The sequence below is a fragment of the Hoplias malabaricus genome, chromosome 13, assembly GCF_029633855.1.
Source record: "Hoplias malabaricus isolate fHopMal1 chromosome 13, fHopMal1.hap1, whole genome shotgun sequence".
Classification (NCBI taxonomy): Eukaryota; Metazoa; Chordata; class Actinopteri; order Characiformes; family Erythrinidae; genus Hoplias; species Hoplias malabaricus.
Window position 1 is genome coordinate 4,125,540 of NC_089812.1, and position 70,675 is coordinate 4,196,214.

The 70,675-nt window shown below is 42.2% G+C and overlaps 6 protein-coding genes across 9 annotated transcripts in view; 3 read left to right on the forward strand and 3 right to left on the reverse strand.

The window, feature by feature from the left end:
• Window positions 1–839: 839 nt before the first annotated feature.
• On the reverse strand, window positions 840–18,811 carry LOC136665459 (myosin phosphatase Rho-interacting protein-like). 3 transcript variants are annotated; one of them, XM_066643101.1, is made up of 22 exons: window positions 18,669–18,811; window positions 16,835–16,912; window positions 16,689–16,754; window positions 16,064–16,215; window positions 15,736–15,793; window positions 15,484–15,601; window positions 14,071–14,410; window positions 12,616–12,718; window positions 9,698–9,778; window positions 9,504–9,560; window positions 9,134–9,199; window positions 8,942–9,031; window positions 8,472–8,581; window positions 7,814–8,276; window positions 7,355–7,441; window positions 5,111–6,937; window positions 4,098–4,245; window positions 3,897–4,011; window positions 3,426–3,585; window positions 3,220–3,321; window positions 2,185–2,271; window positions 840–1,784 (listed from the first exon to the last, which is right to left on the reverse strand). In XM_066643101.1, the coding sequence occupies exons 1-22, from the start codon at window positions 18,777–18,779 to the stop codon at window positions 1,722–1,724; spliced, it is 4,482 nt and encodes a 1,493-aa protein (XP_066499198.1). In that variant the 5' UTR covers window positions 18,780–18,811; the 3' UTR covers window positions 840–1,721. The 3 variants fall into 3 exon arrangements, with proteins under 3 accessions (XP_066499198.1, XP_066499196.1, XP_066499199.1); XM_066643099.1 differs by having other exon boundaries at window positions 5,111–6,940; XM_066643102.1 differs by having other exon boundaries at window positions 5,111–6,940; window positions 16,064–16,210; window positions 18,669–18,805.
• A 1,137-nt stretch (window positions 18,812–19,948) lies between these two features.
• Window positions 19,949–32,200, reverse strand: LOC136664985 (splicing factor U2AF 65 kDa subunit-like). The gene is made up of 12 exons (XM_066642523.1): window positions 32,084–32,200; window positions 30,943–31,102; window positions 30,566–30,669; window positions 28,205–28,356; window positions 26,832–26,948; window positions 25,765–25,903; window positions 25,469–25,562; window positions 25,308–25,320; window positions 23,520–23,642; window positions 22,914–23,000; window positions 21,758–22,000; window positions 19,949–21,120 (listed from the first exon to the last, which is right to left on the reverse strand). Exons 1-12 carry the CDS (start codon window positions 32,130–32,132, stop codon window positions 20,989–20,991), a joined length of 1,413 nt encoding a protein of 470 aa, XP_066498620.1. The 5' UTR covers window positions 32,133–32,200; the 3' UTR covers window positions 19,949–20,988.
• A 3,837-nt stretch (window positions 32,201–36,037) lies between these two features.
• Window positions 36,038–38,949, forward strand: dhrs7ca (dehydrogenase/reductase (SDR family) member 7Ca). The gene is made up of 8 exons (XM_066642767.1): window positions 36,038–36,052; window positions 36,133–36,289; window positions 36,364–36,476; window positions 36,784–36,786; window positions 37,481–37,691; window positions 37,761–37,853; window positions 38,498–38,650; window positions 38,741–38,949. The coding sequence occupies exons 1-8, from the start codon at window positions 36,038–36,040 to the stop codon at window positions 38,947–38,949; spliced, it is 954 nt and encodes a 317-aa protein (XP_066498864.1).
• Window positions 38,950–39,323: 374 nt separating this feature from the next.
• LOC136664980 (zinc finger protein 3-like) lies at window positions 39,324–45,110 on the reverse strand. Its single transcript, XM_066642514.1, has 2 exons — window positions 45,037–45,110; window positions 39,324–42,775 (listed from the first exon to the last, which is right to left on the reverse strand). Exon 2 carries the CDS (start codon window positions 42,764–42,766, stop codon window positions 41,888–41,890), a length of 879 nt encoding a protein of 292 aa, XP_066498611.1. The 5' UTR covers window positions 42,767–42,775; window positions 45,037–45,110; the 3' UTR covers window positions 39,324–41,887.
• Window positions 45,111–45,941: 831 nt separating this feature from the next.
• Window positions 45,942–50,254, forward strand: LOC136665212 (protein NATD1-like). 2 transcript variants are annotated; one of them, XR_010795206.1, is made up of 4 exons: window positions 45,942–46,171; window positions 46,299–46,420; window positions 47,767–48,454; window positions 48,495–50,254. XR_010795206.1 is itself a non-coding variant. In XM_066642802.1 (3 exons), exons 1-3 carry the CDS (start codon window positions 45,979–45,981, stop codon window positions 47,884–47,886), a joined length of 435 nt encoding a protein of 144 aa, XP_066498899.1. In that variant the 5' UTR covers window positions 45,942–45,978; the 3' UTR covers window positions 47,887–50,254. The 2 variants fall into 2 exon arrangements, 1 of the variants encoding a protein (XP_066498899.1); XM_066642802.1 differs by having other exon boundaries at window positions 47,767–50,254.
• Window positions 50,255–70,150: 19,896 nt separating this feature from the next.
• The window catches only part of tspan10 (tetraspanin 10), a 3,216-nt gene continuing 2,691 nt past the window's right edge, over window positions 70,151–70,675 (forward strand). Inside the window, exon 1 of the mRNA XM_066641515.1 lies at window positions 70,151–70,243. Within this exon, the coding sequence (XP_066497612.1) occupies window positions 70,151–70,243 (93 nt within the window). The remainder of the gene's footprint in view (window positions 70,244–70,675) is intronic.

A 70,675-nucleotide genomic window follows, 5' to 3' on the forward strand; every position in this document is an offset into this window, starting at 1 on the left:
ACCAACGTGTGTTTTTGGAGTATGGGAGGAAACCGGAGCACCCGGAGGAAACCCACACAGACACAGAGAGAACACACCACACTCCTCACAGACAGTCACCCGGAGGAAACCCACGCAGTCACAGAGAGAACACACCACACTCCTCACAGTCACCCGGAGGAACCCCACACAGACACAGGGAGAACACGCCACACTCCTCACAGACAGTCACCCGGAGGAACCCCACACAGACACAGGGAGAACACGCCACACTCCTCACAGACAGTCACCCGGAGGAAACCCACACAGACACAGAGAGAACACACCACACTCCTCACAGACAGTCACCCGGAGGAAACCCAGGCAGACACAGGGAGAACACGCCACACTCCTCACAGACAGTCATCGGAGGAATCCCACACAGACACAGGGAGAACACGCCACACTCCTCACAGACAGTCACCCGGAGGAACCCCACACAGACACAGGGAGAACATGCCACACTCCTCACAGTCACCCGGAGGAACCCCACACAGACACAGGGAGAACACGCCACACTCCTCAGTCACCCGGAGGAAACCCACACAGACACAGGGAGAACACACCACACTCCTCACAGTCACCCAGAGCAGGACTGGATCTTCCCCTTATCATTTAGCCTATCTTTGTCCGGTTAACTAGTTTTTAACGTTGTCTCTGTTGTACCTCTTGTGTGATGTCCATGTACCCAAATTGAATGGCCTGTTGAGAAGTGAAGCAAACTTGAATTCTGCTGGACAGAAATTTTATTTATTTATTTTGCCAGTTCCCTACCAGAAATTTTGGTATATACCTGATGAACTTAACTCCAAAGCAGATCATTGTGAATTATGTTTTTTATTAAGCATAATAACCATACAACACTTTAGCTCTTTCAGTGCATACTGAAGACATGTTTCAGCTCAGGCTGCTGAATGAGACACAATGATAATACAAGACACTCACTATGAACAAAGGTTATTTAAATATATAAGGCACAACAACAACAAACGTGTGATTCCAAGTGATATTAAAAGATATAGGAAAATTGTCATGTAAAAGAATAATGACAGGTGCATATAAATAAGACGGTGCATCACACACACACTCAGGAAACAAAAAGATTAATATAATAGATCAGGACTAGTTTTCTTGGAATTTGTAGTAAAAGAAAAGAAGGACATCTGAAAATATTTCCCCTGAACCTCCAGCCTGAGGTCAACATGAACTAGTTAAAAAGGTAAAAAATGTTTTATTGTAAAACTTCCTGTTCATTATAGATCACACGGTGTTAAGATATCTTCAGTTTGTGTACAAACAACATAAATAAATACAGACAAGTCAATCTAGATATCTATATCTTCAGTGACATTTCATTTTTCCCTCTATTTGAATGCTGAATGATCTCCTTATCCACAGTTGTGGGCAAATCTAAGTTATTGTAGGTGACCTGTGTTAAAAAAATAAATAAATAAAAGGGCCAGTTTAAGCCTTAAGTCAGATCCAGATAAAGAGCTACAGCTGTCAAATACAAGGAAAGGGATCAGAAAACAGGTCCTTAATATATAGAAAAGTGCTATAAATTTAAATGTCAGCTTTGTAATAAGACTTGACGAGTCGATTTAAAATCAATGGCAGATGTCCCCCTCTCCACAGACTCTTCCAAGGCGTCGTAAGCAAGCCTTAGATGCTCCCTGAGCTGCACGACCTGATTTTCTGCCTTCTCATTCGCCACACTCAGATCGGTCTGAATGTCTTTGTATCTTTTCTATAGCAAGCCTTTGATCCTGCAAGAAAGAGAACACACATAACAATGCACGTAGTAAATGCAGTAGAAAGTTATACTTTTATCTCAACTCATTAAAGAAACACTAGGTAAGGTTTTGGATTTTTGCACCTTGGCTCCCTCTACAGTAACTGAGGGTAATTCACATTTACAGCAGTATCCTGAAATCAAGGTGGGAGGAGGTGGGGGTGGTTTCCTTCCCACTTCCAAAATTACATAGTGGAGTTTCTGCAGTGCTAAGCCCAGAGTAATAACAACAGTGGCTCTGCTTGATCTATTACAGGTCAGTGGAGCAGCACGATGATTTTCGTACCTTTTTAGAAGTAAACATACTACCTTTTGTTCCTTTAATAGCATTAATCAGAAATACAGTTGCTTGGTTACCAGCTTGCCATGCTCACCATTTGGACGGTCTCAATTTCGTTTTTTAACGTGCTGTTTTCCTGTTGTAGATGAAAGACTTCAGCTTCTTTTACCCGAAGCATAATCTGAAATCATAAAAAAATACATAAGACGTATTGAACACAGATTTGTAGTTTGTTGTATTAGTCCTAGTTAACAGTACAATAAAGCACATTCATTCAGGAACTAATTCTCCCTAAACTCTCCATCCTTTTCCAGAATCATTGGACGCAAAGCAGGAACACACTCTGGAGAGGGAGCCAGTCCAATACAGGGTATCACACACTCAGCCAGTCAAAGTTCACACACAGCTTGTATAATTTCTGAAGGAATGCATGGCATGAAATTAAATACCAAGCTAATGCCAAAGTACAGGGCTATAAGGTATGGAGTTAGAACAGATGAAACCTCTGATGTAATGGCTGTGGAGCAGTAACTCTAGAAACTGCATTCTCTGGAGTGATGGAGCCCTGTTTTAATTCTTTGGGATGAACAATCAACTGTGAAACATCATGACCTGACCTCATTAAATGCTACTGTGGCTGACTGAATCTCTACAGCATACGTTAGTGTGGACCCTTCCCAGAGGAGTAGAGTCAGTGCAGCAAATGGGGGTAAACTCCCTGTAAAACCCTTGATTTATGGAAAAATGTGGCATGAGCAGGTGTTTTTTTTCCATCACACTGTGTAACAATTGAACATATGAATCCAAATGGATTGGTGTCTTTATTTCTTCTAGTGTGTTCTCCCTGTGTCTGCGTGGGTTTCCTCCAGGTGCTTCGGTTTCCACCCACAGTACAAAAACACATGTTAGTAGGTGGATTGGCGACTCAAAAGTGTCCGTAGGTGTGAGTGTGTGAGTGAATGTGTGTATGTGTTGCCCTGTGAAGGACTGGCGCCCCCTGCAGGGTGTATTCCCGCCTTGCGCCCAATGATTCCAGGTAGGCTCTGGACCCACTGTGACCCTGAACTGGATAAGGGCTACAGATAATGAATGAATGAATGAATGAATATTATTCAAAGACTGCACTAACCTCAAGTTCAAACTGTTGTCTGTTACCACTCAGGTGAAAGGCACCATCATTTGTCATCGTTGACACTCTGACCACTTCCTCAGCAAATCGGTTGTTTAACTTCTGTAAAATGTGCACATATGAAGTTGTAACAAATTTCGAAAGAGTGTAGCCAAAGGCACAGCTAAGTTCAATAAAACAGCATATTTTATAGACAGGGCAGTTACCTGGAGGCGTGTGCTGAGGTCTACGTTCTTCTGCTGACAGTGCTGCAGAGCTTTTCTCTCTGCCTCCAGAGCTTGGGCCATGTGAGTACACTCTAGACATTTTTTTGAGAACTGCTCAGACAGTGCATCCAGCTCCCTCTGAACTAAAGCCAACTCATCACTAATGTGTGGACACACACACACACACACAACACAATCTTAATTAGGCACAAGTGTCTATGCTGCTCTCTAAAAGTCAGAAATCACCCTTCATTTAATTTCCAGTCAAAATATGACAGGAAAAAAGTAGGAAGCATTTAAACAAAATGGTCTTTAAATAAATCACCAGAAATATATATTTTTCCACACTCCTTCTCCAACATTCAGCCTTAGAAGTCGGTTGCTTTTTCAGCTTCCCACAATCCAGGTAAAAAAGATGGACAAACACTTACACGTAAAGGATTTTCAGATCTGAATTAGGAGGTTCTGTACCTGTGATTTTTCAATAAGCCTGCCATGCCTGAGTCACCACTGCTGTTCTCATGATTTGCCTTCTGTAACCTCCTTTCCAGTTCTGAGCAATGGGTTCTCTTCAAGGCTTCAATCACTGAAAAGATTCACATTAGCAGTTGCACTAAACAATATTTAGAATTAAGCAAACTTTCACCAACAGACACACACACAAACACACACCAGTGAATGTAGCAGCTGCCTCTTCAGCTAAAAGTCTTTCTTTCTCTTTTTGTACGAGCTCCAGTTCTTGCTGGTGTTTGAGGAGAAGGTCTTCTGTGAGCCTCTGATGAGATTCCTTCAACAATGCAAAGCCCTGTTCGTACGCAGCCTAATGAAAAAGGAGCAGATCAGCAAAATGACAAACTTTACCAGTAATAAACCCCTAGGTCTCCTACCATTTCTTCATTGTTCTGTAAAATTAAGATATTTATTTATGCTATTAATATAAGTCTTGACCTCAGAATGAAAAATTATATAAAAACATATGGACAATTACACCCCACTGAATTGTATATTTGTGATAGATGTGTCAATATGGAAAGTTAAAGGGTAATTCCACCAATTTTTCAAAACTTCTACATTGTTAGAATCACAGAGATGTAAAAGTAATTCAGAGTGGCTCACTGTAAAGAAATATACCAACTTAGATTTCTGTACAGTGAAAATAAACAAATATAGCTCAGGCACCAGGTGCCTTTTACAGTCACTGCGAACAATTATGGCCCTGTAAATTTCATTAGAACAGAGAATTCATTAATTTATTCACTGTCTGTAAGCGCTTATCCAGTTCACGGTGGGTCCGGAACCTACCCGGAATCACTGGACGCAAGGCGGGAACACACCCTGGAGGGGGCGCCAGTCCCCAATCCACCTACCAATGTTTTTATACATTCACTGTCTCTACTAGAGCACCCAGAGGAAACCCACGACAATACAGGGAGAACACACAAACAGTTACCCGGAGCGGGACTTCAACCCACAACCTCCGGTCCATGGAGCTGTGTGACTGCGACATCACCTGCTGCCGCCCTAATTTTGCTCACAATTTAATTATGCTGATATTTAAAAAAATTACTGAAATTCCCTTTAAACAGAACAAACGTGGAAATATGGAACATGCTTTGAAAATAGGCTAGAAAGACTATTATGTTATTTTGCAAAAAAAAAAAAAAATTAAGAATTATTAGCCCAACCACTATCTCCATCTTGAACCTGTCCTTGTCTTCCTCATGTTGCTGTTGTAGAGAAGCAATCCTCTTTGCATCTTTAGAAAACACATGTTCCAGCTCCTTTATGTAACATCTCAGTGAATTACTAGTGTCAGTCTCATTTGCCTTAGTTTCCTCATGGCTGTTTTGTTCCAGTATCTTTTCATGGTTTTCAGACGCCATTTTGCTACAGGAAGCCTCAAATATAGGCAATGTCCTATCTTCCTGAAGAAGATTCCCGATCAAATAGGCAATAAAGACGTCCATGACTACACTGACTAAAGGATCCAGATAGAATCCATTTGTCTGCTCGAAGATATTGCAGTGTATTTCATTTGTGGATGACTCCACTTTAGATGCTACATGGTTTAGCAGCGTTAGTCTGTTCTCTATATGATGTTCCAGAACTCTCCGTATTAGTGCAAGCTGCTCATTGAAAAGGTTTGTCCTTTCCCTTTGCTCTTCCTTCATTGTACCACTGTGAATTCCATTAATGTCAAGGTTGCCCAAAGGTATATTTGCTGAATGATTTGGGTTTGAATCTCTGCTTGAAGCAAGCAGATTACTGGTATCTCCAGGCATGTTAATGGCTGAGAGGAACATTTCAGTCTCTTCCTGTTTCATCTTCGCACATAAAAGCAGACCAGCTCCTTCAGTCATCAAACCCTGAGATGGAGTGTGGTTCAAGCTGTTCACAAAGCCTTCCCAAAGGTTCTTCTCCAACAGTAGTCCATTTAACACACTATGATGCATTTGTGCATTCTCAAGGTCTGGGGCGGATTCCTGCTTCTCACTCCACGTTAGATGTTTGATGACCTCTAATAACACGCTGAGGACACTGGATGTCATCCGGACCCTCTCCTTAACCACATGTTGTACTGTTTCCTTTGATGATCTTCCATCTGGAACCAGATTGTTTTGTAGATGCATCAACCTTTCCCATTGACAAGATATGTCCTGTTCCAGCCCTTTTTGCAATGTCCCAACTTTCTCCTCAGTCTCTTTTATCATCTCACTGTGTAAAACCTCAGATTCCTGGAGAAGTGCATTTTGGTTCTGGAGCTCCCTGCAGTTCTGCTCAGAGAGACGTAACTGGCTCTTGCTTTCTAGGGATTGGCTATTCTGACAAAGTCTGTTAGTTTCCTCTAGGAATGATATTTCACTTATCTTTTCACAGTCCTTGGTTAAAAATCCTAAGTCTCTTAATGTGGCCTCCCTTAACTGAAGAGCTGTATGGGTCTCCTTCAGATTCTCCTCCATTTCTACCAGCTGATTCCTTGCCTCTTGAATCTGTCCACAGGTCCTGGTTATTTCCATCTCAAGACGCTCCACCACGGACTCCAGTTCTGACTGGCAGCCATTTGGTTGGTGTAGGAGTTCAGCCTTAAGCCTGTCAATCTCTCGGTTTGCCTCTGCAAGCTGGTTCAGTAGCTCTTGATTATGTTGGTTCAGGGCTTCGTTTTGCCTGGCAAGGAACTCGGCTTCCTGACAGCATAGGTTCACCACAGCTGGATCAGGACCTATATCTTCCTTCACCACGCTGCTATACTCATCCTCCCAGTATCTGGTTGCCTCCCACAAAGCATGTGATATCATGTCACAATGCACTTCTTGTTCACTCATTACTTTAAGGTCATTTATGAACTGGGTTGAAGGACAGAAGCCCAGCTGGTTCTTTTTGTGTTGTTTTCTCAGATTCTCAAGTTGAGGAAGCTGTTTTGTCTCTTGGTATTTGCCGGTCAGAGTCACCGCAGGATCCTGTTTATTTGGGACGATTTTCTGAATCTTGCATTGAAGATCAAATGTTGGCTCCTGCTTTTAAAAGGGATACAGTTTTGGTCAGATCTCATCAGTTTCAGGAATAACTATTTCATTTATTTAAACTGGAATTATTTCAACTATTCGTTTTAACTTTCACAGACAGGGGAAAAATGTCTGTATGAATATTGCATTAAGAATAAAGCATTGCCGTTATTAAGCATGACTATGGGAACATCTGAAAGCTCTTTGATTGGTGTTGATTTTTTTTTTTGGCTTACGCCTTAAAATATCAGTTCAGTCAAGTTTAAAAACATATGATTACAAAACAATCTGCCATTAACTATTTTCTTGAAACGTTATATATTTCCCTGAGGCCCAGAACAACATATCTGACATTAAACAAGAGTAAAAATTCCATTTCTAAGCTCAGCTCTATAATACAAAGACTTGATATGAGTTTAAACGTACCAGCCATCTGCAAGCAGGACTGAATTCATTTTCCAGTGATTGGCCACTGTCAGTAAACTGTGTTATCTGGACAGTCAGCTGCTCCACCTGGCATCATTCAGAATGTGAACATATTACATACACAGTCAAACCAAAAGAAATTTTACATTTTATTTCCAAACTCCTGCTACCCAATACAATATTTATGCTCCTAACAAGAAGGGTGCACCAGTTCTTAGGTAATTTAAATATGAAGCCTATTAAGATACGTTATATTGATGTAACCGGTGCTTCCTCAGCTGCAGACACAGCGCGACTTGTGTTTCTGTATCAGCTGAGTTTTTGCCCTCAGAATGTTTAGAGGAATATTTTAGACGAATATCAGCCCATGTAGCCAGTCAGAGATAACATACGCACACTTTACATTATTTATTAATTTTACAAAGCCCTGCAGGTTACTGAGGTGTCTTTTCCTCTTACCCTTCTCTGGTAATGTTCCAGACGTTTCTCCAACTCTTGAGTGCTCTTACACTCTGGGTGCAACGGCACCTCCTTCCCTTTACGGATAGCTGTCCTCTCCACCTGTTGCCAACGTTCCTCAATCTCTCTCAGCCTCTGCTCTGGAGATCCAGCGCTGCTCCTGACTTCTTCAGCACATGTTGAAGAACCCATAACAATCGCATACCTCTGCTTACGTTCCTCTCTTCCTCTCCTCCTGCTCCTGGTGCTTTGCTTCTCCAGCTCTTTCTCAGAGTGAAGATCAAACCTCTCCTGTTTAACGGTCGCTTCCTGGCAAAAATGTCCAGTCTCATCCCAGTCAGTGGTCTCAGAATCACACCCAAATGTTTTGTTGTGGGCAGACCTGTGTTCCACTCTGTTCTGGGAGTCCCGAGTCACATCTGGCCTACACAGTGCTCCCTGAAGAAGTTGAATATCTGCAAGGCTGGGAAAGTTTGCGTTTGAATTAAATTAAGCGGGTGCAAATATAATTTAAAAACACCAATTAAACCGACTTTTTACACTTTGTAGTGTTTAGAGTCTTGCCTGAATATGTTGTGTTTGTTGCCTAAACAGGGAATCAAACCCTAGGCTGCTCTGAGAAGGGCAGCTGTGTTACCCACTACGCTTTTTCACTTACCTGGCAACATCTGGTGCATTACGCTGCTGGATATTCTTCTGGAGAGCCTGGATCCAATTTTGCCGTATCCCAGCAGTCAAAGCAGCCAGTGTGTAAATAAGTTTATGAGTCTAGACAGATCAATCATGACTTAATAAGACACAACATACCTAAACAACCTTTCTCAATGAGTTTGAAAAGGCCAAGAATGACCTCAAAACTCCAAAAACAAAAATTCCTAAAAAATTTCCTTTTTAGAAAAACTTAACTGTTTACTGAATGTTTCTCACTAACAAATGTAGAGGGCAGTGGAGAGTAATGTATTCTTATTTAAATTCATCATCTGGGACACTGGCTAAGATTGCAAGCAACTTGAACGTGTTTGTACATTAATAGTTGTATACAAGGAACAATCATAATTATATACATTATTTAAATTGCAAGTAACCATCAGCTACATCATGAATATGATAATAAATGGTTTGACTTACAAGAAGTTGAAAACCATAGCTCCTCTCAACTAGGTACTCGGTCACTTTGTAACAGGTTGTCAGGTCAATTTCCCCGACAAGTTCGGAGGCCTTTACAAAAACAGAATATCATTAGGATAATTCTGGAAGTGTTAAGGAAAAGCAGTGTGAATATGAATATGATGTAATGCAAAGTGAAGTCAGTGGACCTGCCTCCTCTGCTGCAGATTCATAATAATGCAAGCTGTGAGCAGACAGCACAAACCAGAACTTCCTCCACTGGCAAAAGATAAAAGAAACATTCAGCACTAAAACATGCTTTTGCACGTAGAATAATCACAGAATAATTTCATGTTGCTTTTTTATTAGTGACATCAGTATATCAGCTGAAGTACTACACGTCATCTATCAAAAGGGATGCATGCGTAATTAAATCAAGATGTAATTTAAGATGTAAACATACTTGTTCAGATTGATTTGCTGTAAGATGCCCTGATTGAACGAAACTTTCCACATGCAGTACAGACCTGGGATGCAGCCAGACCTGCACTACACACAAGATACTAGTTAAGCACGTACTCACCTGTTCATGGTCATTCAGTTGGAGAAGCCATCCTTTTTTGAAGTTCAAAAGGTCTGGCTGTAAAGATAATAAAAAGTCCATTTAACATGGGCTCTTCTGTTTCGTTGTTATAGAAACAGAACTTTGATCTTTCAACAAGTCACTTCAACACTGAGCACCTCTGTGTTTGTGGATGTATGGACCCGCTCACTCACTGTCTTTGTACACTCTGATGTCCTGATGTCCAGTGACCTCGCTCTTCTCTGAGGATGCTCTATAAAACCTGATGACCTCTCCTGAAACACACACACACACACACACACAACAAAAAGGAAACAACACAGTCACTAAATGTTGGGGAGGGGGGCCAGTTTTTTTTTTCTAAAGCAAAGAAGAGTCAGTTAACTGTCGGTTTTTAGTGTTGGAAGCAAGAAAAATGTCAAGTGTAATGATCTGAGTGATCAAAGGCCACATAGTTATGGCTTGATCACTAACTTGGAGCCTCTCTAAAACAGATTTGTAGTGTGTTCCTAGTACACATTAGTTAGTATCAAAAGTGGAAGAACAATCTGTGAACCGGTAACAGGTTCATGAGTGCCCACAGCTCAGCATCTGATCTGAGCACAGTTCCCATCTATGACAGAAGCTTTAAGAACCTTTATTTAAAAACAATTAAAATAAAACGGATTTGCGATTATTCTAGATAATAAGGTTTGAATGATGTTAACTTCCTCTTAAAACCAGCAATTACATCACTGACTACAGCTTTTTGCTGTTTTCCAGGGAATATGTTTATTTCCTCATAGTGTAGCATTTCCTTATATTAAGATCTAGTTTGACAGCAATGTAAAACTTCTCAAGAAAGCTAAACAAATTTTATCCACTTTCAAGTTCCATTGATGTTTCCATAGATGTCCCCCTGCCCTGTCAAGGAAAAGTTGGATGGGAAACAGGAAGTTGAACTACCCAGGGGGTTTGGGTCTAAGACCTTTAACTCCTCTCCCCAGAACAAAAACAAACAAGACACACATGCTTAAACAGTCTATAGACTTGTCTACAGAGGGCAACTCCAACAACATGCTGTATAACATACTGCTAATGTTCAGAATAAACCAAAGTGTCTCTGTCACAGCTTCAGGGATCTGGAGTTTGTGGGTTTGAGTTCCGCTCCGGGTGACTGTCTGTGAGGAATGTGGTGTGTTCTCCCTGTGTCTTCGTGGGTTTCCTCCGGGTGACTGTCTGTAAGGAATGTGGTGTGTGCTCCCTGTGTCTGCGTGGGTTTCCTCCGGGTGACTGTCTGTGAGGAGTGTGGTGTGTGCTCCCTGTTTCGCATGGGTTTCCTCCGGGTGACTGTCTGTGAGGAATGTGGTGCGTGCTCCCTGTGTCTGCGTGGGTTTCCTCCGGGTGACTGTCTGTAAGGAATGTGGCGTGTGCTCCCTGTTTCGCGTGGGTTTCCTCCGGGTGACTGTCTGTAAGGAATGTGGTGTGTGCTCCCTGTTTCGCGTGGGTTTCCTCCAGGTGAGTGTCTGTGAGGAATGTGGTTTGTTCTCCCTGTGTCTGCGTGGGTTTCCTCCGGGTGACTGTCTGTGAGGAGTGTGGTGTGTTCTCCCTGTGTCTGTGTGGGTTTCCTCCGGGTGACTGTCTGTGAAGAGTGTGGTGTGTTCTCCCTGTGTCCACATGGGTTTCCTCCGGGTGACTGTCTGTGAAAAGTGTGGTGCATTCTCCCTGTGTCCGCGTGGGTGTACTCCGGGTGACTGTCTGTGAGGAGTGTGGTGTGTTCTACCTGTGTCTGTGTGGGTTTCCTCCGGGTGACTGTCTGTGAGGAGTGTGGTGTGTTGGTAGGTGGATTGAGGACTCAAAAGTGTCCGTAGGTGTGAGTGTGTGTCGCCCTGTGAACGACTGGAGATAAAGTAGCTTTCTTGATTTTTGATACTGTTTTTTTTTTTAACAGTAAACTGACTGTTTGTGAGCAACAGAGCCAGTAAGGGATTGCCACAATTATAATAACCTACAAGAAACAAGAAACAACCTGAGTGCTCATGTGCAGACCAATCTCAGTACAGATCACAACTGTTGAGTGAAATACAATCCTACTTTAAGACAACACACACACAAACACACAATCATCCAAGTATAAGAACACCCCAGGGCAAGTGACTCATTCATTCATACCATCCAGTGCTATTACATACATGCTAGTCTAATTGTGGGTCTGTTCATACGTCTGACGCTACGAATCAGCAGGGTTACATGTGTGCTCACAGGTCAGACACCAGCTCCCTGCTATCAGCTCACATCACTAATGTACACTGAAGAGGTGACATTTCCTTCCTGTTAACACCTGGTCTTCTGAGTCACGGCCAAACAAACCCCTGGGCAAAACTACCCCAACCAGCTGTGCACTGCTCTCAGCAATGGAAACAAAAATAATAGCTCAACCGAAAGGGTGATGATCTGACAAAATAACAGCCAGGTAAATAGACTGATCAAGCATAACATTATGACCACTTCCTTGTTTCTACACTCAACATCCAGTCTCTCAGCTCCACTGACCGTACAGGAACACCTTGTAGTTCTACAGCTACAGACTGTAGTCCACCAGTATCTATGCATACTTTATTTGCCCCTTTCTTCATTTTAGCCAACGGTCATGAGCCTCAGGACCACCCCAGAACAGTTATGTGGGGGGGGGGGGGGGGGATCATTCTGTGTTGCAATGACACTGACTCCAATGTGCCTGATCCACTCACACCAACACAGCACACACTATTACCACACAACTTAAGTAATACCAGCTTTCTGTGTGTTGTTCTCTGCTCTTTGTTTTCATAGTCGAGCCGGCTGCACGTGCATGTTAGCCCTCCCAGGGTTCATACAGATTTTCCAAAGTCAAGTCCAGCACTTTTCATGCACTTTCAACTGCATACTCATTCAAATACATACATACTCAAAATGATAAATTCACTTTTTATATATTTTTATAAATGGAATAATAAACACCCAGAACTGTATTTGATAATTGCAGATAATTAGCAATAATTTGAATGAATGTATATACACACTGCATCCCTAACTGCAAAGCTACACAACTCGAGCCAGGTGTAAACATGACAGATGGACTATGGGACAGTACCTTGTTCTGAACAGTGTGAGTTTGGCTTCTGCTTCTGCCCTCCCTCAGACATTGCTGACACATTTTGCCTTTTCTTTTGTCAGTCAAATAGTCATCTTGAATTCTGCAGAGGGAGAGAGAGAAGATAGACGAGTCAACATAAACCTCTCATTTAGTTATTCAGATATTAACCCTTTCATAAAGCATCTCTGGTGGCAGATGTGACCAAATCACACACCTGTGACCTGAATGTCCCTACATCCAGCGTTCTTTATCTGAGCCCCTGGTGAAAGCACAGGGATGTATCAAACAATGACCTTCCACATTCCACCAATGTATGTGCAGGAAAAAAAAAAATGTCTGTCACGAGGGATTTACAGGTTAAGGCCCCTCCATAGGCACACATGAAGCAGGATGTGTTGAAAATGGATGTCACCGACATGTGACCCATTTTACTCAGAATGCCTTCAGAGGGATTGAAGACATTTTTTAAACGTGCTGTAGGTGTTAAAACATGTCACTGTGCATTCTTTTCAATTCACCTGCATCTGTATGAAAAACATGTCAAGTATGTAGAGTGTAATTACAAGCCATTCTTTTCAAATTCTCAAGATGAGAGCAGGGAAAATTGCAAACAACACCAAAGCAGATAAAAATCAACTCTGCTGTTTAGACACTTCATTACACTCCAACCAAAGAGGACAGGCTTCTTCAATGAATATCGTATGTCAGAATGCCCGTAAACATATGAAATCATATTGTGCCATCAGCTTTATTAACTGTAGTATTATTTGTTCTATTCTGCTTTCATTTAATCTAAGTGTTCTCTACAAAGACTGGCTGTAAAAACATTCATTACTGCTTCACCTTGGCTCTTTCAATTACAATGCATTGTTTGTCCAAAAAGGTCTCACACACTGACTTTGTTGATGGTCACTTTAGTTTTATCTGAAATATAATGATTGAAAGATCAAACCTAAACCATACCATGACATTTTATTCTCTCTAATATGTGTGTGCGGTAATTGCTGGTACTCCTACTTTGGGCTTAGAAGTCTTATCTTAATTGGCTATTAAATCTGATTCAGACTCTGGTCTTGGTTTTTCAATGAAAGGCAAAAAACCTGATCATGCGTGAGGCTTTTGAGTGACGCAGGTCTCACACTTTATAGGCTGTAGGGGACTGGACTGGGAGGGATTCTTTAAGCTAAATTTAAAGGCAGCTAGCCTGCTAATGGTGGGGTAAGGGCTTTGATCTAGAGCTGTGCATAGGCTGTGGTGTGAGTAAAATTTTTAACTACATCAAAGCCATCTGCTGTCCCTCACTGCAAATTGTTTGCACATTGGGACCAGCGTTGACCAAACATACACACACACACACACGCAGAAAAAAAGGACAGATAGTTGCTCTCAAACACCAGAAAAGAATGATTTAAGTTTCCTAGCTGGAATTTCTTTCATGACTCATTTTGTTACCTGCTCTCGGTGAAGCAAGGATCCTCACTCTCACATTCTTCATGGTGCAAGTCAGTGGATTGGTCAATGGCCTGCGTTAATGACAAGGGTTCATCATGGCTACTAGAGCTGCTCTCTGTGTCCTGGTCCAGTTCCCAGTCCACTGAGCTGGTGGAGCTGGTGGAGCTGCTGAGGGGGGAGTATGACGGAGGCAGGCTACAGTCAGAAGGAAATGGGTCGCTCTCCGTGCCCCATGGCTCAGGGCTGGTGCATGCTGCATGAATACTTGGGGCCAAAAAAGAGCCCTCCACAGTGTCAACACTGCAGGTCTCATTCAAAATATCCAGGGGCTTCACTTTTCCTAGGGAGAGACAGAAATATTATCAGCAGGATGTTTTTCTGCATGTGAAACAGACCGAAACAGACACCATGTTACAAAACTCTAACCGCTAATGTAGTCAAATCAATATTTTTTTTTTTTTACATTTTCCTCGTGTTTGCTCTTTTTGTTTCAAATTTGACTGTGTTTTGTGTCCTTTATTACACCTTCCTTTGTTTTCAGGAGACGTGCATGAGTTTTCAGAACCTCCACACTCTAAAGTTCATTCTCAGGTTTTGGTTAAAGCTTCCACCTTCCAGGATTAAGACTGCGATTCATCACTTTTGAAAAAATTAAAGCAGCAGCATCAGGAATCACTAACACTAGTTGAGAGTGGTGTTCCTGCCCAGGCTAGGAATCAAACTACACCCTGCTGTACTGAGGGCAGCAGTGTTATCCAAGATGCTGTACCCACCACTCACTATTTGATTAAACCCAACAGGGTCTCTGGCTATGGGAAAAAACACTGTGGTCCTGTGTATATACATTAAAATGATCCAAAACTCTTCCTACTAATCTAAATCACATTCTATCATTACTTTTCAATGAGACTGGTTCAGTGCTGATAGTCACATTTTGTAAAACATAACCTTGAGATCTGTTATTAATAGGGAGGCTTGAGAAAGACAAACTAATACAAAGTAACAGAGCAATTCAATGTAATGTGTGTGACTTCTCTTATATATATATATAGACAGAGAGAGAGAGAGAGAGAGAGAGAGAGACAAGAATGTAATCTTGTGTAAATAGTGACAGTCGTGTTGGTAATAAGTCAGTTATCTGGTTTAATTTAAATCTGTAAAAAGGCTTTAAGATCGCTGTTTAATCTGTGCCTATATTTAAGTATGTTTGTAAATAACAGCACATCGGTGTCAGAAACCACATTAACATGCGAGTTCTTAACAAAACAAATCATCACTTGTGTCACAAGATTTTCAGAAATTCCAGTGCCAAACTAAAGAAGCAAACTTCATCTACCGGACTACATTTAGGCAGAGAACTGTACTATAACCTTGTACTATAAACAGAAACTGCATCCTCTTTCCTACACTTACCTGAACCAAGGTAGACAGCATCGGGCTCCTCACAGACTGTGGTGGTGTCTGAGTTATTTTTCCTCTCTCCGTCTTCCTGCTCTGGGCTGCACACAACTTTCTTTGTAGTTGCTGGTTCCTAAGAAGCAGATGGATTTGTTTTATGATTTCTAAACTAATTTATGATTTTCACATTGTTAACAAAATTAAACTGTACATTTTTTAATGTAGTGAATTATATAATGATTCATTGTAAGAAATAAACAGTGTCACCTTCTTCCTTTGGCTTTGTTTATTGGTCTGAAGGAAAAGTGTAAGCTGCTCACTCCACCTGTACAAAGGAAAATACATACACACACATCACTAAAACCTTCGCTAGTTACCAAACATTGCAGTGAGGATTTAATTCAGCTACGTGTTTGACTGTTGGTTCTGGATCAGATGTCCCGCTCCAGCTTTTGCCACAAGTTCTGAATAAAACTCTCCAGAAAATGCACTTCCACTGCTCTATATCCCTCTAGTCATTGCTTTTTCATGGAGATTACAAAACACAATTGATAAGATTGAGATTTGTAATTAACTGAAAGGAAATTTCACCAACCCATTAATGATTTCTTTACTGTCCCCTCGGATGTAGATCTCCTGCTCTGGGGTGATGACGCACAGAGCGTTCTTTTGTCCCGTCCTGGCTTCAGCATCCGTCACGTCAGTGCACAGATTCAGGTCCACGGTTCCTTGTGGAATAGTACTGGGCTTAAAAATAGATTTAATTTAATTTAAATAAACAAATAAATACAGATGTTTTCAATCCAAGGAAGTCTTGACAGCTACACGACGCACAAGCTACAGACACTTTAATTGTGAAGGTTGTTTACTTGATACGATATGGATGAAATCATTCCGGAAACCATTCCACAGCCAAGAAAGTGTCCCAGCCCCCAGTATAAGTTCCTTCATCTGTGCTGTATGACTACTTACACAAATCTATGTGAGACTTGTTGTGGAGACTAAAAGGCAAGGAAACATTTGATCCCATGAGGTGAGTTCAGTTTCACACAGTTGGAGAGGCCCGCCGCTGTGTCTAACCAGCAGCAGCACATCTGGCTCCAACATGCACAAGACTCTCATAAATCCAAGAAGCAGCAGAGCCACCCAGACCTATTCCTGCTCTTCTGGTTTGTTTGTTTGTGTGTGAGTGTGAGAGACAGATATGACCTCCTCCTTACCAATTCATCCAGAGAAAACTGGAGGCTGCCATGCTCATAGAGAACAAAGAAACGCCGCTGCCATTTCTGAAAACAACAAACAGACAGGTAATTTTCCACAGATTATTTCAAAGCAACACACTCTGCTCCTCTGATTCTGTTCGTACCCTAGACCGCTGCATTGGGTTGTCAAAGTCAGTCCCTTCTGGTGCGAGGCACAGCCAGCTTGCATAGATTGGCTTCACCTGTGAAGAAAAAAAAATCCATAAATTAATGGACATTTCATAAATTCTCATGTTTTCCCCAAATATAGTGACGTTATCCAGGTTATTCACAAGCAAAGTAATATTTTTAAGGAAACACTGTTGGTTACATTCAAAACCAACACTTCAAGCTCCTCGAGCAGATCAACAGATCAATTTCCACAGTTTTTATAATTGAACTGTTCATGTAAAATGCAGAATTTCAGAGAAATTTACTAAGAAAATAAAAACATGTTTATCAAAGTAATGATAAGAAGCAGACATCTAATGGACTCAAACATTCTTAAAGCTCTGTGAAAGCATGTGATTATATGAACTGATTATTAATGTTATCTGATGTCTGAGAATATTTTGACCTGAAACTTTAGGAACAAAACACTTTTCCAGAATAAAACTGACCATTCGAGTTCTAAGAGAAACTGTTACCAGCAAAATGTGCAACAGTCAATATGTGCCACAGTTTGAGGGTTCAGCAGCGCAGTGCCCAGAACATGGGAGATGTATGTGTGCCTTTGGTGTGGATGTGTATATTGGGATTTCAGAGAGACATATGCAGCCATCAAGTTGACATCTTTCCCTAGGGACACCATGATTATTTCAGAAAGACAATGCTCGGTCCTCATTCTACATGTGATCCCACTGCATGACTTCGGAGGACACGAGTATGACTGACATGCTCTCAGTCCCGTTCTGCGTTCTTTCGGACACTGTGAAAAGGATCATCAGAGAACGGGCCACTGCTGAAGTTGTGTATCAAACAAGAATGGGCAAAAAATCCACTTTCAAACCTGCAATAATAATAATAATAATAATAATAGGATTGAAGCTTGTAAAATAGAGGAAAGATGATGGAAAACATCTTTGTCATTTTAATAAGAACAATTTAAGAGAATGGACAAATTAGAGATTCTAAAATTTATTAGATATAACCAAATAATAATAATAATAATAATTTAAGAATTAAAAAAATAATAAATAATACTAACTCATCCAGGAGCTGACTTTGTGACAGCAAGGTATTTATAACGAAAAAACATCTTCCAAATAAAACATTTTTAAAGTTTTTTAAAGTGAAAAGACACAATAAATGTTTTGATAAAAAATTTAATAGCTATATCTGTGTTTCTTCCATTTTGACTTTGTTTACCTCTCAGTGACTGAGTGTTAAGAAATTTTGAAAAACCGTTGGAATGCCCCGAAATGGGGAACAGAAACGGTTTTCTAGAAAGTTCTGGCTTCACTGAATTTCACAGTTTTATTTTACTTTACTCCAAAATAACAAATTTACGGAAATAAAGCAATTTATTTAGTGTTAAATATGACTGGGTGAGCAAAAGACAGTCTGAAGCCCCTCTGGCGAAAATAAACTCGTACATAGTAACAGCCAAAGGCAAATGTAAGAGTCATCTTCTTTATTTAGCTACTTGTGTTTCAGAAAATAAAATGTCTCCCTTGACAGTTCAGGACTTAAACAAACAGCTTCAAATATTCAACAAGTTCCTAGTCGAGTGCTTTACAGAGTTCAACATAACGATAGAACCACGACAGCTGTACATCATATGAAATACAAACAGTATTAATCTACTGCAAATATTCCAATACATAACTGTAGGTCGTTAATGGCTGAGAGCAGTTATTTACAGATCATTTTCTCGACACACACCGACTCTTAGCTTAGACATTAATTAAATTATAGCAACGTTTGTGGTTCCAAATAGCATTTTATCTACTTCCTTACCTGCTCTAATTCTTCGTTGCTCATCAGATGGAGCTCACGGGATTTGAAGCAGTTCTGGCATCTGCTTTTATTAAAGATATTCGCCTGGAATTTGTGGCACGGGAACTCCATTTTAGCCGCGGACGTCGCCCTCTCTCTCAGCTCCAGCTGAATTAACGTTTGACTCCGAACGCCTCAGCGGTGTTTTGTTTTGCCCTCCCGCGTTCGCTGAAGCTCCGCCCTCCTCTTTCTGATTGGCCAGCGCTAAATGAAGATTGAAAAATTGACGTTAAATATCATCACTTACATTTTGTACGTTTCTATTAAGTTTAACTCACATTTGAAGTATTTATTGAAGTGAAAGTGTTTAAGCTCCATTTAGTTCCACACAAGGGGGTGACCACGATTAATATTTAACTTGAAGAACAATCACTTAAAATCATTACTACTTTTTAAATGAATCCTTTAAGCATTTGACTTCATGCTTAAATAAGAATAAAAAATGTAAGGCTATTTTAAATAATTAATTCATTCATTATCGGTTATGCCGTTCAGGGTCACGGTGGGTCCAGAACCTACCTGGAATAACTGGGCGGAAGGTGGGAACACTCCCTGGAGGGGTGCCGGTCTTTCACAGGGTGACACACACTTACACATTCACTAGCATCTATGGACACTTTTGAGTCACCAGTCCACCTACAAATGTGTTTTTGGACTGTGGGAGGAAACCCCCTCGGACACAGAGAGAACACACCACGCTCCTCACAGACAGTCATCTGGAGCAGGCCTTGAACCCACACCGTCCAGGTCCCTGGAGCTGTGTGACTGCCCTATTTTAAAATATATATTTATATGTGTTACTTATGCGACAACTCACAATTTTTAATCAGAATCACAACATTTTCTCTGTACTAAGAATCAGAATAATAAATTGAAGTAGACATGGTTGGTTTTCCCAACAAGTCCTGTCCCCTGTAGAAAATGTACATCATAAATCATATACAATAAATGATGTAGATCTGCTGAGGCTGAAAAAAAACCCTCAAATAGAACCATAATACGTATTAAATTCAATTAAATAGAATAACAATCAAACAGATACGGTTTATCCATCAAAAAGCATAAGTTTGTGATTAAAACTTGGTATCAACACTCCACTAACAGTTCTGAATCAAAGTACAGCTTGAAGACAGCACGTGACGAACTGGATGAAAACAACAATCGTAAGTATTGCATCTTTTATTGCAGGCAAAGCAACGGCAGATATCATTTACAAAAAACAATGTAAAATCTCACCACATTCTTCATAAAATGACAGTCATAAATAGATGGTAACATTTGTTGCTGCAGTCTGTTGTGTTTAAAATCTGACCTCAAGGAGGAAAATGTGATTAATCTATGAGCATCATTAGCTGTATTGAAAATGTGGTATGTTTTTAATGTCAGTTCTTTGACCTACTCAGATTCTGCTGCTGTAAATAATATAGATTTCCCTCAAACAACCTTAGCCCAAATTAGTTTATAATCTAACCTTTATATAACCTTTATATTTACAATGTAAGCTGCTATAGTCTCGTTATAAACAGAAGTTATTCATTATTCTAATATATCCTTGATATACTAAAGACAAGCTGATCTGTGTCTCTATCACTCACCCATTCTCTCTTTTTCATTCACACATAGATTCTATACTTATGAATCTTGTTATAGTACAGTATTTACATTGAAAGGCTGGTTTTAAATCGACACACTTCCTTTTTTATATTACAATAAGATCACTATACAGTTGTTTATAACACCAGTTACATTTTGCTGGTACGAAGCACTAGAAATTTCCCCTAACCAAACTACAATAGAACCTAATATAACGTTTCATTTAGGACAAAACTGAAGGCATTTTCTTGAAGAACAGGTAAAACACACCAAGTTTGACTGCACAGTTATACTGCTATTTCATTGCTTTTTTTATTACTCTGCTGTTGAAGTAAAATACTACATTTATTTGAAAATAAAGGCAAGTGCTGACTATGCTGCTTGGTTTTAGGTTAGTGTCACGATTGGTTATTTACGCTAACACTTACACTAAAGCTAAGTGCTGAAGGTTTTTAATCACAATTTATAAATATACATCACTGCACAGATGAAAGATAGCCTTTTATGCCCTAATACTGACCAGAAAGCTATAGCCCACGGTCCTCACATCTTCTTGTTTAACCCTCCATAAATAACAAAAACGATACAGTGAAAGAAAAGAGGATTCTTCTTCCCACACACAAGCTTTGTCACAAAGGGCAAATTCAACATCTCTCCTTCCACTTGGTGAGTCATTTAAACATGACCTTCAGAATTCATGCCTGTGGTACATGTCTGGATCATAGTATTTGGTAACAACCACACGGTTGGCGAACTTGCGTCCAGTCAGTGCCTGCATGGCCTTCTGACAGTCAGCCGCTGACCCGTACTCCACAAAAATCTGGGAAAAAAAGACAGACTTGGTCAACAAAAACAAACCTTTCATTAGAAGTCATTTATTATTGTACGGATTTCACTATCTTCATTATCATTGTCAAAATAAAACAAAATTGTACCTGCATCAGCATTTATCCTCAAATCATTGATTACTAGCTCATGCAGTTTCAGTGCTGGGGTTTGCTTTGAAGTAAGAATTTAAGTAATCGGAGGAATTACTTCCTGGAGGAAACCCACGCGGACACAGGGAGAACCCACCACACTCATCACAGACAGTCACCCGGAGGAAACCCATGCAGACACAGGGAGAACACACCAAACTCCTCACAGACAGTCACCTGGAGGAAACCCACGCAGACACAGGGAGAACACACCACACTCCTCACAGACAGTCACCCGGAGCGGGAATCGAACCCACAACCTCCAGGTCCCTGGAGCTGTGTGACTGCGACACCTACCTGCTGCACCACCGTGTATTTAAGAGTTAACAAGTAAGCAATTATTGAAAATAAAACTTATGGGCTGTGCCTGATCTCTCTCTCTCTCTGTTTGTACCACACTGTTATAACATTTAAATGTGAAATGTATGCATTTTATGGTAAATAGGTAGTTTTGACTTCCTCCACTGCAGTCATGCTGACCTTGCCGCAGCCAGGAACCTCCACACCATCGATGGGCCGTGGGATTTCTATGGAGCGCACGTTGCCATACTTGCAGCATTCCTCGCGGATATCCTCCAGGATCTCTTCATAGTCCTCATCATCTAACAGCTCCTCAGGCATGATCATGTTGAGGAGACATAGCACCTCAGTGGGAAGGGCAGAATTCTGCAGCCTCTGCAGACCAGGAACCTGCAAGGTCACTGGCGTCTCTATGATTGTAGTCTATAAAGAGAATACACCAATTAGAATTATTTTAACAGGTTGTTTGTGTATCCATTCAGGTTTTTCAGCTTTTGGTTTAAGACAGTGAGCTAATGTATTAGACAAAATGCTTTGTAAATTCTTCTGAATAGCTGAGCTAATCTTAACATAAGGTTAGCATAGGGCTAGCATCCACCCGAGCTGTTGTGGAGCTCAAACATAGGCTCATCTACAAAAGAATAGGTTTGGGAAGCACTGGTTTAAGTAACTTAAGTATTAAGTATTTTCTCACAATCTTTTTGATCAAGGATACACAGGGCATTGGTCTGAGTCTTCATCAATTAAACACACAAATTACACACATTCTCATGGTGCCGGTGTTGTCCAGATCATTTTCTCTAAGTCACAAAATGACTAAATGCCTAATACCATTAAAGTTAATCTATATAGGATATATATGAACCGTTCATTCTCTCCTGTTCAGGCGCACGGTGGCTCCGGAACATACCCAGGATCTTTGGAGGCAAGGCAGGAACACACCCTGGACAGAACACCTGTCCATCACAGGGCACACTCACACAATCATGGACATTTTTGAGTAGCCAATCCACCTACCGGCCCAACATGTGTTTATAGGACTGTAGGAAGACCGGGTGCACGTAGAGGAAACCCTCACAGACACTGAGAAAACACATCAAACTCCTCACAGTGACACCATGCAAGGTTTGAATCCACGAACCCAGGACCCTGGAGATGTGCGACAGTGGCACAAGACCCCATTACAATGAATTTCCTACCAATGAATTTAACATAACTTAAAATGTGTTTTACCATGTTTTATTTGGAGCATTAAACTGTGAGTTAATATCGAAATACCAGCGTGGTGGTGATGGGAAATACAATAATATTTTCCGATGTGGGCACTTTCACTTACTGGATTGGCGTTCTTTGCTCCCACACTGGCCCTTTGGACGATGAGCTTCTTATCGCCAAGCTGCATGCCATTCAGCCCTGCCACCGCCTTAGCACAACAAACACCTTCATTTAGTCTTGGATTGTGTAGATGGTGTATGAGTCATTCCCTCATCATGAATGTCATCTTATGCATCTTATTGTGGCCGAAAATGACATTTAATAATCTGAGAATGCAGCAAATGTAGCCCATATTTAAGACACACATTTAATCATTTTATTCATTTATAGAGGTCTTAGTCACTGGAAACGGGAGACTTTGATTTGGCTGGTTGCGAGACTAGTAGAAATCCAAATCAGGAAAATGCCCCTGGCAACTTGGGTGAATAGGTTTATATGATGCAAGCATGCAAAGGCAGTTAGAACAGCCATATTCTTCCTCAAAGGATATGGCTTCCTCAAAAAGCCGTTTCATAAACTGTAAAGGCAACAAAATATCAGCCGAAGGGTGAGTGTGCTAAGCGTGGAGTCCAACAGGAGCAGCGGCAGCTTTATTTAAGTCGTTTCAAAAGATTATCAACTTTTACACAATGTCATACCCCCTATATCTTCACATGACTTTGTTTACCTGATCAGTGGCAGCAATATCCACATATTCACAGAAAGCGTAACCTTTTGACAGTGATGTTGCACTGTCTTTAACAAGATTGAAAGCCTTGAGCGGTCCAAATGATGTCAAGAGCTCCTTAACCTGCACAAAAATGAAGGTAGAACATTGAGCGCAGCAAAGGTTATTATCAGAGTAGAAAAGACTGACATGTTTCTGTTTATTTTAAGATTTGTAGGAAAATAAATTAAGAGTGGGATGACAGAAGTGCAGTAGATGACAGTGAGGGGGGATAAAGCCCAAAAAATACACATTCTTTTACCGTCAGGTCGACGTATTCTGCAGTAATGTATGCTTAACAATATAAATAACATCCTGTTAAAAAGACTTAATAGCTCTAATTTAAGAACCTGTCCTAATCATTATATATAATATCTTCTTTTAATACCTCTTTTAAAACAAAGTATATTTCATAACAAAGTATAAAACCATGGCAATTAAATATTAATATTAGTAATTTGTTCATTGAAGTAGAAATGAGTGCAGTACAGTATTATGTAATGACGAGAAAAATATTCATGTTCTAAAAAAATGATGATAAATTATGTATATGCATCTACTACAACCACCATTACACTGGGCCTAACACTGTACACATACTGTGCCTTTAAAGACACTAACCCAACACAAGTAGCCATCTCCAACCCTCCCCTTTGTGCGTTAGCGCGCTCCAAAACAGTGATGGTATAAAGAGAGCAGCCGAGGGGGGGGGGGACCCCTGCTGGCAGGAAGTGTATCCGTGCGAGGAACGGAAATGTCTTACTTGCCTTGTATTATATGTTGGCATGGCAGCAGTAGATCAGTAATACTGAACAAATTATGAGCGCAGACTTAACGATCTTACAGGCCCCTAGCTGGGGACAAAGTGGGGGGAACAAAAATGAAAGAGCTGTGAGTTTCAAAGCAGTGACAGTGACTGCAAGAGAAAAATGAATAGCAGGGTACATTCACCTCCACCTGAGTCTAACTGTTTAATCTAATACTCTGGCAAATCACTGAGGAGCAAAGATCCTCCCCTTTCTCATTACAGACAACTGATAATGCAATCAATCTTACCTTCCCTTAAATCCAATATCATAATATCCATCCAAAATTAAAAAGCAGTAAGTCATATATCAGTAGGAGGTATTTGATATTGGGTATTGATATGCAGTTAGTAGAAAATTATTCATGTTTTTCTTTTCTTTTCTTAGAGATAGTAAATAGTAAATATTGTAAATTAAATGAGTAAATAGTACATTTCGTAGGAAAAAAAAGGACGAATGAATAAAGTTTACTGAACACATCTCTTTACTCGGGACATGTTCATGGTTGTGACAATTTGATTGTGAATGGAAGATGTCTATAGGTAAAACACTGATCGCTGCAAATAGTAAGAAGCACTAATGGTGTTTTGCAGCAGTGAATATATTTAAAAGAACAACAAAATGGGCTCAAGGTAAACACAGTAAAACACTCTTTAAAATTGAAATGATTCAGAAATATTGATCCTTTTCCACTATGTAATAAAAGAATGTGTTACCGTTAAATGACAAATGGAAAAGTGCTGTTTTTTTAATGTGGGGAAAAAATCAAAACACCAGCTACAAGTGTATCCAGATCAGTGTATAGATCTTATTAATAGAATTAGGAAAAAAGCTGTAAAGCTAATCTATCCGATCATTTTCTAATTATACCATTGGAGGAAAACATTAAAGTAGTGAAGGTGTGTAACATAAAATCACTCTCATTCGGCACCACCACCTGTGCCCAGTAGGTGAGGCTCAAATCACTTAGACATTAACAGCATGACATATTCCTTATGACATAAATAAATGAAAGTTTCCTAAAGACATCTGGTAAAACGTGCATGTTTGTACCGCTGTTTTTAGACGAATGGAGAGAGTTCTGAGATAATAAACTGAACTGACAATGTGAGAAATACCTGATCATCATTGAGATAGTTGGGCAGGCCTCCAATGAAGAGTTTATGGGGAGAGTCTGGTACAACTGTGGACACAACACCTAGTGGAATGAAAGCACATTAGCGACAGATTTATATTATGTTCATTAAAATATATTCATCCGGTTTCCCATACACAGACTTAGAAGTTAAATCTAGAACTAAAAAGACAATAGCATTATTGATACACCAGTAAAAATCCTGTTTAATCTTAATTAATCTGGGAAACTGGCCCGATTGCTACCAATTAGTGCCAATCTTAACCTGGAACATGGAAGGCCGGCTGCTCAGATATGCCGGGCAGAGGGCGATAGTCATGAGGCCGTCTGATCTTCAGTGACTGGCCTTGAAAGATGATTCCATCAAACGCCATGGCCTGTGTGGTCTCATCTACAGATCTAAACTGAAGCAGAAAGAAATACATAAAACACAGGAAGCTAAAGCCACAAAGCTGTTATTAAAGTTATTAAAGAGTTACCAGGGACATAGCTTTAATAAACTCTCAGGTTCGCTTCCAACTACCTCATACTCTCAGAAAAAAAGTGCATATTTTATTGCAACTGCAGATGTTTTTGTGTTGTTTAAGTTAGGTCAGGGGCGACACGGTGGTGCAGCAGGTAGTGTCAAAGTTACACAGCTTTTACACAGAGGTTGTGGGTTCAAGTCCCGCTCCGGATGACTGTCTGTGAAAAGTGTGCTGTGTTCTCCCTGCATCCGCATGGGTTTCCTCCGGGTGACTGTCTGTGAAGAGTGTGGTGTGTTCTCCCTGTGTCTGCGTGGGTTTCCTCCAGGTGACTGTCTGTGAGGAGTGTGGTGTGTTCTCCCTGTGTCTGCGTGGGTTTCCTCCGGGTGACTGTCTGTGAGGAGTGTGGTGTGTTCTCCCCGTGTCCGCGTGGGTTTCCTCCGGGTGACTGTCTGTGAGGAGTGTGGTGTGTTCTCTCTGTGTCTGTGTGGGTTTCCTCCAGGTGACTGTCTGTGAGGAGTGTGGTTAACAGATAATGGATAACAGATAATTACTGTATGTGACATTAGGAGACCAGAAAAATGCATTAGAGATGAAATCACTCTCTGCATTAACCTTATTCAGCTTATTCCAGTGTTAAACAGGCCACACCCACTAGAAAAATGAAGCCATGTACAAATCTGCTCTGTATTAAAAGCTAACAAAAGAAGACTATTTAGTTCATCAAAGCCTGTGATAATAATACATTTTGCTCAGCACAGTTATTGCATTAAAATGTGTCATTTCATCAGATATGAGTAAGGCAGCATAGGTTTCATGCTAAAATCAATTTGGTTAAAAGGCAAGCCTTGAGATTACGCCGACTTACCTCTAGGAATGCAAAGTTCTTGTCTTGATTGATCTGCACTGCAAGCACAGGGTTACTGGGTGCCTGGGAGAGCCCAGCAAGTCTCATCTGAGTGTTGAAAAACTCAGCCATTGATTCCTAAATATAGCAAAAGAAAATCCTTGTTTTTCTTGCTTAAAAGAACCCTTGGTTAGATTTGAGGTTTTGCTCCTATTCTCCCTATTACAGGTCAGTGAAGCATCGCAATGATTTTGAAGGTGTAATATTAAAGCAGGGGCGGCACGGTGGTGCAGCAGGTAGGTGTCGCAGTCACACAGCTCCAGGGGCCTGGAGGTTGTGGGTTCGAGTCCCGCTCCGGGTGACTGTCTGTGAGGAGTGTGGTGTGTTCTCCCTGTGTCTGCATGGGTTTCCTCCGGGTGACTGTCTGTGAGGAGTGTGGTGTGTTCTCCCTGTGTCTGCGTGGGTTTCCTCCGAGTGACTGTCTGTGAGGAGTGTGGTGTGTTCTCCTCCCTGTGTCTGCGTGGGTTTCCTCCGGGTGACTGTCTGCGAGGAGTGTGGTGTGTTCTGCTCCCAGTGTCTGCATGGGTTTCCTCCAGGTGACTGTCTGTGAGGGGTTGGTGTGTTCTCCCTGTGTCTGCGTGGGTTTTCTCCAGCTGCTCCGATTTCCTCCCACAGTCCAAAAAACCCACGTTTGTAAGTGGATGGGTGACTCAAAAGTGTCCGTAGGTGTGAGTGTGTGAGTGAATGTGTGTGTGTGTCTGTGTTGCCCTGTGAAGGACTGGTGCCCCCTCCAGGGTGTATTCCCGCCTTGTGCCCAATGATTCCATGTAGGCTCTGGACCCATCCCTGAACTGGATAAGCAGTTACAGATAATGAATGAATGAATTTTAAAGCAAAAAAAATATTATAGAGAATGCAGCCTGTATATGGTCTGCCCATGAACACGTGTTAAAACTATTATAAGCTTAGACCAGCCAAAAAGGCAATTTTCAGTTTAGTTTTTGTCAAAATAGAGAACACATTGTTAAATTAAATTAAAGTGATATTTATCATTTCGTTTTATTTATTTTATTATCATGTAATGATATGCAATGAATGTAATGATATCTTGCAATTTATATGAGAGACTCGACGCTACTTGGCAAATCTAAATTCACTCATGAATTTTCTAACAGCTCCTAAAAAGAACATGAACTTTCATCACAGGGAATTTGTTGGAAAAAAGTGAACTTATGAAAATATGTTGTTGGCAACAACCTTAATTGGACTGACAAAAAAAATTGGATACCAGTATCATATCTAAAAACAAATTAGGAAAAGCCTCAGTCACTTTGTAAAACTATCATGACAACATTTTACTGTTAAACAAGAGTCTGTAACTTTGAGAAGCTTACCTCAGTAACTCCAAAGGGGATATTGCCAACATAAAGACGTCGAGCTTGTCTGGTCATTTGGCTTCCAACAACAGGCACTTGTGTTGGAGTAACTGCCACTCCAGCAGTAGCAGATGTTGCCAGCAGAGCTATGGTAGGGATCTGTCCAGCAGCTAAAACAGCATTAACAGTTACAATGGTTAAGCAATTAGATGATATTCCAACTGTGGTCTTTTCTCAACAAGTCTTTCGTGAATCTCTGATGCTCTTTTGAGCAGCTTTATCACATCTTCAAAAGCGTTAAGTCGCTATTTATAGAACAGATGGTTTCATTTTTAAAAATGAGGCTGAGGTGCATTTAAAGCTCAAACAAAATACCTGATATATACAAATACGAATAACTTATTCAATTGGTATTGTTTTAAACAGGTACAGGGGTTAGACAGTGAAAGTGAAACACCTGTCATTGTAGTGTGGGAGGTTTCATGGTTAAATTGGAGCAGCCTGGTGCCTTCATTAACTCCACACTGCACCAGTAAGACCATGTGCATCCAATGGTTCAAACATTGTGTCCTGAAGGCGGTGCTGTGTATCAGGACGACAACGCACCAATACACACAGCGAGACTGGTGAAAGACTGGTTTGATGAACATGAAAGTGAAGTTGAACATCTCCCATGGCCTGCACAGTCACCAGATCTAAATATTATTGAGCCACTTTGGGGTGTTTTGGAGGAGCGAGTCAGGAAACGTTTTCCTCCACCAGCATCACGTAGAGACCTGGCCACTATCCTGCAAGAAGAATGGCTTCAAATCCCTCTGACCACTGTGCAGGACTTGTGTTTGTCATTCCCAAGACCAACTGACGCTGTATCGGCCGCAAAAGGAGGCCCTACACCAGACTAATACATTATTGTGGGCTAAAACCAGGTGTTTCACTTTCATTGTCCAACCCCTGTAGATTCCCATGTTCTGCCACTGTTGTGTATTGTTTTCCGGTCCACTTGCACTTGGATTACACTGCCACAACTGAGAATGATTCACAGGGTTCCCTTGTTCTAAGTCCGTGTGTTAAATGCCCCATGTTCCTGTTGTTTGTTAGCCCAATTTCTTCTTTTGTATGTATCAGTGCATGTAATATGTGAAATGTTAATGTCCACGTGTTTGCACTGTTCTTCTGGTCTGTTTATGTTCTTAGTTTATGTATTTGTTTAGTTTTTGATGCATTTGGTTTATGCTTTTTTAAATTTGACTGTTGTATTCTGACTGTACACTTGTTAAATGTGTCCAAACTTTGCCTTATTCACAGCTTGCTTCTCTTCTTCAGAAGTGAAAATACCATCAGTGGATCAGTTTTTGTTGTATATCTTCCAGTTCATCTTCTTGTTTTCATGTTTTCTCAGTAATGCCTACTTGGCTGGTACACACACTGCATGGGTTTCTCACAGTGGAAATGAACAGTGAACCTTAATGTTAATTTAAATGTCTCTCTGTTCCAGTGGCCGTTAGGGTTTGTTCTGTATTCCAATCCCAGTGTCTGAAAATTCTTATATAAATAAGTTTTTGCTAAGCGTTTGTTTGTTGCTCTTATAACATAATGCTGTTAAGTTTATGTCAGTGGCATGAAATGGTCTTCATTCATTCATTCATTCATTGTCTGTAACCCTTATCCAGTTCAGGGTCACGGTGGGTCCAGAGCCTACCTGAAATCATTGGGCGCAAGGCGGGAATACACCCTGGAGGGGGCACCAGTCCTTCACAGGGCAACACTCACACACACAGACATTCACTCACTCCTACAGACACTTTTGAGTCGTCAATCCACCTACCAAAGTGTGTTTTTGGACTGTGGGAGGAAACCGGAGCACCCGGAGGAAACCCACGCGGACACAGAGAGAACACACCACACTCCTCACAGAAAGTCACCCGGAGCGGGAATCGAACCCACAACCTCCAGGTCCCTGGAGCTGTGTGACTGCGACACTACCTGCTGTGCCACCGTGCCGCCAAATGCTCTTCAAATGAGAATAATATAATTTATCGCAATTATTTGTGTGACAATATACTGATAAAAAAATACTGTCTATCTGTTGTTCTTGGTTCTGATAATCAGGCAGGTCTTGCATGGTTGTTACAAGTCCCCTTTTCTTGTTGTATCTTTTGAACGATATGTTTTGAACAGCCTTGAAACTGCTTGTTTTTCACTACTTTTCTGCAAGCTTTATGCATGTTTGTTATCTTCCATATGCTCTCTGAGCCTAATCCTAAAAAACTTGTAAGATATTCAGTAAATAAAGGGTGGTATTAGACTGTCTATACTGTACTTCTTCGCACTCTTTAAAAAACCCCGTCTGAGAGCAATAAACGAGAACATTCTCTGTACCTTGCATTGCTTTGTACTGCATCGGAGTGATGTGCTCAAAGCCTGGGGGTGGAACATCCCAGTATCTGTACGTCCTTTTCTTTCGTGTTCGCCGAGGAGAATAGCTGAACAAACAAAAAGTAAGAGAGCGTGGGCCAACAGCTTATTTCCGAAAGCAGAGAGAATCTGACTTATACGCCTAAACCAGGCATTCTTCAAGTTGCCTACAAGTCCACTCCGCAAAACTTCAGATCTGTGTAAATTGAAATGTAAATTCTATTGATGCACATACTTCTTTTCTAAGACACTGTTGAAAAAGCTAGGGACACATAAGTCTGCAGAGCAAACCTGTGGTCTCGATTTCTTCTGCTGAATTCTAAGGTGGGCTGGAGAGTCACCTGTGTTTCTTATGGTCTCTGGAGTTGCTTCGGCGATCCCGGCTCTTGCGGTCTCTGCTGCGACTGCGGCTGCCTCTGTCTTTGCTCCAGCTGTGATGCTTCTCAAAGCGACTCAGGGATCCACTGCGGCTCCTTCTCCTGTGCTTCTCCTTCTCTCTCTCTACAGGAAAAATATAGGAAGCAAAATGCAGGCCATACAGTTATGAAAAACTGAGTGTCAGAAGCCAAGCTACATATTGAAAAAAAAAAGAAACTCCATAGCTGACATTCAAAACTGTCAGTAAATGTGAACGAATGGTTCTGGCACCTTTGATGTAAATAAAGAATAATAAGAAAAATAAGAAAACAATTAGCAATTGTTGCATGTGCCTTAACAGACTCATTAGAACTAGTCAGGTAGGTGAGGCATTATTAAATCATTAGGATATTAACCATGAAACACCTTCTCTGACTCTTAAATAGAGTCACGAATGAATTCCACTAAGTTGCAGCTAACTGTGGGTACAAATATGACACAGTTGGCAGGAAACTGAAGATAAAATTAGAAGGCAAATTTTATTAAAAGACATGGATATAGCTGTCCACAAATACTGTACATTATGTGGATAAAGAGAAGCTTTATCTTTTAAGCATTATGAATCTAGTGGTTACTGGTAGTATTTCTACATGAGGTGACCATAAAAATAAAACTCTTTGGTGTTGATGACAATGTGGATTCAGACACTCCTCCTTACACAGTGTAGTTTCTGCAGTGCACAGCCTGGACAGAGACTATATACTCTCTATTACAGTTCAGTGATACATCATAACGGTTTTGAAGCACTAATTGTGAGGTAAAAAATATGTTATCTATGTTTTCTTTCATAACCAGTGACTGGCCAGCAGTCGACAAGGCTCAGTCGACCAATATGAAGTTGGATTCATTCGCAAAAATCCATTCCGCCTTAACGGTTACAGCATTTAAGGTGGAACGGACAATTTAAATTTCAGCCTCACACGGAACCGAGACAAGAAACAATAACGACTGACGTAAATACAAATCTACATGAGCACAGAGCCGCTGTGAGCTCTCTGCATGCAGAATGTCAGTCACAGACAGATGCAGAACGTAAACACCTGCACGCAAATGAGACAGTTTTACCCTGTCTGTTTTCACTCAGCTGCTTCTCAAACTCCTCAAAGTCCGACATTTCACCACGAATAGCTCCGCTCTCCTTGCGTGAACCGCACTGAGGCCAACAGACCGTTAACGGTCGAGCCGCCGGCGCAGAGATGGATTAGGGGCGCGTCCCATTCGGAAAAGTCATATACCCTATGCCCTATTCCTCACACCCTACTTCGTGCTCCCTACGTCTTCCCTATTCCCTACATCCTGCTCCCTAAATCTTACACCATACTTTAGATTCCCTATGCCTTCCTATTATTTACAAGCTACTCCAAAGGCCTACATCCTAATCACTACTCCCTAAAGATACTAATTCCTAATCCATATTCCCTACTTCCTACTACCTTCTCTCTACATCCTACTTCCTACTTGTTTAGTTCCTACTTCTTACTTCCTTCTCCCTACTTCCTATTCTCTAACTCCTTCTCCATACTTCTTACTTCCTATTTCCTACTCTCTATTTCTTAATCCATACTCCATACAATTTACGCCCTATTTTTTATTCCCAAGGTATTGCATATTACTTACTTGTTCTGTGAAGCTGCTTTGTGACAACATCAGTTGTAAAAATCGCTATACAAATAAATTTGATTTGATTTGATTCTTACTCCCTCCCTTCATCCTACTCATTTTCTACACCCTACTTTTTACTTCTTCCTACTTCTCATTCCCTACTTCCTGTTCCCAACCTTCTACTGCTGCTTTCTTACTTCCTTTTCTTATTTCCCTAAGCCCTATGTCCTAATCCCTTCTTCTTTTCTCCATATTTCTTACTCCCTACTACATATTCCCTACTTTTTACTCTCTTCTCCCTACATCATACTCCTGTTTTCTACATTTCACTCACTACTTTTAACTCCCTACTTCCTACTATTCCCTACATTCCTACATTACTCCGTATTTTGTACTCCTCCCGACTCCCTATTTCCTACTTCAGACTTATTTCGTATTCCTTACTTCTGATTTCCAAACTCCTTGTTTTTACACCTACTCCAGACTTTTTACTATGAATTTTTAATCCCAACTCTCTACTCTGTCCTCACTACTCCTTAATCCCTACCCTGAACTCTTTACGCTGAGCTTCAAACTCCTCACTCGCTACTCTTTATTCCCTACTCTTCATTCCCAACTCCTTATTCTTGACTCCCTACTTCTTACACCTGTAAGAAGGAGACAGCCATTTTGCTAAAGGGTGCTTTTAATTATGCCTTTAAAAGAGCAAAAGCAGAGATTACAACCCCGTATAGAGGACAGGACTGAGAGTTGGGAGCAAGACTCATGTACGTCCTTGTGCTTGGGTTGATAAATGTTAACACTTTAAACTGGAGACAGAGTTATTACCCTGTTTAATACAACCACTGTGCTGCAGAGATGGAACAGTGATTTCCCCATATTTGTGATTTTACTGGACACAAGAGCCACTGGGTTGATAACTGTTTACCCGAGCTTTAGAGTCAGATTAGCACCGCCCACACAATGAATATATACATGCAGAAATGATGAAATACCGAAATAAATGTAGAAAAGTGAAATTACAGAAATAAACAAATGTCACGGTGGGTCCAGAGCCTACCTGGAATCATTGGGCACAAGGCAGGAATACACCCTGGAGGGGGCGCCATTCACTCACACCTTCGGACACTTTTGAGTCACCAATCCACCTACCAACGTGTGTTTTTGGACTGTGGGAGGAAACCGGAGCACCCAGAGGAAACCCCATGCGGACACGGAGAGAACACACCACACTCCTCACAGACAGTCACCCAGAGGAAACCCACGCGGACACGGGGAGAACACACCACACTCCTCACAGACAGTCACCCGGAGGAAACCCACGCGGACACGGGGAGAACACACCACACTCCTCACAGACAGTCACCCGGAGGAAACCCACGCGGACACGGGGAGAACACACCACACTCCTCACAGACAGTCACCCGGAGGAAACCCACGCGGACACGGGGAGAACACACCACACTCCTCACAGACAGTCACCCGGAGGAAACCCACGCAGACACGGAGAGAACACACCACACTCCTCACAGACAGTCACCCGGAGCGGGAATCGAACCCACAACCTCCAGGCCCCTGGAGCTGTGTGACTGCGACACTACCTGCTGCGCCGCTGTGCCACCCTCTGTATGTATTAAAATATTTTACATTATTTACTTCTGCATTTATGTATTTATACTCATTTTGTGACTTCCATAGTACGCATTGCCAGTCCTGGTCACTATCACCACAGTAAAGAAATCACTCTGCAGTGGACTATTTTCATATACAGAAGAATAATCGTCTATCTCCAGTGAAGACATGGGAAAATGCATGAGAAAGAAATCTTGGGAATACCTTTCTGTGTCAAAGCCGTTTTGTTATTCAAGTTACCGGGCGTTGTTCCAAAGTGTTTGTAAGACTGCGAACAATCTATTTACAGTTTCAAATTGTAACCTGACCCCACTTACTGTTCCTGTCTCCACACCCAGTGATAATGCAATAATGTTGTTTAACTCTGTCTCTCTACTAGGAACACGAACAAACCGCATGGTTTTAGTTGTAAGTCACTGGTCATTGTTGATAAACTGTAGTACACTATCATTTAGTGGGGCTAGGCTGACTGTAGGTCGTTTTATTTCTTGTTAAATACTGCCATGTATCCCAAAAATACACTCAACCATTTTAAGGAAGCTTCCAGAAATAGGCCTCCACATAGCCCCCTGCAATAATGCCTCAAATGCTGCTATGTATACAACACACATGACAAACAGCAGCTTCAGCTGTGTGCTATTAAAAGCTCTCAAGCCTCAGAGTGCTGAGGGAAGAGTGCTGTGGAAAGAAGGGCTGGAAAAGACTGCAGGCTTTTATACCTTTTACCAAGGACAAACACGCTGAAATTCTCACCTGGCACTTTTACTGATACACTCTACATACGGTGAGTCTGCTGACGTCGTGCATTATGTTATGCTTGTGTTCGTTGATCATTTTACTCTTCATCTTGGCAGATGAAATCATATCATATCAAATATTTTGAATTTGACGCCAGCAACAAGTTCCAAAAATTGAAGACATGGGTTTGTATTATAAAAAATCAACTAGATATAAGCTGATTTCATTGGTCAAGAAAGTTTTTTGCTGTGTGGTGGTAACACAGGAAAATAAACATGGCTCTGGGAAACTTGTTTCTGTTTGTATTACATTGAATCAAACACGTATCTCCAAAATGCAACTTGACAGGTCAATGTATTTTTATTTAGCTCTACTGCATATTAATGTAAAGAAATTCACTCATTCATATATTCATCATATATAATCATTCTATTGGTGCATTCTTCATGACACAAAGTGAAAGGTGTGCCCTGTGTTCGTGTGCCTGATGTAGGGAAATAAATGCATTAAAAAAACACCAGGGAGAAACAAGAGTTGGAACATAATTTGCTCTTCTATAAATACACACTGTACACGGTTGTGGGGATCTGGAGCCCCAGATACATGTTCTTTTAAAACATAAAGAGAAATCATTCATTCATTGTCTGTAAGCGCTTATCCAGTTCAGGGTCGCGGTGGGTCCGGAGCCTCCCCAGAATCATTGGGCGCAAGGCAGGAACACACCCTTGAACACACAAGTTGGTAGGTGGATTGGTGACTCAAAAGTGTCCGTAGGTGTGAATGTGTGAGTGAATGTGAGTGTGTGTGTTGCCCTGTGAAGGACTGGCGCCCCCTCCAGAATGTGCTCCCACCCTGTGCCCAGTGATTCCAGGTAGGTTCCGGACCCACCGCCACTCTGAACTGGATAAGGGTTACCGACAATGAATGAATGAATGATTTAATTACATTTTACACTTTCTTTATTTCTATATTCTATTTTCTTCCAGATTGTTGTGCCTGGACAGTAATTTTGTTCACACTGATGATTGAGCAGATCTAACGCTAGCTATGGACAGCAGTCTGGTAAGGAACTGTTAAACACTGCATTAAACAGTGAGCAATAATGGTATAACACAACACCCCTGTTGTGTTCTGTATTTCAGAAGACAGGAGTGAGCATGGTGTTGCTGGTGCCTGTTGTGGTGGTGGTGACAGCAGGAATATTCTACATTTACACAGCCATCCTGAGACTCCTGAACAAAACCTCCCTTCTAAACAAAGTGGTGCTGATAACAAATGCACTATCAGCACTGGGGACTGGTACGCTAGTGTCTCATGTTATATCTCTCTTGGTATATTCTTGTTCTGGCATTAACGCTTCTCTGCCATTTTAGAGTGTGCTATACACTTCCATAAGGCTGGAGCCAGGCTGATACTTTGTGGGAAGAACTGGGAAAAGCTTGAGGCTCTCGCTGAGCAACTGACCAATGAGTCGGACCCAACTTTAGTAAGTAAATGATGATGACATGTTGTAGGCTCAAAAAAGAAGGGTATTAATCACATGTAATAATATAGTAAGTTATATGTTGATATAAAATAATAAATGTTTTTTTGGTTAGTGAATCTGAACACATTTACTGAGATGTGTCATGTTTGTTTATATGATGTTTGTGAATAACACCATTAGAAGGTAGCAGTGCGTAATGTTTGTTTATTTGTGCTTAAGCTGTTTCAACAATTATCAGGGGTACCAGTAAGTTTTAATGAGTTTTTGTGTTACATATAATTGTAATTAGGCCGGCACGGTGGCACAGCAGGTAGTGTCGCAATCACACAGCTCCAGGGACCTGGAGGTTGTGGGTTTGAGTCCCGCTCTGGGTGTCTCCCCGTGTCTGCGTGGGTTTCCTCCGGGTGACTGTCTGTGAGGAGTGTGGTGTGTTCTCTCCGTGTCTGCGTGGGTTTCCTCCGGGTGACTGTCTGTGAGAAGTGTGGTGTGTTCTCTCCGTGTCTGCGTGGGTTTCCTCCGGGTGACTGTCTGTGAGAAGTGTGGTGTGTTCTCTCCGTGTCTGCGTGGGTTTCCTCCGGGTGACTGTCTGTGAAGTGTGGTGTGTTCTCTCTGTGTCTGTGTGGGTTTCCTCCGGGTGACTGTCTGTGAGGAGTGTGGTGTGTTCTCCCTGTGTCTGCGTGGGTTTCCTCTGGGTGACTGTCTGTGAGGAGTGTGGTGTGTTCCCTCTGTGTCCGCGTGGGTTTCCTCCGGGTGCTCCGGTTTCCTCCCACGCTTCAAAAACACACGTTGGTAGGTGGATTAGTGACCCAAAAGTGTCCGTAGGTGAGTGTGTGTCGCCCTGTGAAGGACTGGTTCCCCCTCCAGGGTTTGTTCTTGCCTTGCACCCAATGATTCTGGGTAGGCTCCGGACCCACCACGACCCTGAACTGGATAAGTGTTACAAACAATGAATGTGAGTTTCTTTTAGGATTGCTAACATCTTATAATTCCTCTCCTATTCCTAGACGTTCCCTCCTAAATTAGTAGAACTGGACTTCAGTGATATGGAGTCAATGCCGGAGGTGGTCTCAGATGTTCTGGACTGTTACGGCTGCCTGGACATTTGCATTTTCAATAGCAGCCTAAAAGTAAAGGCACCGGCCCAGACTCTGTCACTGGAGATGGACAAGTTGATCATGGATGCCAACTACTTCGGACCAATCACATTGGTCAAAGGTATAAATCATGTCTGTTGGTTTGCTAAACTGTTTCAAATGACTGTGTAAATGTACATCACTCTTACAGGTGTACTACCCTCTATGATGACCAGAAGGTCTGGCCACATCATCCTGGTCAACAGCATTCAGGGGAAACTGGCTGTACCCTTTCGCGCAACCTGTGAGTTTGGCTCTGTATATTAGGGTTAACTACTTTATATCTAGACTCCCTAGCCTATATCAGTGGTGCTAATAATATCATTCCCCTTAAAGGGCTAAGATAAGTAAACAAATATAAAGATTAAGTCATTGGTGATACCCCAGCCACACAAGGCTCTGAATCCAAGACTGTAAAACTGGACTTGATAGATGTGGTGGCTCTCCTTGTCCTCCATCTGTTAGCAAAATGCTAGCCGATGCTGATGTTTGTTAGCTAACACAATTGCAGATAGCCTTCTCCTTCAAGTGTGTTGAAATGCCCAATGTTGCTGTGTTAAGAGCTAAAGATGCAGTGGGAGGGTTCAGAAGTGTCAGAGAACACATAGCTAGCTTTCACCCTCCCAGATTAGACATCATGTGATTGGGGAATATGTAACTAATGGGAGGAATACAAATACTGTAGTGTGCAGTTCAATATTTATTATTTCACAGGGCAGTGTAGTGTAGTTATTAGCATTACACCCTGCAAATTAGTAAATTAAATTGTATATTTTTATGGTGTGGTTGCCACAGTAAACAGGGCATTATTGATGATAAGGTATTGTACTCATCATATTTGTCCTTTTATATTACGAATATGACTGCACTGACCTTCTTTGGTTTCAGATTCTGCCTCTAAACATGCAGTACAGGCCTTCTTCGACTGTCTGAGAGCTGAAGTACAAGAGTACGGCATTTCTGTCACTACTCTCAGTCACACCTTTATAACAGCAAATCGCTTGCTCAAGCAAAGCACCGCGACAAAGTCTGTTTTACCAGGTACGTCCACTTCTCTATCAGCTCATGAAGCTACATTCCTCCTTCAGTATTGTTTTAAACTCCTCCCTGCTTGTGATTCCTCTTCTATAGTGCTCAGCAGACAGAAGTCTCACGGCGTTTCCCCAGAGGAGATGGCCACTGAGCTTCTGCATACTCTGAGCAGCAGGAAAAAGGAGGTCATCATGGCCCACTCCGTCTCCAAAGCAGCCATCTACGCAAGATCCTTCTTCCCCAACTTCTTCTTTGCTGTGGTGGCTGCTGGGGTGAATAATGCTGCAGCTGCGGAGCATGTGCAGTGATGGAGAATAACCTTCCTTGAGCTTGTTAGAATGGTGTGTCTAAATGTATATGAAGGCTGAGAAAATGCACTATATGTCTAAAGGTTTGACACCTGTGTTGACACATGTTTTCTAATTAAGAGAATTATTGGGGTACCCCCCCTCCCCACTCCCCACCCCCCACCACCCCATTGTTGTAATGAGTCTCTGCTCTTCTATAATAGATGTTGGAACATTACTCTTTTTGATAGCATTCAGCCATGAGAACATTCGTGGGGTCAGGTAATAATCACAGAAGCACAAATAAAAATAAAATAGTGCAGTGATATATATTTTGAAAGAATTCTTTACTTTTCAAAGAAATGTGTTCAAGACAAACACTTGTCATAGTCAGGTTTATTTAAAGAACCAACAGGAACATTTTATAATGCTTTCAACAGTTAATAACATGGAGAGAAATGAACTAGTGTGGGTTACACTTGATTCAGCTCTTAAATCAACAAGCGAAACATATCATAGAACTGACTGACACTCACTCACTCACTCGTGTTCAACAACCAGACAGCACCTGAAAACTGAATTTAATGTTCTTTTTTTCCTGTTTTATTTGCAATATTTGTAGAATATGGCCTCTTTAAATGTGCTGTCAGAGCAGTCTGGTATGTGGTCCATGTGTGTAGACCAGGAAAAAGGAATGAAAACGTCTAGGAACAAGTTTTATTCAACTCTTTTGAGGCAGCCCCACAGTCTCAGCATACGGCCACATTCAGTGTAGTGTCCTCTATATTTTGAAAAGCTCTAAACCGCCTTTTGATCCCCAAGCATTTACAGCCATAGGCAAATACCCCTGGTCCAATGACATGTTTTGTTGAATTTCATGTGGACAATCAATATGTAACTGATCCAGGGGCACCCCAACTACGGCACACAACTGTGGGTCAAAACAGTACAAGATTCAACAAACCCAGCTACAATAATGCACCAGGTTCTTTGAAGTATAAACCATTTTATAGCCCTGTAATTATCCTTAAGCAGTGTTCGGTTTTACTTTACCGCTACATACTGAGATTCCAATATAATTCCAACACATTGCTGAGCTTTGATTTGTGTAAATTATTTACGAAATTAAAAAAGAAACACTTGGTTTTTTCATGTGAATGTCTTGACTCATTCAAACAATTAAAGACCATCTCTGATTGGTCAGCATGCTCATAGCATACAATAAAAATAAACACTAGAAGTGATTGGTTAGAAGCTTATTTGCATATTGCACACTTCTGGTTATAAATATTAATGCAATGATAAGATAAAGAAGAACAAACCATGCAACTCTACAACCACAATCGTTATATACATTAATTACACAACAGAGGCGTCCAAATCTCACAACCCAGAGAAAGTGAGGCTCTGTTTACCATACAGTATTAAAGGGCAATTTCACCTGCTTTTCTGCACAATTCACTTGAGAGTGGGCTTTTTAAAAAAAAGATTCAATGTAGAGCGTCTTAATGAGATGATTTCTTTACAGCGGTGGTGATTGGAACCAAGGGTCACAAAATATACCAGTTTTCCTTGAAATTTATCATTTATTTTGAACTTAAACCTACTTCATGTGTTTAATTTGATAACGGTAATGGTTTAAAAAAGAAAATGGAGTCAGGTATTGCATAAAATTTAAATAAATTAATAAATAATGAGTTTATATAGTGCTTTTATAGAAACGTAAAGATGACAATGACTTTTAACGACACGCACGGGTCCAGAGGACGTAGGACCCGACAGCAGCGATAACCAAAAGAAAAGGAGGTTCATAACATAGAGGTTAGATTATATTAGACACTGTCCATATCTTAATTAAAAGAGTGTGATTGAGAAAACTACGGAGGTTGGATGGATGAATGGTAATAGCCCAACTAAAGATGACCTGAGAGTAATGGATTGGAAAAATACCAGGTAAAAGAGGGAGGCTGTTAATAGCTTTGTAAGTAGAAGAATGTTTTTAGTTTGCCAAGGATTACTGTAAATCAATATTTTGGAGAATATGTGTAAATTGGGCTGAACAATACATTAATATCAATATAAATTATAAGATATGATTTTTAAACATGTTCTCAATATACGTTATTTACAGCATCTGTCACTGACTCATGTTCATCACAGGCTGCTGCTGTCAGCTCACTGCTCTTAATTATAAAGGTTTAAGTTTGATGGTGATGTCACGTTTCTTCTTCGCCCAGCCCTATGTGCAAATATACAATGAGAAATTCCCTAGAACTCAACCAGAGTGCAATGGCAAACTGCAAAATCAAGAGTTGGTTAACGTCCAATGAGAATGGGTTTTAAGTTTAATCAAGGTCATTCATGATTAGCATCTTTCCAGATGTTTGATGGGCAGACAGCTGGACTGTCTCATCTTCAAAACACCAAATATAAAGTTGTACATTGTTGAGTGTATCCCAAGGGGTAGCACATAAACAAGGCACGTACCCAGTGAATTCAGCTGAATGATGGGGGAAGGGAAAATATAGACAAACCTGAAAGAGGAGTAAAGACCTTGCACAGGTAAGACTTCCTAAAGTCTAATGTCATTAGCTCATTAATGCAGAGTCTGAAGAGGACAATGCCACAGAGTCAGCAGGTCCATTCGGGTCAAATAAAGAACTAATGCCATGGGCCCCAAGCATCTGCTGATATGCAGATATCACTTGTGAATCACAAGGCAGTGTAAGTGCTGTTTGGACCTAAAGGTTTTAAAGAATTATTAGTGTTAATCTTAATAATCGCACATAATCGCTTTCTGTAGTTTTAACGCATTAAATGCGTTGGAAGTTTGATGAATTGTGTTTCTAAGAAACCACAAATTACGCCAATGTTTATTTACATATTTTTAAACGTGTGAAACTGCCCTTTGACAACTGTCTCCATTTCCTAAGCTATTTCAATAGCAGTCATATTCACGTCAAACTAAATAAACCTGATAATAAATATCACCATTTGGATCTGATAAACTTGTACGAGGAGTTTCTGGGTCCCTGTTGGGGCATTTGTGTGTCTTTAAAGTGTTTGAGTGCCTGAAGCTCTTGCCACACTCGGAGCAGAAATACGGCTTTTCTCCGGTATGAATTCGCTGGTGGAGTTGGAGATGGCTCTGTCGGTTAAAACTCTTCCCGCAATCAATGCAGAGAAACGGCTTCTCTCCCGTGTGAATGTTCCGGTGGGTTTTGAGATGACTCAGGACATTAAAACTCTTGCCACACTCTGGGCAGTCATACGGCTTCTCTCCAGTGTGAATCCTGTTGTGGGTTTGGAGACTGCTGAGCTGATTGAAGCTCTTGCCACACTCTGAGCAGTAATACGGCTTCTCACCGGTGTGAATGCGCTGGTGTTTTTTGAGCGTACCTCTCTCTCGAAAGCACCTACCACACTCGGAGCATTCATAGGGCTTCTCTCCAGTGTGAATCCGCTCGTGTATCTTCAGATTGCCTTTGTCTCGGAAGCTCCTTCCACACTCTGCGCAGTCAAACGGCTTCTCTCCGGTGTGAATTCGCAGGTGTCTCTGGAGGTGATTGTGCAGAGTGAAACTCTTCCCGCACTCCAAGCAGTGGTGAGTCCTCTCTTTGCCTGAATCTGTCAGCGCTTCAGACATGTTAGTGAAGAGAGAACCAGAAAACATCGGCTGAGGACTGGAGCTGCCTGAGGACTCTTCGTCTTCACATTTGATCTCGTCTGGTTCCAGCAGCCTATTCATGGTGGAATCTGTTTGTGTGTCTGTGGAGGTGAATTTAAACTCTGTGGAAATCTGGAGGTTCGAAGCAGATGACGACTCGCACCAGGACATTGTTAGTTTCTGGAAAAGAAAAGACAAAGAAAAGAATATTCAAAAATTGCTAATTTGTGAATTCGGATGCTTTAAAGGGTGACACTTGCATTAAAGGCACTATATATGTTATTCATTCATTCATTATCTGTAACCCTTATCCAGTTCAGGGTCAAGGTGGGTCCAGAGCCTACCTGGAATCATTAGGTGCAAGGCAGGAACACACCCTGGAGGGGGTGCCAGTCCTTCACAGGGCAACACTCACACACACAGTCACTCACACCTACGGACGCCAATCCACCTACCAATGTGTGTTTTTAGACTGTGGGAGAAAACCGGAGCACCCGGAGGAAACCCACGCGGACACAGGGAGAACACACCACACTCCTCACAGACAGTCACCCAGAGGAAACCCACACAGACACAGGGAGAACACACCACACTCCTGACAGACAGTCACCCGGAGCGATAATCTAAGCCACAACCTCCAGGTCCCTGGAGCTGTCTGACTGCGACACTACCTGCTGTACCACCGTGCCGCTATATAAGTTATATATAACATTATTATTATTATTCAACTGTGCACACAGAGCTAACCTCTATAGCAAAAGACTGCCATTAGAATGGGTCAGTGTAGGGAGCAGCTGAACATGAGTCAAAGATCACCATGCTCAATGCATTTAGAAGGTTAGAAGGGTTTATTCCAACTAACCACTGTCTAAATGAAGACTGCTTTAGGTGACAATTCAAATGCAATAACACCAACCAGTAGAACAGGTGTTTTCAAAGTACCGGTCTGAAGGAGTGTGAAGTTATGAACTTTTAGACTTCAAACACTCAACAAATAAATATAATATTGCGTTGTCCCTGTCCCGACGGTCCTTAGCAATGAATTATTTCACCTATTGGACTCTGGCCAAGACGAGTGGCTGCAGTGGAGAATGATAACCCTGTTAACGACTGGCTTTATGTTCTAGTCCCGCTCCGGAAGACTGTATGTGAGAAGTGTGGTGTGTTCTCCCTGTGTCTGCATGGGTTTCCTCCAGGTGAATGTCTGTGAGGAGAGTGGTGTGTTCTCTCTGTGTCTGCGTGGGTTTCCTCCGGGTGACTGTCTGTGAGGAGTGTGGTGTGTTCTCCCTGTGTCTGCGTGGGTTTCCTCCGGGTGACTGTCTGTGAGGAGTGTGGTGTGTTCTCCCTGTGTCCGCGTGGGTTTCCTCCGGGTGACTGTCTGTGAAGAGTGTGGTGTGTTCTCCCTGTGTCTGCGTGGGTTTCCTCCAGAGGATTCGGGTTCCTCCCACGCTCCAAAAATACACATTGGTAAGTGGATTGGCGACTCAAAAGTGTCTGAGTGAATGTGTGTCACCCTGTGAAGAACTGGTGACCCCCTCCAGGGTGTATTCCTGCCTTGCGCCCAGTGATTCCAGACACGGACCCTGAACTTGATAAGCGCTTACAGACAATGAATGAATGAATGAAAAAAAATGTGGAGTGCCACAATTGTCGAGGAAATAGCTCTGATTTTACACCTACGAAGAAGACCAAAAAAGTATGTGCTTTTAACAGAAAGGAACATGCAGTTTTGTTTTGTTTTTGTTTAAGCCGACAGAACTGCTGTGTCTGATCCATCCACTCATGTCAGCACACACTAACACGCCACCACCAAGTCAGTGTCACTGCAGTGTGGTGGTCCTGACCACTGAGGAACAGTGAGGTCTGCAGTGAAACAGCTGGAATACAGTCTGTATTTGTAACAACACAGTGCTGCTGTATGGTGAGTGAAGCCAATAAAATGAGGGAAGTAACAAGGGGGTAGCTTTAATGAGATGGCCAATTTATATTTAAGGACTAAACATATGCACAAAGAGAGATTGGGGCAAGGAAAGAGGCCTGTCTATGTAAAGAGCAACATGAAACTGAAAAATGAACAAGTCTGCATCAGCTCAGAGGAACAGAAGAAACACACACACAGGATTAACAGGATTAACCCGAGAGAAAACAACAGCACTTCAAACCTCTAGACAACAATAGGTACAACAAAAAAATAAGTGTGGTCGAGCATATACCCCCTGCATTAACAACAAAGACGACGAAATAGTTCATTTGACCTCGTTTAAAAACAGTAATGAGAGAAAACAGAGAGAGAGAGAGAGAGCTAACGGCTTTTCCCCCTCAGCCATGTCATTTCGCTGTACGTGTTAAAATGTCGGTCGCACCCAGTTTTTCAAAGAACCATCCCCTCACACCTTCCTGAAACCTCAATAAAATAACATTTATTATACGAGCGCTCCTACTTTAAACAGAGGTTCTCTGACGGCCCGCTGAAGACGGGGAGCAGATCTTCTTCTCCACTTTATACGCCGAAGGTCCACAGCGCCACCGTCTGAGTGGGTCACACTGAAACCACGTGATCACATCAGGTTCATTCTTTTTTTTATTGAATCGGTTCTTTCAACTTGCTCGTTTGACTGAATCAAACGTCTAGTGCGATCCTCAAATAACCGTTAGAGAAAGTTTTTCCAACATGTCAATAAAAATTACACGGATATAGCGTCCTTTGTCTTATGTTAAGGTTAAAGTAGGAAAGACAAATACAGTGAGTCGTGGTTAAAATATATTTGAATCGCGCTCGGTTCATTTCAAAAGGGTCGGTTCAATAGAACGATACGGTGGCTGCAGACACAAATTTCAGTCACTAAACCATCAGAATATTTAATGCTTTAAATGAACATCTACATTTAATGGCAGACTTTGTGATAACTTGAAGAAATGTGATTTGCAAATCTTTCTCTTACATTTCAGTCTCAGCGTGAGAGAGGAGGGAATGGTGGGAGTTGATGACTGAGAATATAAAAAATGTAACTTGTCTTCTATGTACATGAGCATAGTATGTAGGCTAAAATAAATAAACCAGAGCCGAAATAAAATGTGACACGTATTAATAAATGTATTTGTAATACAACATAGTGCAAAATAATATTTAGAATTAAAGAACGTCCTGTTCAAGAAACACACGAACACACAAGGTCAGATTTTGCACAGAAAGATAATTAAACTTACTGTATGTTATAAAATATTCTGTATTTATGTTATTTATTTCGCGCATAAGGGGAGTTTAATATAATGTTATTTAATAATGACTTTGTGTGGGTTTTGGCGCCATCTGCTGTTCTTAAGCTGAATTGACTCCAGTCTCTGAACATGAAGAAAGGTAATTTTCTGCGAGAGCTACAAATATGAACGGTTTCAGTAGAGGTGTGGGACTGTGTTTTAAACTGTCTCCGAACTGTTTCAGTAAGTTTGGACTCTCTCAGACTTTGAGGAATGAGAAGCTGGGCGAGTCTCTGTTTTGTTCTCTGAGCTGTGCGCCGTGTCGTGTGGCTCATGACCGACACCGACGGACGTTCACCGTGGCGCTGAGTCACGGAGGTGAGTTTTCCACCAACGACGACGGTTAAATGGAGGGTTTATTTACCTCCCGTCCTCTCGGGGGTGTGGTGTGTTTTTATTTTGAGGTACCTCCAAGTTTAATATGGCCGTGTTTACCTCTCTGTAGCAGGTCAGGAGGAGAGCGCGGTGCTAAAATACAGTTATAAGACCGACAAACATGTTTATTTACTGTCCACTACTGTTCCTGAGTCTTTCAGAGGGAAAGGAGTAGCCTCACACCTGGCAGAGGTAAGGTATTTCTATAGAATAGAGATAAACATTTGTAGTCAGTTAGTCTCACTAGAGGAAAGAGGAAGGCGCTCGTCTTAAAGGGGAAGGTCATCATTAAAAACACAAATTACATAATTAAACGGTTATTTAACAGATTCTATCAGAGCAGTTCAATCTGCAGTGCTCTCTCAGAGAAATGAACCCACAACCTCCCCCTTGTGGAAAAAAGAGAGTACTTAAAGTGAACTATTCTGGAGCCACTAATCGTTGTAATATGTAATTTAAATTACTCTTAATATACACCGAGCATACTAGTCATATGTTATATCTGCAACGTTGTAAGTGCACTTTTAATATATATATATATATGCTTAGTGTGGTATAAGTCAACTTCTTATCATTTACAGGTATTGTATTTGTATTTTGGGCGACTGCATCATTTTATTCATTCATTTCTTCATTCATTATCTGTAACCCTTATCCAGTTCAGGGTCGCGGTGGGTCCAGAGCCTACCTGGAATCATTGGGCAGAAGGCGGGAACACACCCTGGAGGGGGCGCCAGTCCTTCACAGGGCAACACACACATTCACTCACACACTCACACTTTTGAGTCGCCAATCCACCTACCAACGTGTGAACACACCACACTCCTCACATACAGTCACCCGGAGGAAACCCACGCAGACACAGAGAGAACACACCACACTCCTCACATACAGTCACCCGGAGGAAACCCACGCAGACACAGGGAGAACACACCACACTCCTCACAGACAGTCACCCGGAGGAAACCCACGCAGACACAGAGAGAACACACCACACTCCTCACATACAGTCACCCGGAGGAAACCCACGCAGACACAGAGAGAACACACCACACTCCTCACATACAGTCACCCGGAGGAAACCCACGCAGACACAGGGAGAACACACCACACTCCTCACAGACAGTCACCCGGAGGAAACCCACGCAGACACAGAGAGAACACACCACACTCCTCACATACAGTCACCCGGAGGAAACCCACGCAGACACAGGGAAAACACACCACTCTCTGCACAGACAGTCACCCGGAGGAAACCCACGCAGACACAGGGAGAACACACCACACTCCTCACAGACAGTCACCCGGAGCGGGAATCGAACCCACAATCTCCAGGTCCCTGGAGCTGTGTGACTGCGACACCTACCTGCTGCGCCACTGTGCCGCCCTTGTATCATTTTTTTAATTAGTGATTATTTTGACATCGTCTCATTGTTTGTTTATGTTAGTGACTTTTATTTTATATTTTATTTATAATTCAAGCTCATTTTAGTGTTCAGTCAATACTGAAGACTTTTTCTTTTTTTCACCCCTCACAGGCTGCTCTGGACTTTGTAGTTGAAGAACGTTTAAAAGCAACCATCTTCTGTTGGTATATCCAAAAATACGTGGATGAAAACCCACAGCGTGGATACCAGGAATACATTGTTGAAGATTAGTTTTATGGGTCATGTTCCTCTCACTGTAAGTTACAGCTGTGTGTAGGAATTGCTCAGAACCCAAACCACTGTATTGGATGGACTACAGACGGATTTATGAAGGTGACATGGCCAGTTCACGTCAGCGCCCTTTAAAGTTACAGCGGATCTGCTAGAACCTGGATGTTTAATATGCAGATGTGCCAGCTTTTGTTAGACATTTCCCCTTAAAGATCAACAGGTGACGCAACTCTGATCTGTTTTGAACATTTCTACGGTTTGAACAAGTGGAGAAAACATACGTTTGTAAGACGTATCTATCCATGAATGACCAGAAAAGCAGAATGATTGCGGCTTTCTTTAAGGCACCACCCTGCAAATGTAAAAAGCTGTCATTTAAGGTGGAATTACATGATTTAAGGTGGACTGTGATTTAAGGTGGAATTACACGATTTAAGGTGGACTATGATTTAAGGTGGAATTACATGATTTAAGGTGGAATTACATGATTTAAGGTGGACTATGATTTAAGGAGGAATTACATGATTTAAGGTGGACTATGATTTAAGGAGGAATTACATGATTTAAGGTGGAATTACATGATTTAAGATGGAATTACATGATTTAAGGTGGAATTACATGATTTAAGATGGACTGTGATTTAAGGTGGAATTACATGATTTAAGGTGGACTGTGATTGAAGGTTTGGGACATTCTTATCCACCTGGATACTTCATGGACTCCGTCATTGATGGAGGCTGTTATTAGTCCAAAGATCAGCCAATGTTCAGGCCGCTAAAACTAAAAATGCTGTAATGTGTCAAATAAGGTTCATTCGGCCTTCATCCAAATCCTGGCTAGCCCTCCTTTTCTAAAGAATGCACAGACATCTGCTTCTTTTCATCTAAAATATATTCATCTATGTGGACCCACATATAGATGTTGATTTTCCAGAAATATTTAAGAAAAATCTGGAGTACATTAAGTGTAAAAAGCTAATGACCCCTTGAAGAAACCCTAATGAGCCCAGGATAATTAAAAATACATCCAAAAACATCAGTAATGGAACTGTTCCTTTAAAAATGTATCTTATAGTGTCATAGCCGTGCATTGAGCATTGTTATATAAAAAGATGGGTTGTGTAATTGTGTATTACCATTCACACATCACACTTACGATAAAACAACATCGCCTTAAGTTAAATATAATTTAATTGAATGAATTTAAATTTGACAGCATCTTCCCGAACACAATAAAGACCACAGGGTACTTGTTAAAATATATAATGTGTCCATATATTTATACCACAACATAACACCATAATATTATTTAGAATATAAATCACTCTTTCAAAAGCATGTAAATACATTGTCCAGTAAACGCTCTGTTTGACTCATATACATCTCCTTGTAAATATAAATGCCTCTTATATAATTATTTATAAAAATGTCTAGTCAACTCTGTCGTGCAAAAACATGTTTTAGGCAAATGTTACTCATCTCCTTGCTTTATAAAAATGATTATAAAATACATATGCTCCAAAAATGCTAGCAAAGGAAAGCTCCAATACAATACTGGCCACGTAGTAGCGTTCGATTGATTAATTATTGCCAATTTGAATGTATTTCAGTGATAATAACACACACTGGTTGGTCATTGTATGAATTTTTACCCCTATTCAATGTCCACTTATGACACGGGCTCTTTGCTGGCGAACAATTACAGATTGCTTTTCATCTGTTTTTTCTCTGAATGATCTTAACCTTTCTTTACTTTGTGTGTAAGTGGTCAGCACCCCCCACAGACACACACCCGAGCAGCTTTTACATGGGTGATGGATCATTCGCACACATGCAGTGACACTGACATGGTAGTTACCAACCAAAGCCAAAGATGTCCAGTCAACAGCACCCTGGGAACCGGGCGTGGAACCTGAAGCCTGTCTGTTTGATCCAAAGAGCCAGCAGGTCATGACTTCACAAGGCACCTAACCCCCAACTGCCCCCCAGGCGCTGTGGCTAGGCTGGGTGCAACTGCTCTGGGCATGTGTGCTCACTGCCCCCTAGTGTTCACTAGTGTGTGTGTAAATGTGTGTTTCACTGCACGGATTGGGTTAAATGCAGAGAACAAGTTTCTAATTCTGATTCTAAATTGACTCCTGATGACTGACAAGCTGCAACTACAGATGAGTTTTCTTCTGTTATAAGGAAGACCAGTAATGGGGAGGGGGCGTGGCTCAGCACCCAGTAGCATGTGACAACCCTGTAAGAGCTGAGAATAAACCTCTTGGCCAGTAATGAATGGGACACAGACTACAGTCTGTCTTTGTAGATGAACATAACAACCCGGTGCGGTGAGCTGAGCTGATAAAAAGGATAGTGGAAATACAAGGTTCCTATTAAAGTGGACAAAACTTCAAATGAATTGACTTATTAATATATTTTTTTCTAAGTACTAGGGACTCTTCTGGCTCTGGCCCTTCTCATCCACTGCCCTGTGTTTGAAGCCTTTGCTGATGATCTTACAAAGGTCCTGGCTGGCGTCTGAGTCGGAGCTCTCATGACAGGATGCCGCGGGGCTATCCTTAGTGAAGATCTGGGCCGTTCTCCTGCCTGCAGATCATCCACAAAGCCCTCCACCTTGTCAAATTTACTGGTAAGCTTAGCCAGGTTCTCTTTCAAAGTGTTAAACTGCTTGTAGAGGTCTCCCACTGCATCAGACAGAGGTTTGATCCTGCACATATCAAAACATCAGTAGTGAGAGATGTGAAATCACACAAATGGGAGCTTTTATAGATGTCTGGTATAGTGTAAACATACAAATAAGTAATGGTATTCGCATCAAAAATGCTACTATTAAACTGTTTTCTAATACAAATAAATACATGTAAAAGCATCGGGATGTTAGGTGTTACTCTCATATCGTCGCTGTCCAAAGAAAAGCTGTCCTTTCACACACTGTGAAAATCTCATGATGAATGGACCAATAGAAATGCTCCAAACTTACTCTGAATAAAATCTTCTCATAATTAACTTCCATTGAAAGATTTTTTGGAGTTTTTCTTTGGACAGCGATGTTATTTATCCGCTGACTCAGTGCTATCTCCTTTCATAAACGGTAGTAACGGAAACTACTTTATTTTCAGCACTTCTGCCCTTTGCAAGTAGACATCCTATAAAACCCTTCACTTACCTCACATATTCAGGTAGAATTGAAGCATGGTCATTGACTAACAGATGTTTCACCTGGTGCATTATTGCATATTTCCAATTATCCAGAACTTGGGTCATGTTCGAGCAGCTTTTGCCATTTTTTCGTTCTGCAAGATCAGGACGGAACAATCACAACCTGAGCGTAGTTTCTGACAGCCAGAAAAATGATATCAAGCACCAGGGATTAGCAGGACCCGGACCAACAATGGACTGTGACAAACCTAATCTTTAAGTTTAAAAAAAAAAGATTTTCCTTGTTAAATAAGGATAAGAAATTAATGGAATATGCAGGCGTTTATTTTTAGATGATACAGTCCACGAATGTGAAAAGCACCTGCCTAGTTGACGATATTAAAAGAGCTTTTTGCAGTTTAGGCTGTTGAAATATGGGAGTACGGTTCTTGGCGAGGAGAGGCTGGGTTCTTAGGGTGATGTTTGCATACGGAGTAAGGTTTAATGACACTGGGGAAACTTGCAGAATGGGCCAAGTGAATTTAAACTTCCCTTTGGTAGCTCTGGGAGTAGACACAGTGAGGTGTAATCGCAAGGTCTACTGAGGTTCACACTGAAGTATGATTCAAAAATTCCACCACAAAGTCTTTGGCATTGGCTTCCAACACGTAATCTTATTAATCAACTCTTTAAGAAGCTCTTACTGACTCAAAGTGAGTGTGTTAGCGAGGGGTAAACAGGAGCATACCTATGATCTAGGTTCCTACATTCTCTACCTCTGTCCTTTATTAGACAGCGTCACATGAAATATCGCATGCTCTGTTAGAAACACAGGACATTTTCCACAGATTCAGAATTTCTCGCAAAGGCTTCTAATAAGAAAGATGTTTATTTTGGACCCAAATTAATGACTGCCTCGGCATTACAGAAATATTTGTGGCACTTGAGACTAGTGCTTGTGCAGCCAATGGTGGTGTAGCAAAACGTTGAATTAATGCAGATGCAGAGCATTAAAAACGCAATCCTGTCAGAGTGAGGTCATTTTAACGCACACTTCAAAGCATTTTACAAATGTGTTACCTCTGAGCTCCCATGTGTCCTTCTTCTGAGCGGTGCACAGCGAGACCAGCCACAGCAGAGCCAGAGCCCTCCTCATCCTCACCTTCATCAGCAAAGCAACAGTGATGTCACTGAAATTGTGTAATCCTTTAATATGCAGCTGAACACGAACCCTAAATTTTACAGAGATCAGGGTGAAACTGATCAAGCTCGGCTTGAAATCCTGAGACAGCATTAGCATTCGTTTCACACATTTTAAGACATAAATAAGCCTTCATGCCACACCACATGTCCTCTAACAAAATACAATTAGAGGGGGTTCATCTTGTGATCAGATATCTGCATCTTGCACCCAGTTCTCCATCGTCATACTCTTTGTGTAGTGGCAATGCATGCAACATATTGCCATAAAACTGCCCAGTATATACATTTCTGTTGAATGAAACCTATATAGTCTCATTGCAATGATCTCAGTGCACAAGTGACACGTGTTAGACAATGCCACCGGCTCTATATTTATTGACCTACTTCAGTAAGGCTAACTGGAAGACTGCGTTGCACTTCATTACCTGATTATGATGAGAGAGTATTCCTCTGCTCAATGATATCGGAGCCCTGGATTAATCCAGCTGTGGTTTACAGTGAGGAAATGTGTCTGGAGCTGCTCTTATATCAGTATCCTGAGACCCAAAGCCATCCCTCAACTTGCTCCCGCCTCCACAACTGGACAAGAGAGAGAAAGAGGGGGTGGTATTGATAAAAAAAAAAAAAATGCAGTGTATATACACTATATCTTACATTATTTATTTTGCCAAATATTTATAAAACTGCACAATATCAAAATTTAGACACCATTTTATGCAGTGAATACAGCAGTTTTAAGGTGGACAGATGTTTATTTTTGCACAAACGCCTTCTTAAAATGGTGTAAGCAGCTACATTTAAGCCTAGTGGGACATAAAGACCCTCTAAAGCACTGGTTTGGAGGACAGCGGACCTGAGTCCTCCGGAGTGAAGGAGTGCTGTCACGTACCTTTGCGATGAGTAAGAGTTTCCCTATTAACGCCCTTGATAAAACCAGCGAGACCTCTGACAAGCGTCTATCAATCTTTAAAAAAAGATCCTTCAGGAACAATAAAGTATCTATCCGTCTACCAAAGCAAAACAGGGCTGGTAGGATATAGACGTATAAACAAGTGAACTGAGAGATGCTAGGGATCAAACACAGACATGGCACATGACATTCGTGTTTCTGTTTTTTCTGTTCGCTGCTTTTTTTCTGGCCTTCTGCTCGAACGGGACAGTGGCCAGTGTTCTCTAAACCTAGGGTTCTCATCTGTTTCTGACTCATGGACCACGTATTTGTTCAGGGTGTGTTCCTGCCTTACACTCATTCACTCTGTGGAGCCTACGGACTCAACACAGCTCTCACCAGGAAGAAGCTGGCTAAGACAAACTATATTATACACCAGAAATCAGGAGTGAAGATGGCATTGAATGTAACGTTTCTGCATTTTTACACCATTCCTCAGGAGATGAAGCAGATTTGTCTTTTTTTTTATGCCAGTAGTGCTATTTAAAGGGGGCATGTTGTATATTATAAAGGGTACAAATACGACTTTTTGAGTGTATTAGCACTTTAATTTGGGGATCTGCCTAAGTCCCTCCTCCTTGCCTGAGTTTCTGCAATCACAAACACACGGTAAAACAGATGCAAGTGTATTGACTAAATATGTTGAATACGAGAACAGAGAAGAAAAAAATGAGTAAACAGTGGCTTATTCTCATGCAAAGGAACAGGTGCTGAAACTGGTTCTGGCTGTGCCTGTTTGATCCTTGTAGTATTTTGACGAAAGCATATCACAGGTGTTTCATTAAGACCTCAGGAGACGGTGTTAACTTTTGTTAACTGTGTCAATACCGTTGTTGATTTTTGTAACAAAGTGCCATCAACAGCCCACGTCATTTTGAGAAACCGTGCCCGTCCAGCCTAGCAACAGTTGCTATGAAACATCAAAGTCCAAAGCAGCCCTTAGCCAAGTCATCTGCCTCGTCTTCCACCAAGTCACAAAGGGTGGCGCGGAAGCTGCAGTCATATCTTTCCCATTGTGGGCTCAGCTCCAGTAAAGCAGCGTTTGATGTAACAGCATCACTCCAACTCGGCATTCCAGCTTCTCACTGTAATGGTCTGTGGAACATCTGGGAGTCTTGGTAGAGCCCAAGTCTTCGTCTTTTACTCTGCAACAGAAGAAATGGCAGCGGTTTAGCTAGGGTTAGCAGGATAGGACTGGAACTGGCAACCGGGTGCTTCTGACACTCTCTATGGACTCATAAAACCATAATCAGTACATTTTATTTGTGCTGTATAAAAACAGAAAAGCAATAACTTGCGTCACCCCCTGGCCCCGATCAAACAGCATGTGATAGATGAGAGGTTCTGAACTTTATAAAGAGCGCTTCATTAGAGAGGCGGCTGAATGGCTACGTTAAGAAGCACTCGTCCGTGTGTTTGTATGCGTGTTTCGTGTGTATGAAGTTTACGAGCCCATGTTGGAGCTACTGAGACCAACAGGAGTCAGAAGAACAGATTTATTCCACTAGGGCTTTACTTCATCGCTTATTTTCTCAGGTTCATGACTTCAGCACATTTTCCATCAACATTCTTGGCTACGGTGCTGGCTTTACACAGTGAAACATTGCAGAGCGTTAAATGCAAGTCGAGAGCTACTGAAATATATAAATAAACCTGTATAAGTTGCAGGCAGTTTGCAGGAGTAATAGTAGGTTTTAAGGTGGGGTTTGAAAGCTCATGTGGAGCCCTAATGTTGAATGGTAGGTTGTGCCACAGTCTTGGTCAGAATCTGCAATGGCACGATCACCTCTGAGCTTGAGTTGAGACCGTGGAACATCTACTGGCATCTGATTTGTGGATCAGAGTGATCTTGTGCTGTAATGCAGGGAGAGAGTACAGTGCTGATATAATGTTCAGAGCTTTAAAAACAAACAGTGCCACTTTAAAATGAATCCAACGTTGTACGGAAGGGAGGTGAGGAGCAGGACGATAGGTTCCTTCTTTTTAGTGCCCATCAGCTGCATTTTAAACAAGCTGTAGATATCTCAGAGAGGACTGTTTATTTCCGTTATATAAAACGTTCATTCATTGTCTGTAGCCCTTATCCAGTTCAAGGTCACGGTGGGTCCAGAGCCTACCTGGAATCATTGGACGCAAGGCGGGAATACACCCTGGAGGGGGCGCCAGTCCTTCACAGGGCAACACAGACACACATTCACTCCTTAGGACACTTTTGAGTCACCAATCCACCTACCAACGTGTGTTTTTGGACTGTGGGAGGAAACCGGAGCACCTGGAGGAAACCCACGTGGACACAGGGAGAACACACCACACTCCTCACAGACAGTCACCCGGAGCGGGAATCGAACCCACAACCTCTTGGTCCCTGGAGCTATGTGACTACGACACCTACCTGCTGTGCCACCGTATATAAAACATCCATCCATCCATTATCTGTAACCGCTTATCCAATTTAGGGTCGCGGGGGGGTCCAGAGCCTACCTGAAATCATTGGGCGCAAGGCGGGAATACACCCTGGAGGGGACGCCAGTCCTTCACAGGGCAACACAGACACACACACATTCACTCACACCTACGGACACTTTCGAGTCGCCAATCCACCTGCAACGTGTGTTTTTGGACCGTGGGAGGAAACCGGAGCACCCGGAGGAAACCCACGCGGACACAGGGAGAACACACCACACTCCTCACAGACAGTCACCCGGAGCGGGAATCGAACCCACAACCTCCTGGTCCCTGGAGCTATGTGACTACGACACTACCTGCTGCGCCACCGTATATAAAACGTGAGTTACATTAATCTAACCAGGTTACACCAAGGGATTCTCCATGCAATCATTAATAGCCTAGATCTAGCTTCACACGTCATATTTATATCTTCCTTACAGCGGTGTCACTTTTCAAAGAACAGGTCACTGACTGGATTTCAGGAGACAGCTGGGAAACTAAATGTTGTAGTGGAAAAGATGATGTAGGGTAGTTGCATCATATTCAGATTGTTTTTAACAGTGGTGCAAAGGGCTAAGTGTTGGCTCCATCAGTCGGAGATCCCCTGGTCAGTCCCTGGTGATTCTTCATCCATCTGAAGCCCTTAGCTCTAGAGAGCCAAATTTGAATGGTTCTCTCAGGGTGGGGCGGGTATGGCCCTCCGTCTCCTCTCTTCAGTGCACGTCGTCCTTGTTTATGTGGCCTTCTGTTAGCTCTAATCAGATTTCAGCATTCTCTGATTTTGCTGGGATTTATTTATTTAAAAATTGTGTCGCAGCGCCACAAACATAGCGAGATATAAGTTGTACGTTTTAGTTTGTGTCTGCGTAAGGCACAGTCAGCAGCACTGATGTTTTAAAGGACTGTGACGCAGGAGACCGGTTTAATGATTTCAGTAAACAGTGTTTATAAATAAGTCTGAAGTTGAAACACAAACCAGGTTTGTCTTTGAAACAGACCTCACTGCTACTCGTGCCTATGTGGACTTCTGAGCCTGGATTACGTAATGTGAAGGTTCTGAAAGTGTGCGAAGTCTGTTTTGGATCATGTCATTCTCTCAGGGGAAGGTCTGGAGTAAAGCTGCAGTGGTTGTGCAATTCAGAGCCTGTAATAAATAACAGTTTGTCCTGTTGTGTCAGTAAGGGCTGTGTTTAAAAGAGATTTCCTCGTTGTAGCATTGATATGAAAAGCCCCTCTGTGTTTAAACGATGATTCTAAGCCAAGAATAGCATCCTTTTTTTTGTGAATTAACTTCACAGAAGTTAGGAGAAGGAAAAAAACCCTTGTTAACTTTCAGTGGAAGTCATTGTAAAATGTTTATTCAGAGTAATTTTAGAGCGTTTTTACTGGTCCATTCTTCATCACATTTTCACACGGTGTGAAGGACAACTGCTGTGTTCAAATGAAGTAGTAACTAAAAAGGAACAAACATGGAGATACATGCTTTTCATTGAACAGCGATGATATGGAAGTAGATACCATTGTCAAGCACTTATTATTTCATTATTTTCCCTTGTCAAGACTAAATAAGTCGAGACTTCCATAGACCCTGGTGAATCGAAGTTACATGCCCAAGGAGTGATGATCCTCTGGGCTAAGGGGATGGTATGCCTGGCCTCCCCTCTGGAAGTGGAAAAAAACTAAGTCCAGACTTCCATAGACCCCGGTGATGCGAACTGATAAGCCCAAGGAGTGACGCCCTCTGGGCTAATGGGTTGGTATACTCTGCCTGCCATCTGGAAGTCAAAAAAGTTCAAACCCAACCACTGGTAGACCTGGCTTCAGACTTCCATAGACCCCGGTGATGGGAACTGATAGCCCAGAGGGTCACCACTCCTCGGGCATGTCACTCTGCATCACCGTGGATGGGTCTTTGGAAGTTAGACTTCCAGGGAGGTTAGGTGTACACTCCCATTTTTCAAGCCCAGAGGGTCATCACTCCTCGGGCATATCATATTTTTATTTGCTGTTCACCAAACGTATGTCTTTTTCTAAACCTTCTTAAAATCCCGACGGCACCACGCTGGAAAGGTCCATACCCTTCCGTTCATCCAAACAAGGGGCTCCCCAAACCTTTGTCCGAAAATGATGCACCCCCTTTTGTTCTTAAAAAATAACTTCTCTCTGACCAGTGAAAGGCTTTAAGTCAAAATGTGGGGACATTTTTATTTATTTGTTGTTTATTTTTGTTTTTGAAATATTAAGCCAAAATGTAGAGATTGAGTCAGAAGTTGGAGATACTATCTCACCGATGTTTGAGAATAAGTCAAAAGAAAATTTTTTAGTCATAATTTATTTTTAAGAAACGTAAAACCAGCATGATTTTATATTTGTTAAAAAAGTAATGTGGTTTTAACTATTCATTCAGGTCACACAAATGGCCATAGAGTGTCCTGCAATATTGATTTTACACTCAACTATATTTTTACCAAAATCACAAAGGCTGATATTAACCCTGACATTAATAATGAAGCAGCAGTGTTGGTACGTAAGGCTCTACGGTTTCCTCATAAGGGATTAGTGTTAGAATCATTAGAGCTGTTGACTGAAGGATTCCTGCTGCTGGACTTGAAAGCAGGGCTTGGAAAATATGGAAACTCTGGAAATGTCCGTGATTCAATGGTACGTGAGGGAGAACGCATAATAGAGGACACATGAAACACTCTGCGCCAAAGTGGGATGAAATACAGTTTGAAGAATGGTCTGAACGACAGGTTACGGAATGAGACGACGTGGCTGTAATCTCAAACCTAGCGGCAGTGACAAATGAGGACGTAGTTGAGCCCATCTGAGAGAAAAACACTAACGTTTCTGATCCTTTTCTTGACAAGAAAATGAAGCCAAAAGTATGTAGAATTGATAAGAAAATTCCTACTAAATCCCACTGCATTCTGTTTGCATTGTCACAGTCCCTCCATTTGGTTCGCTGTCTGAAAATGCTTGTGTCGTTCAGGGTCATGGTGGGTTCAGACACATTACAAAATACGGAATATTCATTCATTATCTGAACCGCTTTTCCAGTTCATGGTTGTGGTGGGTCCAGAGCCTACCCGGAATCACTGGGTGCAAGGCAGGAACTCACCCTGGAGGGGGCGCCAGACCTTCACAGGGCAACACACATTCACTCACACACTCACACCTATGGACACTTTTTTAGAGTCACCAATCCACCTACCTACGTGTATTTTTGGAGCGTGGGAGGAAATTGGAGCACCTGGAGGAAACCCACGCAGGCACAGGGAGAACACACCACACTCCTCACAGACAGTCACCCGAAGGAAACCCACGCAGGCACAGGGAGAACACACCACACTCCTCACAGACAGTCACCCAGAGGAAACCCACGCAGACATAGGGAGAACACACCACACTCCTCACAGACAGTCACCCGGAGGAAACCCACGCAGACACAGGGAGAACACACCACACTCCTCACAGACAGTCACCCGGAGGAAACCCACGCAGACACAGGGAGAACACACCACACTCCTCACAGACAGTCACCCAGAGGAAACCCACGCAGACACAGGGAGAACACACCACACTCCTCACAGACAGTCACCCGGAGGAAACCCACGCAGACACAGGGAGAACACACCACACTCCTCACAGACAGTCACCCGGAGGAAACCCACGCAGACACAGGGAGAACACACCACACTCCTCACAGACAGTCACCCGGAGGAAACCCACGCAGACACAGGGAGAACACACCACACTCCTCACAGACAGTCACCCGGAGGAAACCCACGCAGACACAGGGAGAACACACCACACTCCTCACAGACAGTCACTGGCATTGGCCTAGAAGGGCACAAAACCACTAGCCAATGGAGTCTGGAGCAGCTGAGCTTTCTGAAGTGATGGAACCCCATCCAATAGCTTTGGCGTGAGTTAGAATGCAGAATTAATCATTCATATATCAGAACCAAATGCTTACAGCAATGTTCCAACATCTAGTCTACAGCCTTCCCAGAAGAAGAGTAGAAGACATTACTGCCGAAAAGAAAGAGAGACTACCCATTAATACCCTTGATGTCAGAAGAAATTGTAAATGTGTAATTGTCCACAAATGTTTAGTCACACAGTCTGCCTTAGAGATATAATGATATAGTGAATGAATATTGGAATAAAAATACTAGTAGAAGAACAGGGAATGTGGTCTGTCAGGAAATACACTAAATACGAACAGCAGGGAAGAGTTGGAGAAGTGACATATCTGACAATTCTTTATTGCCATGAAAAAATAGAGATTGTTACAGAAGAAGAAAGAATCGGCATTAATTTTAGTGAATTATTTGAAGTTGATTTTGAACTCCAGTCAATTTATTTTTCATGAATATACAGCAAACCTATTTGAATTCTCATTTGATATGCGCACATACACCAGCACTGTCCCATCTGACCTGTCCATGCTCTGTCCACATGTTCTCTCATAACAACTTTTGGCAAAATCCCATTCTGATTGTCTAATATTCATAAACAGTGCCAGTCATCTACATGCTGCTAAAACACACTGAAATATAGATATTTTCTGTCGGTTTAAAAAAAAACAACAACATACAGGTATATTTCACATAACAATAGGGGCTAAAGGCAGCATCTATGATGGTGTGATACTGCTGTTCTCTCTGGTTTATTTACGTTCAGAAGCTCGGTGTCTTGTCAGTGGAATGTTTGAGGAGAAAAATGACTGTTGTTTGTTGGTGGCTGAAGTGTAACTTGTCTATTTTATCTATTTTATCCACTGTTTAAATTACCACAAAAACTTATTTGTAACTTAAGTTTTTAGATTTGGTCTTTGGTCATTTTCGGTCTGTGTTTACTTTCATGCATTTAGCGCTCTTCCAAATTTAGAGATGATTCCTACCTAAATAAGATGAAACAGCAAAATACGTCAATATTACCCACCTATGGAGTAGGAATAAAGGAATATCCTCACCTCCTTTCATGAATTTCAATGTTTGGAAGGCTCTTTGCCGTCCCTTTGCCAAGAGAAGAGAGAGAGAGCGAGAGAGAGAGAGAGAGAGAAAGAATACGAAGCAAGTCTGACCGAGCCACTTTGTTTTCTTTGACACTGCAGTATTGTAAACATGTTTACGAAATGGTGAGGAAACTTTTTCTGATTTTTTTTTACTATTATTACAACCATAAACATTCCCTTTAAGTGCTTGGTTTATTGGGCACCTCTAAAAATCAAGGTCACAGTCTAAAATTAACAAGAACAGAGGCAGCATGTATTTTCAAATTGAACAAGAATAGAGGATGTGAAATGTGACATTTGCCATTTTAATCCAGTTTGCACTATGCAAAGCCTCGGCTCTGTAAATCAGAAAGAAACAAATGGCTCTGACCAGAACGGCTGGACGGTGGAGAGATCTATGAGTGACGAAAAGCATGAAAAGAGTTGAGGATGTTGTTCTATTCCCGCTCCATATGTGGGTAACCTTGATGACTATTTGCTGTTTCAGTAAAATTAAGGTGGAACTGATTCCGAACACTAACTAACAAACATGAAAACAAACAGTTCGAGTTACAAATGAGTTTCTGTGGTAATTCAAAATAAAACAAAAACACTTACATGTGTGCACAAATATGTTTCTGAATAAGTAGCAGATGTGTTTCATATACAGTGAGTGGGTTTAACCATTCATTCATTCATTCATTATCTGTAAACCTTATCCAGTACAGGGTCGCAGTGGGTCCAGAGCCTACCTGGAATCATTGGGCGCAAGCCGGGAACACACCCTGGAGGGGGCGCCAGTCCTTCACAGGGCAACACACACACACACACACATTCACTCACACACTCACACCTACGGACACTTTTGAGTCGCCAATCCACCTACCAACGTGTGTTTTTGGACTGTGGGAAGAAACCAGAGCACCCGGAGGAAACCCATGCAGACACAGAGAGAACACACCACACTCCTCACAGACAGTCACCCAGAGGAAACCCACGCAGGCACAGGGAGAACACACCACACTCCTCACAGACAGTCACCCAGAGGAAACCCACGCAGACACAGGGAGAGCACACCACACTCCTCACAGACAGTCACCCGGAGGAAACCCACGCAGACACTGAGAGAACACACCACACTCCTCACAGACAGTCACCCAGAGGAAACCCACGCAGACACAGGGAGACCACACCACACTCCTCACAGACAGTCACCCAGAGGAAACCCACGCAGACACAGGGAGACCACACCACATTCCTCACAGACAGTCAGGAATCGAACCCACAACCTCCAGGTCCCTGGAGCTGTGTGACTGCGACACTAACCTGCTGCGTCACTGTGCCGCCCCTGGGTTTAACCAGCACGTTTAACTAAATATTTTTTGTACCTACACTCTCACTTTATTTTCCGTTGACATTCCGTTGTATTTTACACTCCTGGACTGTTAAGCAGTGTTTTGTAAAGCTTAACCTCCCAGAAACAGTTGCTCAGAGAGAACATATTATTTTCTGGGGCATGGATATCTCAACAGGGTTCAAAGTGCAATCAGCCGATTCATTAAATGGATCTTAACTATATTTCCTACTCAGTAAATGAAGGAACATTTGTGTTTGGGGACTCCCACTTACGGAACGCTGTATTTAAGATGCAAACTTCTGAGCCAACTCTGCCATTCGGGAGTCGGAAATACGTTCCAGGTTCTACAGGTTCATTTGAACAACACCATACAGCAAATGTGCCTTTAGACCCCGGGTGCTGTCTGGACGAACACCTCAGACACTAAACCAAGCCAATCAGTGGAACATTTCAGAGATACAAATCTGGATATGCTCAAAGGCTTCAGCATCACTGATCCAACAGCAAAGCCATGGAAGCACAGATGGGCCACAGGGCCTTGTCCTGTTTATTCCATTTACAGACGGACCACCACATGCTCCAGGATGTTTGTCCAATCAAGAATATAGCAGACATCAGTCATTTTCTGCTCATGAGGAACAGGCTCAGAGCTCTTTAACAAGTGGGTTCCGTGATTGCAGTTGAGGCCTGGTCCTCGGGCAAACGGTGCATGGCACGTTCCAGAGAAAATGAAAGGTATGGGATGATGAATAGTTGGAAGCTAAACATCAGTCAAGACCCTTACATCCTGCTAAGACTCACCCTCAGAAGACTCCATATTGATTTTAAATGTTAGACTCTGACCCCAAAATCAGGCACTGATTCTGGAGTTTTGCTGTTGGACCACAAGTTCTCCAAAGATCGGGCCAGCCTGGTTCTGTGGAAAGAATGACGGCATGCAGAACTGTAGATGCCAACGAAAAGGAAAAGCAGGCCTTCGTTCTCTGTTTTTCATTTCTCAGTCTGACTCCCTCACACCACTGTGTTTACATGTGGTAGAAGATCTGGCGGACTGGACCATGGCCATATTAGCCTTATACAGTTCTGTGCAAAAGTCAAAGACTGCCCCAAAAAAATCCACCTGTCTTCGATCAAACCCCTAAAAAACTAATTTCTGTTCATCAGAATGATATATTAAAAGTTATTTCCAAGAAACAAAATCCCCCAAAGCCTTAAAATGTGCTGTACGTGGTTTCAGTCCAGTACACTTTTGTAAAATTCAGAGAAAGATGCCTCATGGTTTGCTAGTGATTTGATGAGCGCTGGCGAGTGTCCAGTGTTTGAAACATGGATTCCTCTGACCACAGAAAACACATCTGCTGTCCTTTGAACCTGAGATGAGCGTGAGCCATTAGTGGTTCTGCCTAGAAGTGATGTATGTAGAGTTTCAGGTTGCATTTCTTGATGCAGTGGTGGATTCTGTTGAATGACAACAGTTCTTTGAAGTACTCCCGCACCCTCCTTTTGCTATTTTTCACGTTACAGTTTCTTATGCAGTGCCATCTGAGGTCTTAAAGATCACACTCAGTCAACAGTGTCCATTATTGTCCTAAGACATTCATTCTTCAGATAATAAATTCTTTGCGATCTTACACTGAAAAGATGTTCTGTTTGAACTATTAGAATATTCTTCTCTTATGGATTTTGCCTCCTGCTTTTGCTTAAAAAAACTGAGCTTTTGCTGTATGTTCAATTTATACCTTTTATTTTCACCTGTTACAGTTTACTGCTTAGATTTTTTTACATTTATTTTGTGTGTTGAAGGCATCAATTTTATTAAAATTGTTTATATTATTCATTCATTCATTCATTATCTGTAACCCTTATCCAATTCAGGGTCGCGGTGGGTCCAGACCCTACCTGGAATCATTGGGCACAAGGCGGGAATACACCCTGGAGGGGGCGCCAGTCCTTCACAGGGCGACACACACTCACACATTCACTCACACCTACGGACACTTTTGAGTCGCTAATCCACCTACCAACGTGTGTTTTTGGACTGTGGGAGGAAACCGGAGCACCCGAAGGAAACCCACGCAGACACAGGGAGAACACACCACACTCCTCACAGACAGTCACCCGGAGGAAACCCACGCGGACACAGGGAGAGCACACCACACTCCTCACAGACAGTCACCCGGAGGAAACCCACGCGGACACAGGGAGAACACACCACACTCCTCACAGACAGTCACCCGGAGGAAACCCACGCGGACACAGAGAGAACACACCACACTTCTCACAGACAGTCACCCGGAGGAAACCCACGCAGACACAGGGAGAACACACCACACTCCTCACAGACAGTCACCCGGAGCGGGAATCGAACCCACAACCTCCAGGCCCCTGGAGCTGTGTGATTGCAACACCTACCTGCTGCTCCACTGTGCCGCCCTTGTTTATATTAACAAAGCACAATTAACTTTCTACATTTGTCAGTTAAATATAGAGCATTTTACTAAATGTTGGACAAAGGTTCAATTAGAGCGATATTTGTTGGTCATTCTGTTTTCTTCTCCCTTTTATCTACCACATTATGTTCTCTATGTACACTGCACTAGCACGTCGGATGATGGCTATAATAGACATAGGGGCCCTTTTCCTTGGGGAGATTATCTCAGAGCTTTGAATTTTAGCACTTAATCAAATGTTCTCAAGACAGATGTTTGCAAACGTACAAAGGTTCAGTTTCAGCAACATGTGTTTGTCAAATCTAATAGGAGGAGCATTTGATAATGAGAAAAAATGGAAATCAGGTTCGGAAGTCTGAGCTCATCTACCTTTAAAGCACAGAGCAGTGATGGCTATTAGAGGTGACAGTAACTGCTTCCATGCTGGAGGAGCTTGAAGCTTTATCGTGCATTTTCCACACATGGTTGTACAACGGGTTTCATCCAACTGCCCTTGTGATCCACAGTTGCAATCTCACAGTTCAACAAGGTCCACAACATGGTCCAAATACAACTATAAAATGCTGTAGACAACACTCACGTTCAATTCATGACTATTTTGTGTAGTCTTTTAGTTTTGTATTAACGAATACAGCTGCTTTAAGGCTGCACTCAGTGTGGATTCAGCTGTGCAGTTTGTATAGTCCCCACTGAAAAGCACGAAAGGAAATGGGATGGGAATTTCTCCAGATTCTCCCAGTCTCTTTATATTGTGTCATTAATGTGATGAAATCACACACACGGCTCCAGGGGCCTGGAGGTTGTGGGTTCGATTCCCGCTCCGGGTGACTGTCTGTGAGGAGTGTGGTGTGTTCTCCCTGTGCCTGCGTGGGTTTCCTCCAGATGACTGTCTGTGAGGAGTGTGGTGTGTTCTCCCTGTGTCTGCGTGGGTTTCCTCTGGGTGACTGTCTGTGAGGAGTGTGGTGTGTTCTTCCTGTGTCTGCGTGGGTTTCCTCCGGGTGACTGTCTGTGAGGAGTGTGGTGTGTTCTTCCTGTGTCTGCATGGGTTTCCTCTGGGTGACTGTCTGTGAGGAGTGTGGAGTGTTCTCCCTGTGTCTGCGTGGGTTTTCTCCGGGTGACTGTCTGTGAGGAGTGTGGTGTGTTCTCCCTGTGTCCGCGTGGGTTTCCTCCAGGTGACTGTCTGTGAGGAGTGTGGAGTGTTCTCCCTGTGCCTGCGTGGGTTTCCTCCGGGTGACTGTCTGTGAGGAGTGTGGTGTGTTCTCCCTGTGTCTGCGTGGGTTTCCTCCGGGTGACTGTCTGTGAGGAATGTGGTGTGTTCTCCCTGTGCCTGCGTGGGTTTCCTCCGGGTGACTGTCTGTGAGGTGTGTGGAGTGTTCTCCCTGTGTCTGCGTGGGTTTCCTCCGGGTGACTGTCTGTGAGGAGTGTGGTGTGTTCTCCCTGTGCCTGCGTGGGTTTCCTCCGGGTGACTGTCTGTGAGGAGTGTGGTGTGTTCTCCCTGTGCCTGCGTGGGTTTCCTCCGGGTGACTGTCTGTGAGGAGTGTGGTGTGTTCTCCCTGTGCCTGCGTGGGTTTCCTCCGGGTGACTGTCTGTGAGGTGTGTGGAGTGTTCTCCCTGTGTCTGCGTGGGTTTCCTCCGGGTGACTTGTCTGTGAGGAGTGTGGTGTGTTCTCCCTGTGTCTGTGTGAGTTTCCTCCAGGTGACTGTCTGTGAGGTGTGTGGTGTGTTCTCCCTGTGTCTGCGTGAGTTTCCTCCGGCTGACTATGAGGAGTGTGGTGTGTTCTCCCTGTGTCTGCGTGAGTTTCCTCCAGGTGACTGTCTGTGGGGAGTGTGGTGTGTTCTCCCTGTGTCTGCGTGGGTTTCCTCTGGGTGCTCCGGTTTCCTCCCACAGTCCAAAAACACACGTTGGTAGATGGATTGGCGACTCAAAGTGTTTGTAGGTGTGAGTGTGTCTGTGTGTGTCTGTGAAGGACTGGTGCCCCCTCCAGGGTGTATACCCACCTTGCGCCCAATGATTCCAGGTAGGCTCTGGACCCACCGCGACCCTGAACTGGATAAGGGTTACAGATAATGAATGAATAAATGAATGTGATGAAATCCGTCTTTACTTCTAAAAGCCTCTCTGAGACACTCTTTTAAACACAATCGAGCCACTAAAACACCACTGAGCTGTTACCAATACATTTTTTAAAAAATGATTTAATTTTCTTTAAAAAATAAAGATTAAACGCGTTTACCAGTCTTTTATTGTTGCCATCAGATTTAAAATGGGCATATATCTTTCATGAATTTCTCATTTGAATGATTGTCTTTGTATTATTTTCTATTAAATATAGAAAATATATTTTCATGATTCGCACATCGTTGCATTCAGTTTTTATTTACATTTTTGCACAGTGTCCAAACTTTTCTTGAAAAGAATACAGCAGCAGAGTAGAAATACGAAGACTACAGATGAAAATGATCATCGCTAGGATGTATTGTGTTTCAAAGGAGTAAAAGCACCATTAAAGAAAGATGTGGAAATCTGTGCCAGTAGGTAACAATAAAACGGCTCTAAATTATGATGAGATAGACGACTTTCCGGAACCCAGCTCCTCCACAGTGACATAAATCCACTCCACACACCTCTGGAGAGGCTTTAAACCTATTACTATTACAAAGATTACACACACTTCAGCCTTTCTCAGTATGATTTGAGCATATTCAAGATTTCCACGAAATCTACGTTTAATTTTTCTTTTATATTGTGTATATTTTGGAATTGTCTAAAGGGAATAATACACAAAGCAAAGTGTAATATTAATAATCATAAACTGCAATATAATCAAACGTAAGGCAACATTATTACAGTTTCTCCAGGTTTCCATTCCACTTTATATGACGCAACAGTTATATCCTGATTCTTCTTTTTGTTTATTGTATGTTGAATATAAAAACTCAAAGCTAACAACAGACGACATAATCCCAACTCCTGATATCAGTCTGTGGGAATGACAATAAGCAAAATGAGGGGAGTCCAGCACTTAAACGCCTTTCTGAGTGGTGACTGTCTGCTTCCACCTGCAAACAAACCTCCAGCTTCAAACGATATTGATTCAGTGGAAAGAATCTAAGTTAATATGGTCAAACTGGCTCCCAGACTTAACCACACTCTGCCAGATTCAGGAGATGGGTTTCATTTATACCAGTGAAAGGGAGAGAAAAATGTTCCCAATTAAACTTCACACAATCTGCTTTGTGGCCAGTTCCCGACAGCAAACGGAAAACAATAAAGTTAATAATGAGAAAATGAATATTTAGCGAAACCTGAAGACTCCTGTGAAGGAGAAGCAGGATCTAATCAGTAGGCCCCGTAACACTGTTTACCACAGGAATAACAAGTGCTGTAAATTTAAATACTATCTGAAATCTTACACAACCTAAGTGCCTCTATCTAAACATTGATTCATTCATTGTCTGTAACCCTTATCCAATTCAGGGTCGCGGTGTGTCCAGAGCCTACCTGGAATCATTGGGCACAAGGCAGGAATACACCCTGGAGGGGGCGCCAGTCCTTCACAGGGCAACACAGACACACACACGTTCACACATACGGACACTTTAGAGTCGCCAATCCACCTACTAACGTGTATTTTTGGACTGTGGGAGGAAACCCACACAGACACAGAGAGAACACACCACACTCCTCACAGACAGTCACCCGGAGGAAACCCATGCAGACACAGAGAGAACACACCACACTCCTCACAGAGCGGGAATCGAACCCACAACCTCCAGGCCCCTGGAGCTGTGTGAGTGCGACACTAACTGCTGCGCCACCGTGCCGCCCTCTATCTAAACATGAACCTTTCTAATAGTGAAATCAGGGAGAATCCCTTTGATTACACCGAAAGAACACTCAACAACTCCAGTAACCACACTCTAAACAGATGAAACACCTTGACTAGGTTAGGGGAAAGCTTCTCTTAAAGTGCAATTCTTGATTAAACCGTATAAACTGAAGGTATTACTTTCTGTAAAAGTGTTGGGTGTTCTGTGTTGTTAGGTGATACCTTCATTTCCATATATACCCTTTCCAGCCTATCTTTTATACTCTAGGAAAGTACAGTACACCACAAACTTAAAAAATTAAACACATGTCAAAGCAGTGTACAGCTCCAGTAGATCACCCTTAGTGTGTAACCATTTGTCTGGTAAAATGAGTAGAGGCTTTGAGCTGTCTCGGGCAGAAGCACTCATCCAAAGGCAAAATCTGCTCATCTCATTCCTAGAATACCTACTGTGCTGAGTTATCCCCTTCAAATCGTTTGACTGCAAGACCACGGTCAACGCCAGTGTAGATTCCAGGTCCCCAAATACCTCTGCACAGCTGGCCTATCTGGATCTGCAGCACGTGCAGAAACTCCGCCATCACAGCATGCCTGGGAGTCCTGTAAAACGGAATAAAAGTGCACGACACTTGGGATATGCACTATGTTGCTGAACATATTTGTTCGTTTGCCTTTGCATGTATGTGAACTTGAGTGACATCCCATTCTTAATTCGTAGGGTTTAATCTGGTGAGGACCCACCCTTTGTAGCTATAACAGGTTTAGTTCTTTAGGGAAGGCTTTGCACAAGGGGTACGAGTGTGTCGAGGTGTACAAGAGAAGACATCTCCACTGCTCAAGAGTCCAGTGGTGGCTTGCTTTACACCACTGAATCCGATGCTTGGTGACATAAGGCTTGGATGCAGCTGCTCGGCCGTGAAAACCCATTTTATGAAGCTCTCTACGCTCTGTTCCTGAGCGAATCTGAAGGCCACATGAAGTTTGGAGGTCTGTAGTGATTGACTCTGCTGATCTCTGCGCACTATGCGCCTCAGCATCTGCTGACCCCACTCTGTAATTTAAGTGGCCTACCACTTTGTGGCCGAGTTGCTGTCGTTCCTAATCTCTTCCACGTTGTTACTATAATACTACTGACAGTTGACTCTGGAATATTTAGTAGTGAGGAATCTGACAAATGGACTATTACGTACCACCTGAGAGTGACACATACTTTCACAAAGGTTTCTAGAAGCAGTCCACGTGCCTAGGTGCTGGGTTTTATTCACCTGTGGCCATGGAAGTGATCGGAACACCTGAATTTAATGATTTGGATGGATGAGTGAATACTTTTGGCAACATAGAATATAAATGGGATTAGGCAAATATTTAAATCGTTCCCAACTATGCTCCTGGAACCCTGCAAATGTTAATATAATTTACTGGTTCAGTTTAGCCTCCCATTCAGCTCAGAACAGCCAAAGAACTTGTGTGATTAGGTTCAAAGGACAAAAAAGGGAGAACATTGATCCCTGGAGAATTTTCTGTTATTGAACATTTACGTCTTTATAAAATTATAAATCTCCTTTATATTTGTTAATTAAAGTATTGCTTGTTAATTTGCTTTGGCTGTTTGTAGGAGACAATGCGGATCTGAGCCTGAAGGGAGAGCAGATCACACACACACCACTCACACACACGATCTTGGCCTAATCTCAGCACTGTGACTCTCACATGATGCAGGAATGCCTGCGGCTACACGCTCTACACTCTCTACCCTCTCCTGGTGGGGGGCGGAGGGTTAGTGGGCATCTCTCACCACTGCTTTCTCACTGGCTTTGGACTCAACTCGCCTCCCACACTGACCATCCGAGCAGCCACGGAGAGTCCTCGTCCAGCAATATGAGATGAGCCACTTTACGTTTTCAAGACGTTTTCCTTTCTTCTGGGAGAAGAGGGCAAGCATACAAAATGAAGAGAGCAGACCACTCATACAAAAGGTAATGTAGTACCCTCGTATAGCATTTGGTGACGGCTACACAAATAACACATTATAGAAAGCACTCACAATCACTCAAAATGTTAAGGACTTTTAACCACCTTTGTCCTGAAAAGTTTGTTCAAACTGATGGATATGAAGCTGTGAGAGTCAGTGTATGCTGCTCTGTGACGGACTGGTGTCCAGTCCAAAGTGTGTTTTTGCCTTGAGCCCAAAGAACATTTTGGCCCACCTTGTAGATGCGAAATCAGAGACAGTAGCTCATCTACTGCAGCGCAGTATGTGTTAGTCATCTTCTAGTCTTTCCTCAGTGGTCACAGGACACTGCTGGCTGGTTATTCTTAGTAGGTGAACTACTCACGGTCCAGCTGAGGTGTTTAAAAACTTAAGCAGCACTGCTGTGTCTGATCCCACATCTGTGAGTGTGAAATAT

What these genes read in the sequence shown, in the direction of transcription:
- LOC136665459 (XM_066643099.1), bottom strand. Translation starts at nt 18,779, where the DNA reads ATGGAGTTCCCGTGCCACAAATTCCAGGCGAATATCTTTAATAAAAGC. An exon ending in ATGAATCTGCAGCAGAGGAG is followed by an intron (nt 9,032 to 9,133) that starts GCAGGTCCACTG and finishes GTTTTTGTAAAG; the next exon opens with GCCTCCGAACTTGTCGGGGA. An exon ending in GCTATGGTTTTCAACTTCTT is followed by an intron (nt 8,582 to 8,941) that starts GTAAGTCAAACC and finishes TGATCTGTCTAG; the next exon opens with ACTCATAAACTTATTTACAC.
- LOC136664985 (XM_066642523.1), bottom strand. Translation starts at nt 32,132, where the DNA reads ATGTCGGACTTTGAGGAGTTTGAGAAGCAGCTGAGTGAAAACAGACAG. An exon ending in GCCGGCCTTCCATGTTCCAG is followed by an intron (nt 25,563 to 25,764) that starts GTTAAGATTGGC and finishes TCATTCCACTAG; the next exon opens with GTGTTGTGTCCACAGTTGTA. An exon ending in ATATTGCTGCCACTGATCAG is followed by an intron (nt 23,001 to 23,519) that starts GTAAACAAAGTC and finishes TGTTGTGCTAAG; the next exon opens with GCGGTGGCAGGGCTGAATGG.
- dhrs7ca (XM_066642767.1), top strand. An exon ending in ACTATCAGCACTGGGGACTG is followed by an intron (nt 36,290 to 36,363) that starts GTACGCTAGTGT and finishes CTGCCATTTTAG; the next exon opens with AGTGTGCTATACACTTCCAT. An exon ending in GACAAAGTCTGTTTTACCAG is followed by an intron (nt 38,651 to 38,740) that starts GTACGTCCACTT and finishes CCTCTTCTATAG; the next exon opens with TGCTCAGCAGACAGAAGTCT.
- LOC136664980 (XM_066642514.1), bottom strand. Translation starts at nt 42,766, where the DNA reads ATGTCCTGGTGCGAGTCGTCATCTGCTTCGAACCTCCAGATTTCCACA.
- LOC136665212 (XM_066642802.1), top strand. Translation starts at nt 45,979, where the DNA reads ATGAACGGTTTCAGTAGAGGTGTGGGACTGTGTTTTAAACTGTCTCCG. An exon ending in CGTGGCGCTGAGTCACGGAG is followed by an intron (nt 46,172 to 46,298) that starts GTGAGTTTTCCA and finishes ACCTCTCTGTAG; the next exon opens with CAGGTCAGGAGGAGAGCGCG. An exon ending in TAGCCTCACACCTGGCAGAG is followed by an intron (nt 46,421 to 47,766) that starts GTAAGGTATTTC and finishes CACCCCTCACAG; the next exon opens with GCTGCTCTGGACTTTGTAGT.